This window comes from Heterocephalus glaber, unplaced genomic scaffold (genome assembly GCF_053883595.1).
Source record: "Heterocephalus glaber isolate CG9 unplaced genomic scaffold, H.glaber_assembly_v1.0 deba00001067, whole genome shotgun sequence".
NCBI classification, from domain to species: Eukaryota; Metazoa; Chordata; class Mammalia; order Rodentia; family Bathyergidae; genus Heterocephalus; species Heterocephalus glaber.
This window is the reverse complement of record NW_028258187.1, coordinates 2,741,590-2,812,737: the sequence shown is the minus strand read 5'-3', so window position 1 is coordinate 2,812,737 and position 71,148 is coordinate 2,741,590. Positions and strand designations below refer to the sequence as shown.

The window sequence follows — 71,148 nt, the reverse complement described above, 5'->3', positions numbered from 1 at the left end:
AAATAATATGCAGTGACTCAAAAGAATGAAGTGTCTATAGACAGTGATATGGAAAGATGTTGCTGTTGTATTGTTAAAAGGAAGCAGAATTTTATAACATTTTATACTACTGTTGCATTTTGAGAACATTCTGGATAAACGTGCAATGAACTATAGAATACAGTGACCATTGCTGCAAGAGAGAGGGGTACTGCTGCACCGACTACATTTATAACCATGTCCTACCTCTGTCATCGGAAACCCAAATACACCCACAGTTGTGTTAAACTATGGCAGGCACTCATTTTATTGCACAAGTAAACAAATAAGCTCCAGCTCATACATGGAAGGATGTCTTCTGCGTACAGAGAAGTCTTGGATAAATCACTAAAAAGTAGATCTGTTTTGTGCTCATCCAGCCTTCGACTGATTGGGCAAGGCCCACACACACTAGGGACTGGCAATCTGCTTTGCCGGAATTCACTTAATGAAATGTTAATGTCATCCAGAACACCCTCTAAGTGACATGGCAGTGAACTATCAAAAGTGAATGGAGTGATTTCGATGATGTTCAAACCAGTGGGTTGATTCTACAATATTATTTTAAAGTCTCTGTGTTTGCTGAGCCATGAGCTGCCTCCTCCGTATTTCTTCGGTGTTTGCTAAGTGCATCTGTGGACACCAGCCTTGCCCAGGCTGTTGGGCCTCATGGCCTCTGCACTGGCCTCCCTGGTCCTGGTCCTGTACTCTTTCAATTCACCGTCTGGTGTCACCCTGAAGCAAGGGTGACCCACTAAGCCTGAAGCAGGTGGTGTCCATGCCCCAGTTAAAATCCTCAGAGGCTTCCCACTGGACTCAGAGAAAATGTGATCTCTCTGAGATGCTTTCCCTGCCCCATTCCTGGCCTTCACACACAGGAGTTTCTGGAACTCACAGCCTCTTGTCCAGTCCCCTAAGCGGGTGCCTGGAAGACTGCTGCCCTTCTCCTGGCCGTGTCTCATTATCCTTCCAGTCTGGTCTCCCAAGCTGCTTCCTGCTAGGAGGCTTCCCAGACACCCTGTGACCATCCATTTTTCTACTTACTCAAATCATATTTATCGAGTCTTGTAGGCTAGACACTGCCTGAGGATATACCCATGGGTTAAAGAAATAAAAGATATGACTCTTCCCGAGCTGTGTGCCATGATTGTATTTCTGTCTTTTCACAGGTCATGGCTATGACTTGTTAGTGGTGTAGTCTCCCGAGACCAGGGTGACTTTTACATATTACCACATCAAATGCCTACAAACATCATACATATTTAACAAGTATTTGATGAATAAATGCAGGAACGAGCAGAGTTGTTTTGTATTTTGTGGCTCACTTGCCTCCTTATCCCGGTCCTGCTCCTCCCTCCCTGTCTGCTGACCCACAGTGTAAATATACGCGCTCGCTCCTCTTCCTTGCCTCCCAAACTACCACTCCTCAATCCTTATCACACTTGGATTCTTCAGTGGCAGGAACCCATGCTCATCTGTCTTTATAGTCCCCAAATTTTGTTCATTCCTTTAATATAGTAGAAGATGCTCAATAGATTCTGAGGTGTGAGTCAGCAACTCACAGCAAGAGCTTGAAGTCTTGGAATTTGGCTGATCAGGGAAAGATTTCAGCATATGGAGGCTCTTTACTCTGGGTAAGTTTGGTCCTGCTTACAAATGTATGTTTTGTGAAAACCATTATGGATCACCCACAAATTTTGGGAGACCCCGGTCTCTGGTGGGATTTAGTTCCTTGCTACTTGCATAATACAAACATTTCAGGTTATTTGTTACTTGTATGACACAAATATTTCAAAATTATATAATCCTCAGTAACAACTCCATATTTATTAGCTCAAGAATAAAAAGTTCTGGGGATTAATTTCCTTAGAACAATGCTGTTCCCACAGCTGCTGCCTACACATATTAAGTGTTTTTAGCGTCAACTTAGTCGTAATTTGATAAGGCTGGGTTACTTGGTGGAAGAAAAACCGGCTTTGGACTGAGGTCTTTGTGCAAACATACTGCTAAGTCCTGTGATAATTCAGCTGGGTCCTGGCTCTGGGTCATGCCACTCTTTTTAGGGCAGATGGTGCTATCAAAGCGACTTTGTCTACAGATTTTTCTCAGATCTTTTATCAGCCAAAGATTCCTGGGCAGACATCTGCACTAAGCCAGTCTCCTTGTTAATCCCCTTTGATTTTGCCTTATGCTTTCTCAAGACTCGCTGTGTTTCTGATTATCTGGTTTCTTTTCTTCACTCTGGTCCGACATCTGTATGCTGCCCCGGTTCCCTGTGATCTGGCTCCTCTGAGATAGGGTCTTCCCTGCCTTTTGCTCTCCGTAGCTCAGTATTTGCAGAAATTGGGATTCTCCTCTTTTTCCCCAGTTCCTATGACTGCGTCCTTGCTTCTTGCTGCTGGATTTCTTGGTGTTCACGACTTACCTGCGGGAGACTACAATATTGATCATGCCCCAAACAGGCTGCGAGCAGCACAGTCGGCTTGTTTATAGAAGTGAGTCCGGCTGAAGCCTATGTGCAGAGGTCAGAGTAACTTGCACCCAAATTCCATTCCCACAACTGAAACCTTCTGACTAGAAGGACAGTGTTCTAATTACAATCATATATTTTGTCTATTCTATTCCCAATTCGAGAATGCTTGGTCTTGTCCTTTATGAGCCTTCCTTACATTAATTTCCATAGAAACCATACAACTGCACATCCTCACAGTAGTACTGGCCTTGCATGCAGCTTGCCTTTACCCCAATTGATTGCCAGTAAAGATCAGTGGCTTGAACTGGCCAGTGCCTTTGTTGGTTGCAATAGCATTGGTTGTCCTGGTGCCCCACTTTCTGTCTCTCTTAGTTCTCTCTTCTAGTTTTTTCCCCCCTCAGGCCTGTGTCGTACACTGAGCAGGAGACTGGAGCCTATTGCAGAGGTTCCCGGTAATGTGTCAGGGGTCCCCAGTACTTACGCACCTTGACATCTCCTTTTCAGGTGGTGCTGATCTTCCTGCTATCCTTGGGGTCTCTAGAATTTAGCCTTCCCTATCTGAATTATTTTACTGCCCATTTAGCTGATGTAGGAACATCTTCTCTCTGCTATAATAGCCAGCTCTTTACTGGGTTTATACAGAGAATATAAAAAACAGAAAGAAAAGAAGAAATGGGAGAGGAAAGGGTAGTGGGGAAGATAGAAGTTGGTTTGTAGATAGAGTTTTTCTGACTCTCATCAGTTGGCTAACAGGAAATGAGCTAGGCAAGACAAGTATGAACATGGATGTGCTATCATGATGAACTCAGAAATCCACAGCTGAAGTTGTCACTGAGTGCCTGAATGCCTGAGCAGAATAAAATGAATCCTGAGAAACTAATACTAATCTAAACTCTCTGGAGTTTTATCTATTTCCTGAGATTTGTGGTTCCAGGAAATCTCATAATGTGTCCAAGCAGAAAAGCAATGTAGTTTGAGTCTCTGTCTACCAGGGAAACTGTCATGTTTAACATTCTCTTAAGGGGGAAACTGGAACTCTGTCCGCTTCAGTGACATCAGTCAAATTCCTGCTCCATGAGTCCACTGAGCTTCTAAGCCACTGCTCATTTGAAAGGAAGACCAGTACTGGAGCTGCTATTTTCTTTTCAAAAGTCTATGCTGATCAAACACACACTTTCTTTCACTCTTTCTTGTGGTCATAGGGATATTAATGAAATTATCACTCTAAAATTCTGGCCACACAGTCATGGAAAGCTGATTGAGTCCTCTTAGGTTGTTTTTCTCTTGGTCAGGTCTAAGCAGAGTGGCTCAGAATTTTGAGTATGTTAGTTACAGTGGATCACCCAACACATATAACAGTGTTTTAATCAGCTTCTCCATCACTGGGGCAAAGTACCCAGCATTCACAACTTAAAGGAGCTTATTTGGCTCAGTGATTGAGAGATTTCAGTCCAGGGGCTCCAAAGTGGAAATCATAACCAGAGGGCATGGTGGAGCAAAGCTGGTCCCTTCCTGGTGGCTGGGAAGCAGAGCCCAGAGCAAGACATATACCCTTGAAGGGAAAGCTCTCAGGGTCCCATCTCCTCACAGCACATTCAGCTATGGACATCAGTGGATTAACCCACTGATGAGTACAGCACCCCCATCATCCAATCACCTCTTCTTCAGTCTCCTAATCCAGTCAAACTGACACAAATCCACCCCTTGTCAAATGTACACCTAATTGCATATTCTTTAGCCATACTAAGTCTCCAAAAAACCCCACAATAACAAAGTCATAATTCCACCTAACATGATGTGCATACAACCCTAAATAAATAGTCCCTTCCCCAAAGTCTCAACAGTTTCAGCATTGCTTAAAAGTTCAAGAAGTCCAAGTCTCCTCTGAGACTCAAGGCAATCTCTCAGCTCTGAATCACTGTAAAAATAAAAAACAAGCCACATACATTATTCCCAAGACACAGTGGTATAGAGTAAACATTCCCATGCCCAAAGACAGGCATAGGAAGATTAAAAAAAAGAATAACATCAAAGAAAGACTGAGAGTCAGCAGTGCAAGCATGAAGTCCTGTAGCTCTGTACCTAATATTTGGGCCACATGGTGAGATGTGAGTTCCAGAAGGGTGGGGTGGCCACACCCATTAGTTTTATGAATTGCAGCCCACAGTCTCTCTCTGGGGCTGGTTCCACTTGCTACATTGGCAAGTCCAACTTCATGGGTCTCCATTGAACCATCAGCTTTGTTCCCACAGCTTCACACATTGCACTTTCCTGGCAGGAGCTCTGATCTTGTCATACTTTGCCTGGTCTCCCAGACCTTCACTTGAAATCTTGATGGAAGCCTCTATAACCTCACAACCCTGTATGCCAGTAAGATTAGTACCATATGGACAATGTCAATGTCTGCCATGAGCTGAAGCAGTAGCCAGGCTCCCTTGGACCACTGAGTGCCTGAATGCCTGAGTAGAGTAAAATGAATCCTGGGAAACTAATACTAATCCAAACCAGTCCAAGTAGGCCTTTCTTGAACAGGGTACCCACGGCTCTCTTCTTAAATGAAAACTTAACACTTTTGCATCCTTGAGCCTGAGATGAGTGGGATCTTGCTGATTCCTGAGATACCCTCAAGGCATCTTTCTTCTTGTCTTGGTTCAGAGTAATTGGTTTCTTTTTAGTGACACTAATCTCTTTAGCAACTACATTTTCTTTGGTTCCAACTTTATACATGATCTCTTTTGGGTCAACATTTAAGTTTAAAAATAGTTTTTCTTTGTTTTTTGCTCCCAGTTCTCACTATAAATCTGGTGAAAAGCAACCAGCAGTATTCATATCTCAGCCTGAATGTTAGGCTACTTTGAAATTTCCTCTGTTGGATCAGTTAATTAGTGGCTTTTAAGCTCACTCTCATGAAGTTTTAGGGCATGGACAAAACATAGACAAACTTTTTCAGAGTGTAACATGCATAGTCTGTAGACCAATTCCCAATGTATTCCTTGTTCCTGTCTGAAATCACCGGAACCCGGCTTGTGCTTTCCTCATTGCTATCAACATTTTGGTCTTCTGAGTCTTAGCTGGAATCACCCATCAGGCTCTGCTCACAGCATTTTAGGGCTTCCCCAGTGCGTTTCTCCAGGTTTCCAAACTCCTCCCACAAACCAGTTCCAAAGGCTTCTGAACCATATAGTTGGGTATTATCTCAGAAACAATTCCACTTTTCGGGTATCAGTTTTTTTGTTTTGGTCAGATTTTCCATGGCTGGGACAAAATACCTGACACCTATAACTGAAGGAGAAAAAGTTTATTTGGGTCACTGATTCAGAGGTTTCAGTCTATGCATGGCTGCTTCTAACACAGAAACATCATGGCAGAAGGGCCTGGTATAGCAAAGCTGCTCTAGCGGTAGCTGGGAAGCAGAGCAAAGGGGAAGAGCTTTGGGGAGAGCAGTTCCCTCCAAAGGTAGCCCCCACTCCTGCAGTTCCATCAGAGCCCACCTCCTAGCAGCACAGCTGTGAACATCCATGGGTTCACCCACTGGTGAGAATAGGAACCCCAAGATCCTGTTGTAGTACTTTACCAGGAGTCTCACAAGCCAGTTAAACTAACATCAGAGATGAACTAGCCCATGTGGTAAGTAGCTACTAATGAGCACTGGCCATGGGCTAGGTGCAAGGTGCGCTGATGAAGAGCCTCAGTGAAACCGAAAGCAAAACCCTGGCCGTGCTGCTGCCGTTTCCCTGTGCAGATGTTCTCACTGTGCGTGGCCGTTTTCAAGCTACCAGAGTTAGCAAGAGGTGGGAGTCGGAGGTGGAAAGAGATGTGCAGAAGAGCCCCACACCCGTAACCGCTGGCCCGACACACAGCAGGCATTTCACAAACGCTGTTGCTTTCAGTCCCTAGCATGTCCCTATACAGGCCCCCAAACTGAGGGCCAGAGAGATCAAGCAGCGGGATCTTCCAAAGCTTCACACCACAGCCTTGTCAGAGATTTGTGTATGTCAAATATATGCCCGTTCACGGCTGTGATAAATGTAAGAATCTACGTCTTTCTTTCCTTTATTTTGGACCGTGCAAAGAGGTGTCCTGAATCTATAACATTTCATTTCCTAAAATTCAAAATTTTCACAAAAATATATTCTACCTTTCCATAGCCAGAGAGAAGTAAAGAATACTTCTCTTGATAATGATAAAAAAGTAATGTATGTTATAAATGCTGTCAAAAGACAGACATGGTGGGTGGCATCCCATGAATTTTCTCAGGCTGATATTTTGTGACCCACTCATTTCCAAGCTTAGAATGTATCTGTAAATCCTTCATATGCTCTATGAATTCAAAATTAAATTGCTGGTACCATAAGTGCAATGTTTCCATTTTCTTATTCTACAGGGATTCTTCATTTTTTTCTGAATCAAATGTATTTGCACCTTTTGCAGAAATACTCACTTAAGGACCCAAACCTCTGCTCACCCGCCAAGGATGTTTGTATTGGTTGTTACATGCAAAAGAAAGGGCTTTGAGGATCCTATTTAAGGACACAGAAACATACTTATCCACTGGAGTTGTTTTTGGTACCGGGGATTGAACTTGGGTCCTTGCACTTGCACAGCAGGAGGTGAAACCACTGAGCTAACACTAAAGTTTTGTCAAGACTTGAGAGGTTAAGAATCAGTTAAGTCATTTTGTTGAATATCAAACCAGTCTCTGTGTGCAGAGAATGTCTCTTGTCATTAGACAAAAATGTTCAAAAATGGAGAGAGAATTACCATTTTTAATGGCCTTGGGTTTTTATAAAGCCAATTTTGTCATGCACACATACCCTGAAACAGGATACATAAGTTTGGAAAGTGAACTCCCAAAAGGACAGGGAAGACAAGTGGATTCACTCATGCTCATGTCTCCAGCTGGCACTGAGCACAGGGTACACCCCATCCTCCACTCCTCCTGGATATGCATGTCTTGCAGTTCAGAGGGGATCAGAACAAACCGAGTGTGTGGTTGAAAACTTTACTATAGCAGAGCAATTCTAAAGGCGTTCACACCCAAAGGGAAGTTGGAGCCATTTCCTTTCCATTTCCCCTGGTTTCTTGTTCACAGTTACTTTAAAAAGGAGTGATCAAAATATATAGTGAATCTTTAAATTAAAAACCTTTATTACAGTAAAAGACACATTGCCATGAATCCTCCACCAAACAATTCCCCTTGCTTTGAACACACTTATCCCATCATTCTTGCTGCTTTCTGCAGCAGTTTGGGAAGCTCTCTTTCCTGAGGGTCTTCACAAGGTATGACCGAGAATACAGGGACTGCTGTTGGTGAGCACCATCCAAAGGAAAGGCAGCTTCTAAAAACGTGATTTTGTGTCCTCACCCTTCCTATTCACTGGATCTGGCACCATGTGACTTCTGGCTCTTCCTAAAAATCAAAGTGATCCTAAAAGGGAAATGGATAGATTCAGGACACTGAGGGAGCCATGACAGTGGTGACTAAACGTTGATTTTCCCAAAAGAGGACTTCTAGATCTGCTTTAGAAGGTAGCAAGAATGATGGCATAAGTGTGTTTGAAGCGAGGGGAAGGGTTGTGAGGGGGACTCATGGCAATGTCTTTTACTATAATACTTCATTTGTTTTGTTTTGTTTTGGTACAGGGGATCGAACTCAGGACCTTGTGCTTATGAGCTAGGCGGCAGCACCACTGAGCTCTATTCCCGGCCCTGTAATACTTTTTAAAATTTAAAAATTCACTGTAGTTTTCAATCCCATCTCTTAACAAGTAAGAGATGGGAGAGGACAAAGGGGAAAAGATCAGTAAGAGTTTGAGGGAGCATCTGGGCATTCCCTGGGGTGCATCCTTTCCCAGATGCTCTTTGGGATCCTAACCAGAGCTTGGTCCCGTCAGCTCAGCTCAGCTTAGCCATTTCACTCTGTTGCCTGTCTTCAGCAACAGCTTCTGGGGAGCTATTTCCATGACAACCAGAGCAACGCCTCCAGTCTCCCACCTCCTAACTGCAGAGATAAAAGGGTAAAGGAAACGCAAGGTAAGAGAAGCTAATCATCAACGTGTGAGTTTAAAAGGAATTGCAATTTAATCACCAATAATTATTTAATACCATCGCTCAATCAAACGGTCAGCTTGTACACTGCCTTTAATGGTGAGCATTATTATTTTGGGATCTGTCTCACGGGATCTACTTTCCTCCTTTCATTAACTGAGTCTATTTTCTAGAAGGCAGTTGTCTGAAGTAATGTATCCTAAAGATTAGTATTCTTCAAGGAGCCATAGGTCCTTCTGAGGCAGAAAAAGAGCAGAGAAGGGAAAACCTGAAGATTCACCAGCAGAATGGTTTAGCAGTCTCCAGAATTTTCTCCTTCTAATTTTGTGAGTTTTCCCAGCTTCCTGGATTGTTTATTCTTCCCTGACACCTCCATGAGTTCGGATGACATTTACTGATGACTGACAGGAGGAAGATGAACAGATGGTGTAGAGGAAGGGATAATGGGCAGAAAGATGGTTTTAGATTACTATATCCCACTGCCTCTCAGAATTTTCCTAATCACCGAGAGCTTGTGGCCTGTCTCTTTGAGAAATTCTGAACTGCAGGCCACCATGACCTCTGTGTTTTCTGACATTCATTCATTCATTCAAATGTAATGTGCCAGATATCCTGAGAGGAATAAGGCAGTCAAGTTCTCATAGAGATTAATACAGGTATCTCAGCCCCCAGACTTTGATTCCTTAAGGAACCAAAATAATTTCTGTCAAACTAGGATAAAGGGCAACCAAGTAACCAGGCTTGCCAAAAGCGACTGAGATTAGGAGTCTAGCTGACAATCAGGGCACAGCAGGGTAGATTCAGGAGAGTTATCTTGTCCTGACCAAAGAGCTCAGCTGGGCACAGTAAAGCAGATGTGTCTCACAGGGTTAGGAAGGACGCCATGGGAAGACAACAGTGGTAGCTCTGATCCCAGAGCAGATGAGGTGTTTTTAGTTTTCTGCCTCTGGGTGCCTCTGACTACCATACCAGGTCCCTCTTCAGCAGGGTCTACCTTGCAGCCATGGTCCTTCCTGGGGATTGGGAAGGAGCACCATTGGAATCAACTTTTGCAGTTTTATATGTAGTATTTAATGTAGCTATCCTTTAAAACAAGAGAAGAAAAGAATAAAAATACACTCATACTGTCATTTCTATCTTCCTACCTAGTTATTTCTGTTGGTGCTCTAAATTTCTTCATGTGGATTCGAGTTACCATCTGGTACCATTTCTTTCCCACCTTCAGTATTTCTTGTAAGGAGATAGATCTGCTATCAATAAATTTTCCATTTTTACTTTCCTGGAGGATATCTTTATTTTGCTTTCTTTTTTATTCTTTTTTGTGGTACTGGGTATTGAACCTAGGGCCTTCACATTGACCTACATCCTCAGCCCCTTTTTTGTTTTTGAGATAGGGTCTCGGTGAGTCATTAAATTGCTCAGACTGGGGTCAAGCTTGCAATCTGCCTGCCTCAACCGCCCAGAGTGCTGGGATTACAGGTGTGCACCACCAGGCATACCTGGTTTATTTTGCCTTCAATTTTTAAGTATAGTTCTGCTGGATATAAAGTTTATGGTTGACAATTTGTTGTTGGCTTGTTGAATATGACATCCACTGTTCTCTGGTCTCCACTGCTTCTGATGAGAAGTCAGTGTTAATCTTTTTGAGGTTTTTGTTTGTTTGTTTTCATATGTGATGATATTTTTGTCCTGCTGCTTTCAAAATTTCATCTATTGCTTTCGATGATTTGAACATAGTGTGTCTAACTATGGATCAATTCATTTTTACTCTACTTGATGTTTGTCTACACTTTTGAGTGTGTAGATTAATGTTTTTAGTCAAAAATTTTTAAAAAAATTATTTTAGTTTATCAGTACATATGTGTAGTCCATAATATATACATTCTTGTGGGAAGTTGGTACATGTAGATAACATGTTTTAATTCCTTTTTTCATCATCTCCTTTCCCTTCCCTCCCTCCCCCGATTAATGTTTTGTGAAAATCAAATTTGCACGGAGCCTCATGATCAACAGGAGGCCTGAAGCCCTCTTTGGTCCTTCTGGAGTGTGAATGCAAACCCAAGCACATGCACGGTCCTCCAGATCCCCAGTAATGAACTGAGGGATTTGAAACCTCTGTGGCCATCTTGTGTTCCCAGGTATTTCTTTTACATTTTTGCCTGGTCTCTTACTTTTCACAGAAAATTCTAGCTACAAAAAACAAATAAATTAATGGTTGGTAGGATAACAAAATAACTGTGAAAAATTAGAAGTCTACTCACATAACTTAAAAAAGAAATTAATTCAGTTTGAAGCATATGCATCCTTACATTATTCTTTACATGTCACAATCAGAGAAGTCAATAAATTGTTTACTAATCATCTTTCAGGAGTCTGTCTTCTCCAGTGAACTAACTAAACTTCTTGAAAGAGAAAAGGTATTTCAGTAATCTTAAATGGCCTCTCTGTGAGTGGCTAGAATTCATGGTAGGTACTTAGCTCCTCTTGCTCCATATTGGTGACTGTTGTGGATTCTTTCAGAAATGTCCCAAGGCTCAGAGCAGTGTGACATGGCCAGCACTGTGGACTGATCCGAACTTCCTTTCCAAGACACGTGGCATTTGGCATACAATTTCAGAAGTAAATTTGGGTTCTACAAGTAATTATCTTTAATCTAATTTGGTATTGACTTCGGAGACGTCTTTCTTTCACCTAGCTTCCTAAGGATGGGTGCTAAAACCATCCTGGTGCTTCTGTTGTGTTTCGTGGCACCTCTGTGACTTGGGGCTAACTTCTGACGTTAGCCTGAATAAGTCCCAGATGTCAGCCCTAGTGAGAACACCCGATATGAAAAGCTCAGGACACCGGGAAGTGACTAAGTACAAAGGACTTAGTATCATATTCTACTTAGTACCAAATTATCAGTGTTACACTGGCTGGGTCCTTCACCAAGGGCACACCCTGCTTATCATCCTTCTGCTGAGTTACTACCCATGTTAGTCAGCTTCCTGTCACTGTAACAAACACATGAGATAAAACAACTTGTGAAGAGAATAGGTTTCTTTTGGCTTACAGTTTTGAAAGTTCTAGTGCATGATCCATTGTCCCCACTGACTTCAGGCCTGTGTTGAGGCAAGACATCATGGCAGGGACCCAGGATGAAGCAAAACCACTTGCCTCATGGCTGGGAAGCACGAAGTGGGAAGAGGGGGGGCTGGCCATGCACAGCCATCTGCAGGTATCTGGGGCAGGTCCCTCCCTTAAAGCTTACTCCCCAAAGTGCGAGGCTGTGGACCAAGCTTTGCCACACAGACTGGGTGACACTCCAGCTCTACACGATGGCCCTCCCATGGCGACAATCCTTCTCGCCGTAAGGACAAGGACTGCTCCCCCCTTGTTTCCTTCCTCTCAGATGTGCAATGGCTTTCTTCCTCATTTCACGTAGTAAAGTTGATTGCTACAGATAGTGCAAATGTACCAAAGGTTTGGGATAATGGAAAGGAAATAACCACACTGCACAAGGCCAGAGTGCCCCGGGCTCCGGGCTCATTCCGGCTTCTCTCCCAGCTGCAGTGACATCTGTGTGGCCCAGGAGACCTTGCCTCCCACCTCTGCAACTCCTGTGTCTGAGCTTACTCTCCCCTGCTTCCCTCATGGCAGATGAAGGCCCAGGGCCTCACTGTCTGACCCCGATTGCTCTCTTCCCACTGCTAGGCCCCTTGGATGTCAGTCTCCTGTGAAGGATCCTTCACCTCCACCTGGCAGAGTGTGGTCTGCCTTTCTATACAGAGGGAGAGAAGAAAGTGATGAGGTAACTCCTTAAACTACCGACAGCTGACTCAAGATTGTGTGACCCTGTGATCCTTCTTTGCTTTGTCTCTTACTAGTGCTTTTCTTGTGAATTGTAAGATTTGTGATGGGATACACGGGGAAGGCCGCGGCACCTGGCAGATGGACTCGGGGTGAGTGACAGAGCACCTGGCACGCCCCAGAAAGTGGCAGTGTAATGCAGTGAAGGGCGCTTGGCAGTGGGCTTAAGGGACAGGGACCGGGAGGGGCGAATTTACACAGAGCTCCTCTGGGAGTTTTCCCGACAGTCCAGCTCAAGTGCTTTGGAGTGCGGTGAGTGGCAGGAGGGAAGTTATTCCAGATTTTGCAGGAATTATATTTTGTATCGAATGTGCCAATCCAGACAATGCTGATACTCTGAAACTGTTATTCCTGAGTCTTAACATTTGCTGTTCTTTACCCCACCCTTTCACTCCTGCCAGCGACCAGAGTATGGCAATTACGAAGGTCTTTGCTCAGCAAGCTGAGGAACTCTTGGGGACTAAGGTAAAAGGGAGCATTTCAAGGCAGGAAATGCACCTGTGTGTTCTTCCCTTCTCACTGTCTAAGGCAGGTCCTCCAAGCAGAGGTACAGCAGGCTCTACAAACATGGGCTTAGTCCACGCTGCTGCTGTAACAAAACACTACAGCCTGGGTGATTTGTAAATGACTGAGTCATTTTTCAGTTCTGGAAGCTGGAAAGGTGAGATCAAGGTGCTAACCCGTGGTGTGGGTGAGGGCCTGCCGGAGGCACAGATGCCTGTTCTCACATAGGGGAGGGCAGGAGGCAGGAGGATGAACGCTTGTGCTCACACCATGGAAGAACCGAAGGGAACAAACCCACCACCCCAGCCCTTCGATAAGGGTCCTAATGCCCTCCCTGGGGCACTCTGTGTCACTTAACCAGCTCCCACCGTTCCCACCTCTGACACTGTCACTGCTGATTCAGTTTCAATGTATGGATTTGGGGCGACATGTTCAGACCTTAGCAACTACAGTTGGTTGCTTGTGATCGGCTGTGAACTATTTGTTTATGTACGGCTTCAAATACAGATGGAGCCTTCATCTCTGCGGTGGCCATTTGGAGGCGAGGCCTTTGAAGGTAATTAGGTGTGGACAAGATTGTGAGCGTGAGGTCTCCCCTGTGGGACTAACGCACTCCTGAAAGAGGAAGAGACAGGCCCCTCTCGCTGTCTCTCTGCACACAGCCACCACAGAAAGATCAGGTGAGGACATGACCGGGACAAGGGGCCAAGAAGCCCACCTTGCTGCCGCCCGGGTCTCAACTTCCAGCCTCCAGAATCGGGAGAAATAACTTTCTGCTGTATGCCAAGCAGCCTCCGGTAATTCGCTAATGCAGCCCAAACTGGCTAAGGCGAAAGTCCCTTTGAGCTGCAGGTCAGGTGTGAGGACACGGTTTGGCCGCTAGAGACTGTCCAGCAATCCTGACTGTTTTCAGGGCCATGGAAAGAGTGCTGGAAATCGGGACTGGCCTGGCAAGTGTGAAGAGGGCCAAGGATTAGCAAGAGTGGGTTGGGAAGAGGACCAGGAAGAGCAGGAAGTGCTGGGAAATGCAGATGCAAGGTAGGAATATTGGTCTGGAATTCCGGAGAAGGCTGGTCTGGAGCTGTCCTTTCCCTAACTTCCCCTCCTCACAACTCTGCCTTCTGCATCCCTTCACTCACAGCTCCGAGTCTTCTAGGGAATAATAAAGCTCTGTTTGCCCTGGAAGTTCTCCTTCTCCTTTCTTTCCATATCGGCCCCTCCTGTTGATGCTGGAACCTGAATCTCCCGTCTCCTCCCTCTCAGTGGCACAGGATTTCACAGCCTGGACGTGTTTCCCTTGGCACATGCCATCTCGCACTTGCTGGGTCCTGTCAGCAGCGTTCTTCTTCGGCAGAGCTCTCCAGTTATCCTTAGGAAAGTCCTACCTCGAGGGAAGAGCAGGCAGCCAGGATGCCACAGACCCTGAGCCAATTCCTTGAAGGGGCCAAACTCATGTATGGGGAAGGCAGGGCTGCAGACGGAGCTTGGAAGTCAATGGTCGTCCTGGGCCAACTCCACGGACAAATCATGAGCTGATTTCTGCTCAGTCATAGTGCTGTGTATGTTCTGGTGGAATCTGCCAACAAGGTGGAGCTCATGTGCTGAGAGCTGTGTCTCTCCTCCTGTGGATCTGGCTCCATTTAATGTTTAAATGGCCCATTTCGCTGAGCCCGAGGCTGAACAGTGTGGGGCCTTTTACTCACAGCTGAGGTGGTAATGAAGCTAATGAAGGAATTCAGAGGCAGGGAAGAGTCAGCTGAATGGAAGGATGAGACATTGTGTGCGTGTGTGTGCATCCGTGTGTGCGTTTGCTCATAGTGTATCTGTGTTCAAATGTTGACTGTTCATGTACTTCCTCTTTGCGCATTACTTGAGGCAGTTTTTATCTTCAGGTGGCTTTCCACTCGGAAAATTTCTTGCCCACTTCTCTGTGTGTGTCACTTTTTATGAATCTAAGAGAGGTAAATTTGTATTGTCACCTATGTAAAGAGTAGGTAAAAAGAGAATCTCAAAACCACGGTCACTGTTTCAAGAGCTGAACAGGAGTGTTTTTGAACTGTTCAACATGTCGAAATGACCTCTGTTTCTGCCCATTTCCACATCCGAGAAGGCAGGCATCGGAAGTAGAAACCAGCCTAACGTCAGAGCGAGAGAGGCCGGGTTACGTTCCTCAACTGCACGCTGCTGCTGCTGTTCTAAAACAGCTTTACTGATACATAATTCATATCCAGTTCACTCACTTCAAGTGTACAATTCAATGACTTTTAGTAAATTTACACGTACAATCATCAGCAAGTCCATTTTAAAACATTTTCTTTACTTTGAAAAGAAACTCTACTGTTCAGCTAGCTCTGATCTGGCTGGTCCCAGCCCTGGGTAAGCAGTGAAAAGCTCTGGTCCCGCCCTTAATGACCCTCCATTCCCGCCCTTAAATAAGCACAGCTGTACTTTCTGTCCCTACAGATTTCTCTCTTACGGTCACTTCACTGATATTTGGTCTCTTGTGTCTGGTTTCTTCCCCTTGGCATATTTTCAAGGGTCAGCTGTGTGAATATAGGCTGTATCAGCATGTCATTTCTACAGCCAAACAACGTTTCATTCAGTAGATATACGGTAAATTATCTATTTGTAGTTGATGTATATTTAGGTTTTTTCATTTTTTGGGTTACTTTGAACAGTGAAGTTGAGGAGACTTCTGTACAGGCTTTGTGTAGACATATGCTTGCTGCTACAACATCTGTCACAACCATCGTAATTCCTTCACCATCCGACCACTCCTGCAGATGCGTTCTGTGCCAGATGTGTGAGATGCTGTTGGTCCATACTAATAAGAGTGAGTGAGTAGACAAATCCACACAGGTGGATTCCAAACAAGGTGGATAGGTGCTTCATCCGTAAGGAGGTTGAACACAACTTTCTCCCGCTTTAAATGTGGGCTGCACATGGTGATTTCCTTCCAGAGAATATGGTAAAAGGGGATGAAAGAGTAACTTTGCAGTGTAGGAATCTGGTATGCACCACCCCGTCAGGTGACCCAGCCTGCCACCCCAGAAACAAGTCACATGATTGTGTGTCCCTCAACACGCTGTGACAGATGACACTCATGTGCGCTTCCTCCTGAGAACATGGACCAAGTCTAAATGTGAGAAAAACATCAGAGAAATGCCAGTTGAGGGACATGCTACACAATGTCTGATAATCCTCAAAGCTGTCGAGGTCATCAAAAATAAGGAAAGCGAAAAATGTCATAAGTGAGAGGAGTCTGAGGAGACACGGTGACTAGGAGTAGTGCAGTGTCCTGGGGGGGACTTGGGAGGAGGAGAACACGGAGTGAAACTTAGTGGGATATAAACTTCAGTTAACAACCTACCAGCAACGGGTCATGCATTGTAACTAATGTTCCGTACTTCTGTGAAACGCTTACGGTAGAGGAAACCCAGTGTTGGCTGTATGGGCCTCTGAGCGCATCCAAAACAAAAAATTAATAGACGAAGACATCCCGCTAAAAGCGCAAATTCCGTGGTCCCCTAACCCTCTGTTTCCCCTCGGCTGGCCCATGGTGAGCACAGCCTGAGGCACTGATGCAAAGTGAAGACGTGGAAGGGAAGGGCGTGGCCGGGAGCCCCAGCCTCGGGCCCTCAAGAACCGGGCAGCTCCTTCGCACCTCTGGGTCTGTGTCCTCACCAGTGAGTTAGCGTCTGGGACGGACGCATGGTCGGAGCCCACTCTGACTCCGGTCCCAGGCCTCCCTCACCTGGGCGGGGATCTCAGACCTCTGTCTTCGCGGCTGGCCACACAGGTGCCCCTCAGCAGGTCCTGTGAGCTGCCCGGGTCTGGACGCGTCAGCTACGACTTGGTCCTGGCAGCCACTACCCCTCCTGGGGTTCTTCTAACAGTCTGAACTCTTCCCCTAGCTTCTCTTCTTACCTACTCTCAGTTCCCAATATGGGCCCCAGAATGTCCTTTGAAAACAAAAATCAAACCATGTCTCTTTTCTATACAAACATTCTAATGACTTCCCATCTCCCTTGCTGAAAACAGCAACCGCGTTTCTGTGGTGTCTGGACTCCTACAGAGGTTGGACTTCCGTTTCTTTCTGACCTCATTTCCGATTCCCTGTCCTTCAGTGACTCGATCCACACCAGCCTCATGGAGGAAGCACATTCCTGCCTCAGGGCCTTTGAACAGCTGTTCCCTGTGTGAAATGCTGTTTCCTGTGTGCTCTCTTACCTCTTCCTGTCACCTGACTAGACCTGAACGTATTCTGTGTTTGGGTCATCCTACATCAAGTGGCAAACTCGTCCCACTCCACTGTTAGCACTGCCTCCCCACCCCTCACCCTGCTTGATCTTTATCCATACATGCACCACCACCTGATACCTTGTGTCTGTTAGTCTGCTTACTTTTAGTTCTTGTACATGAGAATATAAGCACAGGAGATGAATTGTGTTCACTGCTGTACCTCCAATGTCTAAAATAGCACCGGGCACATAGTGATTACTCAATAAACATGAGTTGAATAAAACAGTAAGTGAATAAATGCTTCTGTGAGTCAGGACTGGCTCCAATGATACTTCCTGGGATTTGGTTCAGGTCTCATCCTCTCTCTCTCTCTCTCTCTCTCCCTCCCTCCCTCCTCATCCTGGTTTGACTCTATTACTTCAGGGCTTAGACTTCTATAAAATGATGAAGCGGCGATGTGGTCACCCTTCCCCCGTGAGACAAAGATCTTACACCTAGGGTGAGAGACTCAGAAGACCCGGCATCAGCGATACAGAGTGCCACTTGCAAGCTGCCCGTGGGTTGTGTGTGAGGCGGCTTGCATGAGCAAGCACTGGCCCACGGGAGGTCCCTGCCAGCCCGGCTGCCACCAGCCCACACAAGGCCACCTCGGGCCTTGGCTTCCACCTTGTCTGGTGGGGGTGTGTCTACCTGCAGGGCTCCCCCAGCACGCAGCCCTCTATACCTGTCCTGAGCTGCACTGGGGGACAGAGACGGTGTCAGGACCTGGACAGAGAAGCAAGAGAGGAAAGCCACCGAGGTGGAGTTGCTGGGCCCAGAACTCGGCCACGGGTGGCTGCTCATTAGCTTCCTGGAGCGGAGCATCGGGTCTTGGAGCTGGACAATAGGACAGCAGGACAGGGGGACAGCGGGACGGGCCATGGGGGTTCCTGGTGCTGCCCTTGTCCTCTCACCCCTGCAGCCCGGCAGGCATCCACTCCCAGTCCCCTCCTTCTCATAGCACAGACAGGGAAACAGAGTCGAGTAGCAGGAAAACGGTGGGCTTCACAATCACCCTGGGAACCCATTTCGGCTCCCTCTGAAGCTGGGGTATTGGGCAAGTTGCCCTGCTTTAATTTCCTCATTAGGAAAATAATGATACTAATAGCTACATTTTAGGAGTTTTCTCGAGAATAAATGACAGAAATGGCTGTTTCCTGGTGCAGTGTTCAGTAGCCGGTGTTTGGTAATATTCGTTATCTCCTGTTTTCAGGTTGGTTTTCCTTCCTCGTCTGTGCTATCAATGCCCCTGTGAGAGCCAGCAGCAGCCAGCACTGAACATGCCTCGGACCCTGCCTCGGAGCTGGATGTCCACATCCAGGCTGGAGCTGGAGAAGTTGCTCCTGAGATGGCTCATAAGTAACATGAAGTACAAGGTACATAAAACAATCCATGTTGTCAGGATGCATCTCAGGGAGGCTGGGTCTGAGGCAGCATCCGTGCTGCAGCTGGCATGAGGTCCTGGCCGGCACTGGGGTGTGGGGAGCCAGCAGGAGCTGGACAGCCAGGAGGACGAGCTGGGCAGAGGCTCCAGGGCTATGATCAGCAGGGGCCCGGGCTGGGGGCCTCAGGGAGAGCGCCCAGCCACGTCTGTGAATGCCCGTGTGCACTGGCCAGGCCGGGTGGGCGATCGGGTGTGTGAGCTGGAATCAAGGAGCCGCTGCAGCAGACACAGAGAGGCCGCCCTAGCCGCTGTGACTCGCGAGGTGTTGGTGTGAAGTCAGATTTACAATCGAGGCTCCGCTGTCGGGGAAAGCGTCTCCCTGCACCCTCAGAGCTCTGTGCAGGGCAGCAAGGCCTCCTGCGACTCCTGGACTCGGAAGCAGGCTCCAAGGGACTCCTGGGCTCCGCTGCCCCGTGATGGGCAGCAGGGGGTAGGAGCCAGTCCCAGGACACCCAGCTTCCGGCTGAGACGTGCTCTCTGCACCAGGCTTTCTCTGTCGCTGCCTCTGGCAGTGCCCTCCTGCCCTCCCTTCCCCAGTCCCAGGGGATGGAAAAGCCAGCTCTGACCCTGAGCCAAGCCAGACAGCTCAGCCTTCAGCCCGACCCAGACTCGGGTGTGGTCCCAATTTCTCCACCCACCTGCCGTTCTGGTCAGGGCCCTGAGGATCAGACTGCTTCGTGGGTGACAGCTTTACTTTTCCTCCCACAACTCTGTCTCCAGAAAGATGCAAACTGTGCTTCTTTCTAAAATGGTGCTCGGGGACACGTGCCACGGCTCTCGTCTATTGGCAGTAAACATGTAAGTGCATGTGTACACACAGCTATGGAAGTGTGCGTGCACACCCACAGGCATGTGCGGACACCGGGCTGTTCCACGCACATCCCATGGGAGGGCTCAGAGTGCTGTCAGCTCAGAATCGCTGGCATCAGGGAGAACTGGCCCGCCGTTCACCACCAAGATAAAATTGTAAGAAGCGCTGGTGATTTGGAACCAGGAGAGGACAGACGGTGACAGGTGACAAGTGATTGGATGTTGGGAGGGAGCCGGAATCCACATTTAGCTGATTCCGACTCTATCTGATGAGATTTCTTCTGAGCACAAACTGTTGGCATCTCCTTAAATTCGAGGCAAATGAAACCAGATGAAAGCATGGCTTTGGCAGCCCCATTGTAGGAATTAAAATAAATAAGTGAATGTATGTATCATGTGGGTGCATACAGAATGGGATCCAGATATGTATATATTTTATTTTTGCTTTTAGGATTGAAGAGAGGAATAGGAGAGACGGAGCGAGCACACCTCTGGCTGTTTCTCCCCCCGTCTGGTGAAAAGCCTGGGGCACTGAGGGGCAGCTCCAGGCCAGAGCACACAGTGGGGGACGCCCGCCGTGGGCTGCTCTGCTCCTCACGTCTCAGACGTCACCCCAGGCCTGTCAGTGGGTGCACACTCACACATACTCACACTCACCACTCACACAGCCCTACCAACGGCCTGTTCTTTCTGCCCAAAGGGCCAGGCAAAGGGCAGCCAAGCAAGACAGGACCTTCACACAGAAGATGCCCGACCACGTTCCGTCGTGCTGGGAGGTGTGAGGCACCCTTTCACCTCCCCTGGGTGAAGTCAGAAGAGGCCTGGTGGGGAGTCTGGGTTTTCATCATTGCCCTGTTGTAAAGACCCCGCTCCCCCCCCCCCCCCCCAGTTTGGCACCAGGCTGCATGCCTATAACTGCAGCACTCTGGGAGGCTGAGGCAGGGGAGCCGCACGTTTGAGATCAGGTCGTGCAACCTGGCATCTTAGTGAGACCCTGACTCAGAAGAAAAAACTAGGAGCCCCTATCAGTGGAGGCCCCTTGGGAGCCATAAGGGAAGCACTGGGTGGTCTCAGCCAGGGGTAGGAGAGGGGCTGGAGGGAGCCGGATCCCACCTGGCCGGGCGGGAGCTAGTGTGCCCAGGAGGCCAAAGGGAAAGCGGCTCCCCGCCCCAGGTGCAGGGTGGTGTCCCCACCTCCATGCCCGGGAGCGGCAGAGAAGGCTGCTGGGCTCGCGCCTGGAGGAGGATCTGGGTCCCAGGCGCAGCACCATGGTCTGGCTGCCAGCCGAGTGTCACCTGTCACCAGGAGGACCGAGTCGCTGCCCAAGTGAAACTGAAGCAATCAATAGCTGCCGATGGTGGGCCACAGAGACGGCAGCGTGAAAATGAACACACTGGAAAAAAGAAAGCCAAAGGCTTGAGGGGAAAATCTTTATTAAGCACTTGGAAAAAAACTGTTGTCAGTTCCTGCAGAGATGAAAATAAACCAGAGGCTTTATTCTAAGTCCCTGTCACACAGGCCGGCCAAGAGTAAAGACCAGGGGTTGGGGTGGCTCTATCTTGGCTCTGCCAGGCGGTGGCTGGCAGGCAGGACTTGCCTGGGCCCAGCCTCGGGCCGGATGAGCCCTCCGGGTGCAGGGCAGGTGAGTGGGCACCAACGTTGCAGGGGAGGAGAGGCCGGAGCTGGGGTTCAGGGTATGGGAGGGAGTGGGCTGCAACGACCCCACAGAAGGCCCGCTGGTGGTCAGGCAGGTGACGGGGCAGGAGGGTTCCAGCGGAAGCAGCACGGTGTATCTGTGCCTCTGGGCCCACGGCCGACAGGGGCTTTGCGGAGCCGGGACGTGGGAGCCCGCAGCCTGAGTGGAAGCTGGGAGGTTCTGAAGGCAGCCCTGGAGGGTGGAGCAGAGGGCCGAAGCTGAGCCACAGCTCTCAGCTGATGACATGGGAGCCGCCGAGCGGTGACCACCAGCGACCCCAGGTCCTCAGCGCCATACCTGGCTGTGCCACCTGAGGCGGCACCCTGGGGAGTCTGGCACCAGAGTCGCAAGTGCCCGGTCCAGGCCGGTCAGCACAGTCGCTGATTTCTGCTGCACCATGTGCGCTCGACCACACACGTAGGCTTGGTTTCGCCTCTCAGGAGGTGGCCGCTGGGGGCGAAGGAAAAGCAGGGCTGAAGATGCAGGGCACAGCCCACTCCTGTCTCCTGGCATCCAGGGCGGTCACTGCCCAGCACTGTTGGCGCCATCCCAGCCCTGCCAGCCTGCAGGGCTCACTCAGTCCTGCCGCTCACTCCGCCACCTTCTTCAGGAAATCAGAGGCCTCCTCTGGGCGCTGTTCAGGTAAACTGCACTGGGCCAGGAGACTAAGTTACACTGTTTCCTTATACCTGGATCCCATGGGATTCCAGATGAATGGAAGATGTATGTGTCAGTGGAAAAGGGATTGACCAGATGAAGACGTAAAGTAAGAAAGACATTTCTAAGAATAACCAAAAAGATAAAAAAATAAAAGAAAATACATATGGAAATGGTTTGATTGTACTGACAAAATGTTTGCATGACTTGGTTATCTCTAGATATGGCATTTAGGTGATACTACTTCATTTGTCTTATTGCTTCTCTGTATTTTTAGTAAACACAGAAAAACGAAAACATATTTACATATCCCATGCAGTAAAAACTGTTGGAAGTCAAACAGCAAGGTAGGGAAAGAATTTAATATGTAATTTCCCCCTAGAATGTAACATATAAAGAGTTCTGAAACTTTCAATATGAAATACACTCAGTTCCCAGTACTTAGTCTGACAGCTCTGAGTAAAAACATTCACAAAATAGAGTCCCAAAGAGAAGCTCAAGGGATGAGCAGCACGAGGAGGAGCTCAGTGTGCAAGCACAGTATTTCAATCGACACAAGCTAACACGCCAGGACACGGTTTTGGTGTGTGCCCACTGAAATGGCAGAAGTCTAAACAGTTTTAAACATAGCTGATGGCCGTGTACATCGGTGCACTGTTTTGGGGAAGGAATCGAAGGATGAGTCAAAAGACGAAGCATTTTGTTTACATGTCAAAGGGCAACTCTGTTTCTAGTAATGGACCTTCAGGAAGTCATCGTGCTTTCAAATGCTGATTTTACTCTAAGAGGGAAAATGTCTTCATTAGGTAAGTAAGTCATGGCGCATTTGTAAGAATAAACAAATAACAAACCATTTGTAAACTAGTTTTGAGAAAAATATCTAATATGAGAAAAATACCAAACGTTTTTAGTAAGAAAGAAATACATAAAGCAGAACTTTTTCCTAAAAAGGAAATTTACGTGTGGAGAGAGGGATACACCATGGGGACTGCCTTTCAGCAATGGAATTCGGGGTGATCTTGCAACTTGACTCGGCTTGTCTGTGTTATGTACGTTTTCTTTCATTAGCATTTATTCTGTGGGAAAATATTTAAGTTTCTTTTTGAAGTTGGCAGGCAGCACGAGCAGATGACATGCCCCGCGGTCTTTGTGTGGCTTGTCACTTGGTCACAAAGGAGGGGTATTATTTGGCTGCCAGCTCTGAAGACCACTCAGTCTCATGTTGCAGATCTGTCCATGCTCAGAGGCGAGCGGAGCTGAGGGAGAGAGTCTCAAAGCATAACGGGAGAACAAACCTTCGGGATCAGGAGGACAAATACAAGACTGATAGGAAAGAAAAGTCCAGAGATGCGAATACTGCAGTCATAGTAGCAGTAGGTTTTGTGTGTTTGTTTGTTTTTTCTACAGATGCAAACAAAAATGCAGCTGCACTTTACATTGAGAATTTCATAGTTTCATGGAGGGAGAGGTCCTGGGGTTCCATTTGGTGGGTTCTCACTTCAATAGCAGGGGCCCAAAGAAAGTCCATGACGAATTGACCCTGTTGGGGGGATGTTATTGAGGCTTCTCGCTCCCTTTGTCCTGAGTGGGGGCAGAGGCGGCCTTCTCCTGTCCTAGGAGGAACTCAGATTGCACGGAAGGGTGGATGTCACAATTGCATCTCAAAGTGTTGGCCACAAGCAGATGGCAGCATGTGTGCAGAGAGGGACAGGTGACTCTCGAGGGCTGTCTGCAGACTCTGCCTCTGGAAGAGACTTCTGGACGTGGCCCTAACATCTCCCAAAAGAAGCAGCCCCTGCCTCAGGTGAAATAACCCGTTCACTGAGGAGGGAATCATAATCAGTGCCTCCGTTTCTCTGGTTTCCTTTGTCTTTCTTCCTCTCCTTTCTGGGTTTGTTAAACTTCGCCCGCTGGGCAGCGGAGCTGGTCTCAGATTCCTTTCTCTCATCATTTGAAAATGTGTGAGGAGGATGTCCTTAAAGCCTTACACATTTCAGCTCTTGGACCGTGAGAATCTTATTTTTTCCCTGCTCCAGGATGTCGATGCAGTGGCTGGTGAGTGTGTGAAATTTTGGAATCATTCTTCGGCACAACTCTTTCTTTTGTGGGGGAAGCAGCAGAGTGAAGGAATGGAATTCCCTTTGCTTCTCTGAGAAGGAGAAAAGGTTGGCGCTGTCATTGTTCCCAGGCTTCTTGAGGGACTCGGAGGAACACTGCCTTGCATCATCGCACAGAAATGTGAGCGCCAACCTCCGCCTCCACAGGTTCTGATAATGTACAGCCAAGGGATCTGCAGAACCAAGAAACACATGCATTGTTTCCCAACCTGAGCACAACTAGAGACCTCCACTGCATGTGGCCCCAAGGCCAAAGAACTGGTCTCTAATGCAGACTGCATCCAAAGGCAAAGTCACTGGGCGAGGAGGGCCTCCTGCACGTGGCTTACGTTGATTCGAACTACTGAGGGTAGGGCTGTACCCAAAGACCAAGATTGCTTTTAAGATGATGTTATTTGATAGGTTTCCTTTGCAGAAGCTTGAGGCTAATTTCTTGGTATTCATCTTTTTTTGCTTTTCTTTGTGCTTAAAATGTGTTGGTCAGTGTGATCAGCAAGGTCGGACTAAGAACAGAACTGCTGGGCTTCCCTGCCATTGCTCAGGCCCGGTGACACTGTCCCGGGAGAAGCTGAGGCTCGACAGAGGTGATGGTGAAAGGGTGGCTGAGGTGACTGCTCTGGGAGGCAGGTTGCAGAGGAAGAGCTTTGTATTAATTAAGCAGGGGCTTATTGTGAACTTACCTGTGCCAATACAGTGTTGAAGCTGTGAAGTGGGCAGGCGGAGATAGACAGAGCATGGCCCCTGCCCTCAAGAATGTTGCATTCCAATGGGAGAACAGACATAAGCATTAACTAACACTGATGCTGACCTAGTCATTCCAACACCAGTTTGTCTGTGTATCCTTTACAAGACAGAGAAAGACCCTAAAGAGTCTTGCAGAAAAAAATCATGCTCCAAGCCAGGGATGGTGGTAGCACAACTGTGCACTTGGGAAGCTCAGGCAGGAGGATCATGAGTTCTAGGCCAGCCTGGGCCACACAGCAAGATCCTGCCTCAAAAAAACAAACACACAAATCCATGGTCCCCAAACAATTTATCTGGCATTCTTATGGGGGCCTCCTTCTTCTGACCTCTAACTCAGAGGGCTCCAAAGTAGGTCTGGGTACCCTCAGAGGCACACAAAGAAATCATGCAGATACAGAAATAAAATGCTATAACACATGGTTGTAGTGTTTGCACGTTATTTTTGCATATGTTTCATAATTCGTGGGGATGGTTAGGTAGGAAATGCTTGCCATTTATAAAGATAATGTACTTCATTGAGGGTGCATGGTCCAAACATTTTGAAAGTAGAGTATGAGAGAAAGTTGGAAAATGATTGGGATCGTGGTTCTCCCACCTCCCAGGCCCCTGGGCAGCTTGCTGTGTTCCAGCATCTCTGGGGTCACCAGGCTCATCCATCACTACGTTCAGCAAGGAGAGGACCCTGCAGTCACCCGCTTCCTGCCTCCTGGGCAGGCAGATACAGTTCTGTGACTTCTGCCTGCTTTTATGTCACAGAAAGCTGAGGAGACAGTCACCCAGGTAGATGAAGTAACTCTCCAATGGCACAGACTTACATCACAGACTTGCTTTCTGACAGAAATCAAGAAACAAAAGCAGCTATGATGGGAAAGGCCTGGGATTTAAACCGCTGTAGCTTACAGAGTATGGGAGAGGTTGGTCCTTGCATCAGTCAGCTTTCTGTCACTATTACACATATCTGCAATCAATCGGTTTATAGAGAGAAAAGGTTTATTTTGGCCCACAGACTTGGAGCTTTCATTCTATGGTTGGTCGGTCCAGTTGCTCTGGGTCCTGTGGTGGAGCCCAAGATAGCAGGCGTGTGTGGTCAAACAGAACCTCCCCGTCATGCCTGGACAGTGAAAGAAAGAGAAAAGAGACGAGGAGACCAGGGACCCGCAGTTCCTGTTAAGGACACATCCCCAGTGACTGCAGACCTCCCCTTAGACCCCACCTCTTCACGTTTTCTCCCACATCACCATGACACCAAGCTGTGGGCAGAAAGGGACATTTCAGGTCCAAACAATAGCAGTCCCCAAAGGAAGGAAAGCAGAGCAGATAAAAGTAAGTCACGTCTACTACAGCATCTTACTTACTTCGTCAGGAAATGGAAATAAAAATACAGATTTCATAGGGTTGTATTGAAGATTAATTGCACAAGATAATGTTTACAAAAGTGTTTAATACAACGTCCAGCATATATTAAGTGCTTGATAATGGTGGCCATTGCTATTCTGAATTATAGGAGATGCTATGGTATTATTTAAAAAGCAGACTCACGCTCTTAGGCAGAAGTGGCTTCAAGCATGGCCTCTCATGCGGGGATCCATTTGAATGATTAGCAATGATGGAATGAATATCTGGAAGGGAATGTGATCATGCAATTATTTCAGTGGAAATCCAGGTTGCTTTTATCCCTGGTTTGTGCATGGAGTCCCGCTCCTCCTTATATTCTTAAACTCTATGATTCTAAATAAATTCACAGAAAAATTGCAAAAATAAAGATAAAGCATTCTTGCAAATCATCCTTTACCTGATTGGTATTTCCATAATCTCAAAGTTCTTTGCTTGGTTTCTTTAAACACTCCAAAGCCATGTTGGTTTGGAAAGAAGGAGTTGTATTAGTCACTTTCCCAAAGGTGGGCCAAAATACTTGACCTGTGAGAAGGGGATTATTTGGCTCCTGGTTTTCAGAGAGTGCAGTCCATGGTGGCTGGCTCCAAGGCAGAAAGGCGGGGTAGAGGAAAACCTGCTCAACCTATGCAGCCAGGAAGCAGAGGGAGGAGGAGGAGATGTGGACAAGAATGTGCCCTTCTGGGTCACACCCTTGTGACCCACTTCCCACCAGGACCCCTCCTAACAGTACACTCAGCCATGAACTCATTCATGAGTCAGTGCACTGATAAGTGTGGTGCCTCCACCACCCAGTCATCTTCCCAAAGCCCCACCTCCAAACACAGGTCCTCTGGGGGGCATTCTAGAGCTAAATCATAACAATCCTGTCTCTGAGGATAAACTACTCAGAGGAAAGGATGGCATGGTGTACACGGGCAGTCATCTTGTCAGAAACTAGCCCGAGCCACAGGCAGAATCTTCCATCGACCGTGGAACTTCCATCACCGGAAGGAGTTATAAACATCACACCAGTGCAACCTCGGGATTTGGCATTAGTTAGTTCCAGGGTTGATAACCAGTCTCCATTTGCACAACTGTCACCAGCTAAACACGCCCTGTCCATGGCTTGTGCCAGCACTGGAGCTGGGAGCAGGTTGGGGGGTGCCCCGTGCTGCCTCTGCCTGGTAGCTTTCACCGCCTGCTCTGTGCTAATCAGTGCCCTCGGGTAAGAGATTCCAGGATGAGAAGTCCTGGGGGAGAGAAGCTTGAGACGCAAGCAGCCGAAGGGCTAGTTCATGTTCAGGATGACCAGAGAACCATTCGGAGGAGGCCCAGCCAGACTGCTAGATACAGAATGCAGCAGATGGCTTTTGCGTGCAAATGGGGGTGGCGCTTCTGTGGATGTGGGTGAAGCTCCCGCTGCTGCAGCGAAATGGGAGTGGAGCCTGTGCTGGGTAATTACAGAAACAGGTGCATTTTCATATGGTTTAGATGAGACATCCAGAAAGGCCCGGGAGCACAGCTTCAGCAAAAGTGTCCTTTGACTGGTGAAGTTTCTCCCAGCTGGATTCAGCAACATCCTCCTCCTCCCACCACCCTCAAACAGCTTCTCCAGCTCCCTGAGTCCAGACCAGACAGACAGACAGACAGACAACGTCCTACACAGAAACCGCGGCTCCTGGACAGTTCTTGTTCTTTGTTCTCTTAGAGCCTTAAAAGTAAAACTCTTCCCCAGAACAGCTCAGGGCTGCAGTGCTGTCGGCAGAAGCTCACTGAGGACAGGAAGGAGATGACAAAGCACTGGTGTCTTCCCGGGTGGAGATCAGGCACACATTTAGGGCAGTGTTTTTTCGTCATTAAATCCTTGGGACAGGCACAAACTAAGAGTTTAGTAAATGCTCGGGTTTGGTAAATGTATGGGTGAGGAAAGCAAAATTGTATCCAATTTTAAGTCCACATACATTTACCCCCCCCCCCACACTCATACAGTTCACTTCTGCTTGTGCACTCAGTAGATAAAATGTTAAATGTTTAATGAGGGGCTCCTTAAATAGGAAGGTCCCTGAGTATGTTTAAAATATGATTTGATTTATGGCATGTGACCGGAACACAACCTTCAGGGAATACATTCTTTGCATAAATTGTGGCAAATGTACAAAGGCAATGTTGAAATGATATCAAAATCTTTGGCTGAAGCATATTCAGCTGCATACATTTTTGGTTTGCAAGAGGGGAAACATCCCAGTGGTTTTCCAAAATGGGTTTTAAAGAGAAAATGTTTCCTGAAACCTTCCCTCGTGGTGGGTGTCCCTCATCAGGCCCAGGGCTGATCTTTCAAATCTTCTTTCTCATTGCTTCTTTGCCAACTCTTTTTCTGTTTCTTACAAGACAACTAACTGAGCCCCAGGCATTCATGAAGACTGAGGGGCCAAGGGGGACCTCGGGTACCTCGGAGAATGGCAGACGGGGAGCGCCAGTGAGAGGCCACTCTTTCCTCTTGGCCTTACACACACAGACACACACACACGCACGCACACACGCATACTCACACTGGTCCAATACACTCATACGTCTGGCCCAAGGTCCAGGAACCAGAAGGGACATCACAGCAGCCCCTGCCCCTCTGGAGGAGGACACAGGTTACACAGCAGCCTCTGTGCTGGCTTGAGCCTGGTGGGCCTGGAGCTGCACTCACAGGGCCTCAGTCTCCCTCAGTGGCGAAGGAGCAGATGGCCTTGATTTGCGGGCCCGAGTAGCACCCTCCGCCCCTCCAGCTGTCTTGACTGTCACAGCCTGAATTCTGCCTCTGACCATGACATGCCTGCCTGTCCAGCCACACCTGTCCCTAAGCGGAAGGATCCCGGGCTGAAGCTGCACTCAGAAAGCACCTCCACCTCCACCACCTGCACCTGGCACCCTGCTCGTCCCCAAAAGGAGCCAGGGAACATTCGGGACGTAAAGGGTGGCCAATAACCATTGGAATTAAAAAAAGAAGAAATAATGCAGAAAACTATTGGTATCATGGGCTTTTCTGTTTGACCTTGAATGGGTTAAGTCACAAACACCAGGGGTCCCAGCTCCGTTTGGGGCCTGCGCCCTCCTCCCACAAGCGTCTCTAAGTGGGGCAGCAACTGTGGGACTCGGTGGACCCCTCCCTTTATCCCCCCATACAGCAGAGGGGTGCCAGAGCCGGGTCTGGAGTCCTGGGGCCAGCCAGACTCTGGCAGCTTTGTGACCTACGGGATAGTGAACCCCACGAACCCGTTTCTTGCTTTGTCACGGCCCCAAAGTGTTTTGGGTTTTTCCCTGTACAGGGGATTGAGCCCAGGGGTGGTTTACCCCGAGCCACATCTGCTGCCCTTTTCAGTTTGTATTTTGAGACAGGATCTTGCTAAGTTGCCCAGGTATGATCCTCCTGCCCCAGCTTCTGAGTACTGGGATTATAGGTGTGAGCCACTCTGTCCGTCCATCCTTATCAAAGCGCTGAAGATGAACAGATTATTAGGCAAGGTTACCCTGGACATGGTTATGACGGATGCTGAACTTTTTCCCTGGTGATACAGAAACACACAGGGCCTCAGCCCCGAGGATCTGAGGGGTCACCCGTGCAGCTTTTAGGCGAGGCGGAACTGAAATGTGAGCCGTGCCAGCTGGCGGCTAGGTACTTGAAAGCTTTCCTGAAATGGGAAGTTTGTAAACGCCTCCGGACGTGTGTTCAGAGGTGTGCCTCTGTGACTCCTGGACGGGCTTGGACGCCACGTTTGCGCTGCCTGCGGGTCTCCGGCACCCTTCACGCAGCAGCCGAGGCGCTCCGGCGGAAGGGAGCCTCCCTCCCCGTCCACGCAGCCGCCTCCGCCCCTGTCCTCGGAGGGGGAGGTGGCCCCGGGAGCGTGGAGCAGCAGGGGGGGACACCCTTCTCCGCCTGTCGCACCCACGGGCAGCCGCAGGACGCACGGCTCCCCACGTCCGCGTCGGTGAGGCGTGAAACGTGTGCCCGGAGGACTTCGGGAGCCATGCGGGGCGTCCAGAGTGGGGCGAGGCCGGAGGAGGACTTCGCCGTCCCTCCGGGCTGTGCCTGGGTCCCTGCGGTCACACGGGCTCAGGGCCTCGGAGGCTGCCTTCACGCCTCCCAGGCACGTCCAGGGCGCCCTGGGCCCTTCTCCGGTTCCCGAGGCCTCGCCCTCCCACCTGTGCCCTCCTCCAGGGGCCTGGCGGCCCCTAGGATGCCCTCCCAACAGCAAGCAGCGAGTTCAAGTCCTCTCCGCAGGCTTGTACACGTCAGGCTCTTCATTCCCAGGGTCAGTGGCAGAGGATAGAGAGCCTCCCAGCCCAGGATCTGGGGCCCGGTTGAGGGAAGGGGGGCTTCCCCAGACGGCAGCTGGGGGCCTTAAGATGATGGAAACCAGACACCACCGTGAAGGCCAATTCTTCCCAGGCTCCTCCTTTTGAGCTACAGGAATTGATGTTCCTCCTACGGACCCAACCTTGACTCTCCTGGGACACGTTCTCCTCAGCCTTGTTCTGCTCAGGGAGAACTGTCTGTCCTGCTCTGCTGTGAGTCGCTTCTAAGCCACCTTCTATGAACTCAGCAGTGAGGAGCACCTGTCCGCTTGCTGTTCCCTAAATTCTCAGAGACGGCGTGGAGATGCCAGGTGGTGAGAATGAACCCCGCTGACCCACCTCCATCCTGTCGTGACATATTGATAGGGGCTGTGCGCCCATAGAGTAAGAATAATAGCAGCTGATACTTTTGATTGGCATGCGGCAGGCAACAGGCTTCACCTGTATCGCACTACTGCCTTCACCCGGACCCTGTGCTGGAGGTACTGCTCTGCCTCCACTCTGCGCGGCAGACTGGTGAGCTCAGGGATGCGTGAGTTGTGTCCATGGCCACAGCTGCGAAGAGCGAGAACCTGTGCTGAAACCTGTGTCCAGCCAACCTTGGTGGCTTATGGATTATTCCGACTCCAGCTGATGAGTATAATTGATTGACTTTTTCAAAACTACCTTTAGCTCTCTGAGGTTGAAGATACAAGGTGTGTTTATGTGCTATTGTTACTATTTGAGCAGTCACAGCTGTTTACAATAAGGAGCTATGGGCACCGTTAATTGAAGTTTACCCTAACTACAGTGATGTTTTTATTAAAAAAAACAACAACTCCCATTCCGATCTATTAAGTGAATTTAATGTTCCAAATGGGTGCCAGATTGGCAGCCTGCAGGATAAATTCCACTATTTATGCAAGAAATGGACACGGGGACCAAGTGCTCCAACCATAACCTTGAAGGACCCTCATGTCTTGTTCTGTCTCTGGGCCCCACAGCCTCCTGATTTAGATGCTGGGCTGAAGTTGTGACAGCACCAGGAACCTCTGCAGCTGCCAGCCCCAACCTGCTTTTACATCCACATCACCTGGGAATTTAAAAATACGCAGATTCTGGGAAAATCTACCAAACTTTTGGGATCAGAACCCTGAGCGGGAATCCATGTCTTCTAAATGCTGCCCTTGCTGTGGGGCTGTGGCACTGGGGACAGTTCTGCTGCTGTGGGCTGTCACCCGACTTCCTCCCTCACAGTGCGACATCTGTTTGCTTCTGTGCTCTTCCACCTTCACACACATCCAGAGTGAGTGTCTCACGGGTCAGAAGAGCCAGGGAGTGTTGGGCTATGTCCGCCAAAGTCAGTATTTACTTAAGCAATATTTTGGCACATCTGCAGGACGAGTGAATGTCTGTCCACATTGCTCGAACAGCCAGAACTCAATCAGTAGTCTCTGCTTACAAACAGCCTCGACCTTTAAGATGCAGTCCCCTTTTTGTTAACATATTTTCCTCATTACTTCTTCTCCGTGTGTTCTGTTGGTTGCTTCTTTATTTCTCAAGAATTGTTTCCAGAGATGAGAAGGCAAACTAAACAAAGCATGGTTAGGAACAGATAGGAAAAAAAAAATTGCAGTGCCTTTGATAGAGACTCAAATAATATGTTCACTGGCAGTTTAAAATAAATACTATCACAATCTAATAGCCTTGCAGTGACTAGTGTGGAGCTGGCAATGAAGATTGCAGGCAAGAAGCTGAATAAGTGGTTCAGAGTCCTTTGCAGGTGTCTTTGCGGGGAGAAGGCATGAGGGTGGGTAGAGAGAAGTGTGCACATGGCCTTGATTTGGGATGCTCAGCATTGTCTCCCTTCTTAGCACGGCTCACCATCGTCAGTTGTGAAGAATCACATGTTAAGAGTCCCCGAGTTACATTACGTAGGTTTTCTGGCTAGCTGGAGTCAGGAGTTGGGAAAAATGCACTCCGCAGAACAACTGAAGGCCTCTCCATAGTGAGCACTCTTCCCATAGTGTTACAGAAGAGACAATGAATAGAAAGTCACATCAATAGCCCAAGCTCTGCAGTCTGGCTGTGTTTCACACTCTCCAACGACGGCCTTGACATCACCATGTTTGGACTTTTCTTCTAAAGAATGCAACTTTTTCCCATAATCTAATTTTATCCAGTTTCCCAATACCTGGGACAGATGAAAGCTGTTCTTTTCAGGTAGCAATTGGGGGGCAGAGCACATGCTATGCTTAGGCACCTATTGGAACTTGGGGGCCTTGCCCACTGTGGTGACCCGGTAGAAGGCTGAGTTACGCTTTACCCCGCCAGGCCTGGGGCTCTCCTGCTGGCTGCGGGCCCCACTCTCTTGCTGTATTTTGTTCTGCCTCAGTCAGCTCATGATTGTCCTGTAGGAAGGACCTTTGGGCGGTGCTGTGTGCTGAGGGTGTCATCTCATATAGCTGTCATCCAGGTGGGGACCGGGACTCCTGGGCATGGTGCCCTTCCCGTGTTAAACTGGAATTTTCTTAGGGTAACCCCCACCCCATCTGGCCCTCTTATCACATGTTCCAGTCCAATTCTGGTGGTGCAGGGCAAGCGACCCCCTCCCAGGGACTCCCTCTTTGTCTTTAGTGTGCAGCATAATACTCAAGGATGGATACAGACTGGGCAGGGGTAAAGCTAATGGCATCGGTGCAGGAGGGTTGTTCTCTGAGAAAAATGACTCAAATGCATGCAGACAATGTGAGGGCCCCTCCGTCCCTCCCTGAAACTTGGAAGCTTATGTTTGATGACTTCACTGTAAGTCTGCCTCTGACAGTACCGCCCAGAGTGCAGAAAAAGAAAACAAAATGTACCAAGGGTTACCTAGACACACATCTGAGTCAATCCACTGAAAACAAAGGAAAAACTGGATGCTGAGGAAATCGCAGAAAGGACTCCACCCACAGATGGAAAACCAGGGAAACTTGGTCTTCAGGGTTTAAGGAGAGCAGAAAAAGCTTAGCTGAATGAAAGCTACAGAAGACCAAGCCAGGTCTCCTTGGAGGAGCTGGGGCTCCTGGTAGCCTGAGGCTCCTCAGAGCCTTCCTAAGGTGTCACCAGGCAGCGGGAACTGTGAAGGCTGAGCTTCCAGAGTAACAGCAGCAGGAGCAATCTCCTGGGGAAGAGTAGACTCGAGAATCCCAGCTCATTGTCACCGAGAATGTAGAAGGTCATCTGCGAGCATGCGATGACCTTCTTAACCAGAAATGTTAGCATTCCTGGTTTTAACTGACCCCAGATGGAGAGGAAATTCTCAATTCATTTCAGCTTTTTCAGATATTATGACAGCGTCTGCTAGAGATCTGAACACATGAGTCAGTCTCTTTTTCACCTGTTAATGATTGCTTTTACTTTTGCTATTAGTGCTTAATGAAGTCTCTTGCTGAAAAGGAAGTGCTTTGGAGATGCATTAGAAATGCTAACTTTGATAAATTAATCAAGAATGTCTTTAAAAGGAAAAAAAGTTCCGGAATCCCAGGCCACAGTCTTGACTCTGAAGGGAGTGGTCCCAAAAGACCAGGTCGCCCCTCACTCTGAAAGACCAGTTTGAAAAAATGGTGAAGGAGGAAAGGAATCCATTTCCAGTGATCATACTGGGCAGGAACAGGGGCACCAGAGCCCTCTGCCCTGTCTTCCAGGAACTGGCAAGAGTCTTGGGATTGCCAGAGAAGGAAGCAAGGCAAGGGCTGGGGTTGGCACATCTGAGATCCTGGTATCTCAGCACTGGTCGGGGGACGCTTGTCTGCTGTAGGAAGTGGCCGCTGCCCGGGTAGTTGTGGCCCCTGTCACGTGGTGTTTATCGATCAGACTTGTTCCTGGAATCCAAAGACAAACTGACACAGAGGGCCAAGATGGAATGAAGTGCATCAGCAGTCGGGCCCTCCTGCAAGTCCCCACTGTGAAGCCACCACGTCATTCCTATGGGGAAAGGGGAGGTCGCTTCTTCTGTAACTGTGTCCACCTCGTGGGGGGCAAGTAGGAGTTTTGGGATGAAAGTCTTTATTGGGGCAAAAGAACTTAGTTTCTAGTGTCTTTTTCAGGAATGTGGTCAACCATTTCCATGCCAGCACGGACAGGGTGAGGACCAGTCTTTAGTGCAGTAAGTCAATAGCCCCCAAAGAGGAAAAGGAGAATTAGGAAAATTTAGGACTCATCAACCTTGTATTAGCAGCTTTTAAGCAAACACTCCTTGAATGATTAACACATCCCTGGACAGTGCTGGGCAGGACTCTGACCCGAAGTTTAAGGTAGCAAAAGGAAGCCAACAGACACGCAGGTAGAGGCGTCCAGCATCTGTCCTGTTTTATTTAAGCCCTGGACTTCTGCAGGCTCAGGTGACTAATCTTTGCTTTTAAGTCCTTGTCACAAAAACCACTTGAGGTTCAAAGTCTAAAATGAGGATTTTGGAGGAGGACGTCTCCAAATAAAATGACAGCAACTTCTCGTAGGGTGTTGGAGGATACCAAGGTGTATTCAGGATTGGAAAGGGGACGTTATGATAACAGAAAACTTAGAAAAGACACTGCAGGGAGAGAGAGAGAGAGAGAGAGAGAGAGACAGAGAGAGAGAGGATTGCTGTACAGTAGTTGGATGCTGGCTTCCTGGTTCTTTTTCATCTCTGTTTTGAAGAACGAGAGGAAATGAGCTTCAGCTCGGGTGAGAAGGGCTCGTGCTAGACAAAGGATTTCCTGATGGTGACATTTTGCAGGGTTAATGAGTGGGTTGGGTCAGTCAGGCTCACAGGGAGCAGTGGGGTCCTGAGTGCTACAGGGAAAGGCGGGGGAGTGAATCAGAGCTGGGACTGGGAGGTCTGGCCCCCCTGGGGGCTCCAGACCACCAGGAGGAGGGGTCCTGAGTCACAGGGCTCTGGTGTTCGCTGCCGGGCAGTAGCGCACAGTGGTTAGAGCATGGCTTAGAGAGAGACACAGCAGGCTTGAACCCGGCCTTATTTCCTGGCTATGTGTTTTAGGGTTAAGTCTTGTGTCCTTCAGCTCTGAAATGAAGTGGAAGAAAACTAACTGGCTTGATTGCAAGGGATGAGCTAAGATAATATATGTGAAGCATGTAATACAGGGACGAACTTAGTAACTGCTCGACAAATATTCTTTTCTTACTTCAGTATTATTTCCTCCACCTATGTCTTTTATTATTCAATAGATTTTTAAAAAAATGAATAAATGGCATACCATTAAAACAAAATTTTTATTTTAGCTGGGCCTGAGGGTAGGCACTTGGGAGGCAGAGACAGTAGCATCAAGAGGCTGCCCTGGGCTACATATGAGGCCTTGTTTCAAAGAAAAAAAACAAAAAATTTATTTTGGTAAGTCTTGAGATCTACTATCTTAACAAATTTTAAAGTTTATAATACAATAATGTTGACTATAGTTGCACTGCTGTGTAGAAAATCTCCACAATTTATTCATCTTCTAGACTAAAACTTCATGCCCATTGATTGGTAATTTACCACTTCCCCAGTCTTTGACAACCATGTTGCACTCTTTGACTCTATTAATTTCACTATTTAAATCCTTCATTTAAGTGGAGTTATGCAGATTTGTCTTTCTATAACTGTCTGATTTCTCTTAGCCGAATGTCCGAAAGGTTAGTCCATACGATGTCATATATAGTGCGATTTTCCTCTTTTTCAAGGCTGAGTAATATTCCATTGTCTGTACACACCACATTTTCTTTGTCATTTACCTGCTGAGGGTCATTTATGTCATTTTCATGTCTTGCTGTTGTGAATAGTTCTGCAGTGATGTGGAGAGGAGACATCTTTTCAAGATAGTTTCTTTGGATAAATGCCCACCATCGGGAGTGTTGGATCATATGGAAGTTCTGTTTTTAATTTTCTGAGGCCCCTCGAATGTTTGCTCCCTTGGGCCCTCTCATCCCTTGGCCTCCACCTGGTTGTGTGAGCAGCGTGCCCCGGGAACCCGGTGTGGGGCAGGTCGAACAGATCTCCCTCAGCTCTGGGCTTCCAGGGTGCTCAGACCCTGATGCCAAGCCAAGGGAAACGGACCTGCAGGCTCGGTCAGAAGGGAGCCAGGCCACAGGCCGGTCTGGAGGAAGCAGCCGGGCTCTCGAGGGAAGGTGGCCGGTGTTGGGCTTGGGTCATCATGTCTGCCCCGGGCCATTCCACACCCACAGAAGCGAGGCTTCCTGACTGGCTAGGTCAGCTGAGGCCACCTGAGTGAAGTGGCTCGGGCGACAGTGAAGCTCAGCCGCGGGCTTCCCGATGGGGGCCTCGGAGGGGCCAGGCTGCTCCCTCAGCAGCTCATGGTGACAAGCGCTCCTCCCGCCTCCTACCCTCCGCAGCACACCCGGTCCCCAGACGCGAGGCCTTGGGCCCGTGTTCCAGGCGCAGCCAAGGTCTGAGCAATGCGTCTTGCAGCCGCGCCTCGCGAGAGGACACGGGCTCAGCCTCGGACCCTATGTGCGACAGCGGCCCTCCGAACACAGCGGAGCCAGGCCGACGTCACGGTGCAACACGGTGGGCGTCCGTGGAGAGGCTGCCTGGCCTCCCGGCTGCTGTGCTATTGACTGAGGTGCTGCTTCTACGCAAACCATAGAAGTTCACTGTCAAACAGTCTGACCCGTTACCTGGCAGCCTCATACATGCCGTGATTACCGCGTCTCTCAATACGTCATTTTGTCTTGTGCTCAGTCTTGTGTTACTTATTCCATTTCACCATGGTCCTACAAGCCATAGGTTATAGTATATATACATAAATATGCCTTATATATATGCATGCTTATTACATATATATATATATATATAACACAAGTACACACACAGCCCACGTAGCCCAGTAGGTGCGGGCGCTACCATTCAGGTTTGTACATGCACGCCCATGACTTCCACATGTTGACAGAAGTCACCTCATAATGCTTTCCTCAGCAGGTGTCCCAATGATCAAGTGACACAGCTGTGCCCTTTACTTCTCTACATGCCATATCTGACTATCTATGGATTATATCTGATGAATCCTTGATAGGAACACAGGACATTTGTCTTATCACATTACACTGTTTCTCTGGTCTCCTTTCTTCAAAAGTCTGTTGTAGTTTTAGTTCTGGTATTAAGTTACCTTGAAACTTTAATCTTTAATATTCTAAGATCTCTATTTCTTGTTATGTCAGCTTTGTCTGAAAATCATCTGATTTTCTGTTTCAAAAACTGAAGGTACTTTCTTTATCTTTTCTATTTTTTTTTTCTCTACCCCTTTCATCCCACATTCTGGGAAAATGTTTCCATTTTTACACTTTTACACTGTGTTGAAATTAACATTTGCATTCACTTCTAAATGACAGATTCCTCTGTGCTGAGCTCAGAGTTGACTCTAAAAGTTAAAAATCAGTTCATGCTTTGTGTTATTTTGATTGTTCTGTGCTATGCTGAGGGCCAGGGTTACTTTCTTTGTTGGGTGTTCAGTGGAAAGATCCACGGGCTAATTAAAATGAAACATTCCTGGCTTCATGGTCAAAGGGATATTCCTTTTTAGGGTGCATTGGTTACCGAACATCTCAAGATGTTGTTTGTGTAATATTTGATCTCTGTCGTTCTTGGATAGCTTTCTGTTTTTCTGGAGTTGCTAATTTTCTATTCTGTATTCTCATAATGGATCATTTCTTCCAGTTTTCCCAATCTTTACTCGTTTTATCCACTCTGTAGTGACTTTTGCCGAGTCCAGCCTCCTCCTTGAGTCCTTGGTCTGGTTTAGGCGAACTACCCAGCTTGGGTCTGAGAATTCTTCTCTTCTCTTCTGAGGTGGGGGCTTTGGATTCCGTGTCAGGTCTTTTTTGGTTTTCCCTGATATTTGCTGTGTATCATCAAGTAGTTTCTGTTCAATAAAAGCGTAAGAGGCCACTGATTTGAACTTGGTTCCCGCTCTGGGCCCAAATAACCAATGCGGAGCTCAGGAACAGTGCCGGAGCTTGGGCTGGTTGCAGGAAGCCCTGTCTCATAACTGAGCAGCAGCAACTGGCCTGCTCCATGGGTGAGGCTGCAGCCAGTCATACGGCTCTGTCCACCTCCCTTCCGCTCCTCTGTGAGTGTGGCCGGAGTTCTCAGAACGTGCTTTCATGTTGGGAACGTGAATTGTGTTTTGTTTTTCTTTGCTCAGATGAACTCTCATAAACTTAATTGGTCTAAGGAATTTTCCTTTTTCTTCCTAAGAAGAGACGAGGTTTCTGCCCAAAGACTTGCTTACTTGGTACAGTGCCGTGTACAGAACTCTCAGTTGGAAACTATTTGAAGACAAATATTTGAACATCCAGTGCTGCTGGAGAAACTCGATGGCTGATTAATTCTTATTCTTTTCTAGGTGGCTTTATTTCTGAAAGTTTTAATACTTTTATTTTTGGTGTCCTGAAGTTTCACATAAAGGAGTCAATCTTGTCATGAGCCATTTCCTGCAAAGAAACACGCTTTGCTCCACTTTTGAAAATTTAATTTTACTTGTCCTTCAGGATTTCCTTCTCATTTTTCTTTGTTTTTGTCCTAAGACTCATTTGTTTGATCAGCTTTTTTATGGTTTTTTTTTTGGTACTGGGAATCGAACTCGGTTCCTTGTGCTTTGGCGGAACCACTGAGCTAAATCCCTGGCCCTGATCAGCTTTTTAAAAACATTGTTCTTCTTCTTGTTCTGAGAGATTTTCTTGATTTTTGTTTTGTTCTTACCTTGAAAAACAATATATTCCTTTTTGTATCGTTTTGTTATTTTGTGTATCTCAGTAGGTCTTTGCTGCCGATGGTCCTTTTCTGCCTCATGACTCGCCTTGTGCTTGTCTTTCTGTGTGTATTCACGCTGCTGCTGAGCTTAAAACTGCATTAAACTGGTTGCCCTCATTGCTTCCCTCATGTTAAAGTTTCCCAGCAAAAGGCTCATGGGAGGTAGATTTTTTAAAACCTTTCCATGTTCATCCTTGAATGTAATTTGATTTGAATGATAAAATACTTGAATGATAAAACATTATTTGACCATTATTGGCTTTTAGAAATTTGAAGGCATTTTTTCCTTTTTTTGTATTTTTTTGTTCATACACAACATGAAACTGACCGTTTTAATTGTACGGTTTGGTCTATTCTCATTGCTGTGTGACTGTCACCATTATCTGTCTCCAGAGCACTTCCATCCCCCCAAATAAAACCTCTGTTCCTGTTATGCAATAATCCTCTACTTCCCTCCCTTCAGAAGCCAGTAACCACAGTCCTTTCTGTGTCTCTGAATCTGCCATTCTAGATGCCTCGCATTAGGGGAGCCATGCATTATTTGTCCTTTTATGTCTGACCTAGTTCACTCAGCATGTTTCAAGGTTCACCCACATCGTAGCGTAGATCAGTTTCACTGCTAAGGCTGAGAAATACTCCATGGTGTACAGATATCACATTTCGTCTACCATTCATCTGCTTATAGACACTTGGGTGACTTCCCTATTTCGGCTATTGTGAGTAATGCTGCCATGAACATGGGTGTAGAAGTGTCTGAGTTCTGGCTTTTAAGTCTTTTGGGAATATACCTAAAAGTAGAATAGCTGAATCACATGGCGATTCTATGTTTAACTGTTGGAGCCACTGCCAAACTGGTTTCCACATTGGGTGCCCACGTTTACATTCCCACTAGCAAGGCGCTAAGGTTCCGTCTTCGCTATAATTTCAGTGATTTTCTTTCTCTCTCTCTCTTTCTTTTCTTTCTTTGTTTCTTTCTTTCTTTCTTTCTTACCTTTCTATCTTTCTATCTTTCTTTCTTTTTTGGTGTCAGGGATTGAACTTGGGTCCTTGCACTTGCAAGGCAAGCGGTGGAACCACTGAGCTAGATCCCCAGCCCCTTTCTTTTTCAATAGTAGCCAATCTAATGGGTCTAGAGTGGCATCTCATTGTGACGTGACAAGGGACACGGACTCTGAAGAGCTGACTGGCTGCATGTGACTCTTGTGGAGAGACGTCTACCTGAGCCCACTGCCTGTTCTAAGCCAGGTTAGCCTTGTCGAGTTGTGGGCATTCCTTACATAACCGGAGGATTCATCTCACATCTCACATCCATCTCACGTCCGACATGCACTTTGCAAACATTGCCTGCTATTCTACGTGCTGTCTTACTCTCTACATGGTATCATCGGTTTTTAATTTGAAGTCTAATTGATTTATTTTTTCATTTGTTGCCTGTGCTTTTGGTATCATTCCTATAACAACACTGCAAACTCCAACACCATGAAAATCGTCCTCTAAATTTTCTTTTCAGAGCTTTAGTTTTAGCTCTTACGTGTAGGTCTTTGATCCACTTTGGGTTAATTTTGCTACATGGTATAAAGAAAGGGTCTAGATTCGTTCTGCGGCATGTGCATGTCTGGCTTTTCCAGTGCCGTTTATTGAAAAGTGTCCCGTGCCCCACCGGCTTAACTGCCAGTGTTGGCTTGAGAAGCTTGCTCTCTTCTGATCCCTGCTTTGGAAGTAGCACGTCTGTTTAACTTTTTGAAGGATTTTAACCTAGTATCGGGAAACTTCACAATAATGTACCTTTCTGTGTCTTTTTTTTTTTTTCCTTTTTGCTTTGATGAGTACTTGGTAAGGTCTGGTTTAGGAATTTTCTTGAATTATTTCTTTGATTTCTTCTTTTGATTTCTCTTTCATTTCCTTGATTTTCTCTTAGTGACTTCTGGTATTAGTTTTCTTTCCCTCCTATTTTTATTTTTTCCCTTTTATCTTTTCTAATCTGTTTTACAGTTTCTTTATTTATGTCATACAATCATTCCATGCGTTGGATTTTTGGGGAAAATGAAACTCGTGACTTACTTTTCAAGAATCCTTGATGGTATTCTTTTCTTTTCATAACGTTGTGCTCTTGTTTTAGGAATGTGATCTTTTTTCTTTCTTTTTAAATAGTTTTTGACATTTCTCTCTGTTCTCTTCAGAGTTTCTATATGGTTACTTCATCTCCTTGTTACTTTACCTCTTTGTTTCTATCTTTTGCATTCAGAATTTTCCTCAAATGAATAATGATCATTTGTGCTTACAAGGAAGGTGCTAAGATATTGATTGAAGGCTCTGAGGTAGAAGCAGGGATTGTCTTTTGATTTGACTTTTTCATTGCAGGAACACAAGTGTCAGTATGACATCAATTTAATTTAATTTTCTCATCTAGACCACAATTTCCTGTAGTCCTGAGCTTTTCTTTTGTAAATATTTTTATTCTCTTCAAAGCCTATCATTATGCTTCAGTAAGCAGTCAATTAATGTTTATTGCTTTGCTGATGATGCAATAACAGAAAAAGAACTGGAAACTTAATCAACTGTTTGATCTTAAGAAAACAGGAAGTTCAGAAATCTCCCTTCCTCTGGCTCACTGGCCATTCTTCAGGGACAGGGAGACCCACATCTGCACTGCATTTCCGAGTTCCACTTTCAGGAGGGCAGGCAAATGCAGACAGGAACAGTGGCCTCAGAGTGAGACTCCTGGACTCAGGACCAGATTCACATGGGGATGTGAGAAGCTACTTGAGGTTCTGTACGTCCTGCGATGGAGGGGGTGGGGGGAGGCACAGGTGAGGAGAGCAGGGCGAGGCAGAGGGGCAGCACTGAGCCTGAGGCAGCGCTGGCGGGCAGCCTGCTGTCAGGAGCATAAGTCCAAGGCAAGACTGGACTCGGGAAGAGCAGGGGTGAAACGGGGGCCCTGGGTAAAGAGAGTTGCGGCCGTGTGCTCGTGCTCGCTAGGACACCTCTCTGTCTGCAGCAGAACATGAGCTACAGGAAAAATGCCTCCAGGTCACCTATTGCCCTCTCAGAAAAAATGTAAAGTTTAGTGGTGCTCTGAGGGTGCCTGAGGCTGCTGGTGCAGCAAGCGCTCTTTCTTTAATTCAGCCTTTCTGCAAATGTGTTCACCTCCCTGTATTTCTGGTCTACAGAGGAGCTTCGGGAACGTCAGGCCCGCCCAGCCAGAGCTCCCCTCCTCTATCCTGGCCTCCTCTCCCGCCCTCGGCAGTGAGGGACCCAGGGAGAACCTTCGAGGCAGTGGCCGAGCCCCTTGTTACCTCTTCTCACTTCCTGTGGCCCCTCTGCCGAGGACCAGCTTCTGCCCTCGGAGGTGAGCAGGACGGAGAATGGGCTCGGAGCATGGGATGGGTGTCAGCAGAATGATGTCCACAACCTCTGGCTTGGTCCTCCAGACCAAGGGGTAGGCCCTCCGGTGCTCCCTCTCATCCGCCTGCCTGGGGAAGGTGAGTTTGGTTCAGGGAGCCAGGGTAGCAGCCCCGAGACGAGGCTGTGTCGAGGAGGAAGAGCAGCCCAGACGGCATGGCCCGGTCCCTGCCTCAGGGGCCCTCCGTGGCCACCCTGGGCTCTTCACTCAAAGTGCTCCAGAGAGACACAAACCGCTCTTATTTTCACCACTGTTTTGTCCTTCGTTCCAGCTGCTGGCCTGGATCTTAACTTATACAGTGGTATCCAGAACTTGGTTCCTCGAATCATTAAAGCAGAATCAGGAGCCCAGACTGAGTTCCAACAGGCAGACAGCAGAGCAGTAATTAGCAGTTCACTACCGGATGCATCCTGTGGGCTCTGCAAGGGGAAGGAAGCCTGCGGATGACGCCAGGTGCACTGGGACGGGCGGTCCAGTCCCGTGGAGCTCCCTGGTGTGGCCACAGCCCTCCCTGGCCATGCATCAAATACCCAGAAGAGAGGACGTTCAGCTGGGTGTGATATAAATTTCTGACCTGTTCCCTTCAACCAGGTCTGCTCATTTCACTGCTTGTTACCTTCATCGTGCTGTCAACCCCTGCTGTTCCTTTTTCTCTTCCTTCTCATATTTGAGGCTCACACTGAGCTTCATCTCTAGATCTGTGACCTTTGTTCCTCTCTAAAGTGACTTGGCTCTTTCATCTTAGTTCCTTCTCCCCTCCCAGTTCTGCCTCTTGAAAGGGAGCTGCTGGTTAGCAGAAGATGAATCTATTCTGTGAGAGGCAGAGGTTGGCACAAGGGTGCGATTGTGCACTTTGACTTCTGTTCAGGAAAGAAATAAAATAATGGAAGAGCATCAAATCCTTAGCAAAGGAAGGAAATCTGCTTAAAACACTAATAAAACAGATTTGAAAAGAATTACTTTTAGTTAAAAAGAGATGCTTTATTTTTTAGGTATAGTATGAAACACACACTAGGAAATAGCATAATCTATGTTTATTTCTGTTGAAAAGACCTGATAGTTACTTTTCCTTAAATATTTATCATCTGGGAAGCCAAGAGGTGTCCAGGCTGAGCTTGTTGCTGATGAAGGAGCAGCTACAAAGGGGCTAAGACGTGGTTCCCGTTCTCTAGAAGCTTGCAACCGAATCAGGGAGAGAGACGTGAAAGCAAACATGTTTGTCAGCTTTCTGTCACTGTGACTAAATACCCGAACAACAATCCAAAGGCGGAAAGACTTCTTTCACCTCGAGTTACGTTTCACAGTCGGGCAACTCCATCGCTGAGGCAGAACCGTCATAGCTGCTCACCTCACGGCACTAGGAAGCAGAGAGCAGGAGCCTCAGTGAATGGAGTTCCTGCTGCTACTTTTGTTCCATCCGGGCTCCCATCCTACATGATGGTGCCACCCAGCATCATGGCTATCCCATGGTGCCAATCATCTCTAGAAACACTGTCACAGACACACCCAGAAGTATGATTTACTAATTTCCTAGGCATTCTCAATCCGATCAAGTTGACGATCAAGATTACCTGTCACATCAAGATAGCATATGTCATGATACACGCTTTATGGTAGCTCATGGAGCTGCTTTTCCTAAGCAATCTCCCCCGTACTTGACAACACATATGCACCAATTTCTAGCTTGGCAAAGGTGGTCACTTTGGGTATACGATTATATATGAAGGACTTTGTAAACTTAGGAAGGAAAATCTCTTTATTCCAGAGAAAGTCAGGCAAAGAAAACTTCAAAAATGTTACATTGAAGTATGGAATGGAAAGGTGGAAGGAACACTCTATAAGCAGGTGAGGAAAGATGTGTGTGGCAGGGAGGGGACCATCTCGAAAAGAATCGCTTTCTGCAATAGGTTTTCCCTGTACCCTAGATGACGTCACAGACATGAATCCACTGGCAATTCCCACCATCCCTCTGAGCTGATTGATAAGCTCATTGTCCTTGGGACAGTGTTCCGGAACCTTGGAATTTCTCCAGGACCCACCTGACATGTGTGACATCACATAAGCCTGTCTGCCTGCATAACTCTGGCTCTGTATTTGGGCCCTGTCTCTGTGCAGCCCTGTGGCTGGACGTGTTGGCCGGATTAATTCTGATCTGCTTCCAGCACTGTCTGTGGCCCTGTGCACTGTGGCTCCCAGGTTAGCCTCCTCTCAGCTGGAATAGCTCAGCCCAGAACTTGGAGGCCAGGTAAACTGCAAGGTTCCGACGCCTTCATCTCTTCAATGGTTCCCTACCCTACAGGTGAGATGAAAAGACGCGGAAGCGGACAGGGGGTGGTGTAGACCTGTGCACATGGCCTCATCGGCTTGCTATGGAGTTTGGGTTTTGTTTCACAGAAATGAAGAATCACTGTAAAAGTGATTGGTGAGCATGGGGTTAGGTTGAGGGGCAATGGTTTTCTGATCAGAAGAAACCAGTAGCCTGGGGCTTTGTCTCCACAAGAGAGGCCTTATGGGATGGATCCTCCCCCAGCTTGAAGAGCCAGCACTTCTCTTGCAGGACTTGGCTGGGAGCTATGAAGTTCTGGCTCCAGGTGGCTAATCACGTTTCTCCCACCCCTGCTTGGTAAACATGGTACCAAGCAACTGATGAGGCACCAACCTCCGTGCTCCCGGCTGAGCTCACTCTGCTTGAGCCCACTGGTAGGTCAGCTGCAGCCTGAGCCTGTTTTTCCTGCCTTTCCTGACGCTTCTCTCACCGAGTCCCGTAAATATACTGCATTCCGGCTGGATTGAGCCAGTTGCTCTGCTGGACACACCCTGCTTCCTGCCAGTTCTCTTCCTTTTCTGCAGTCAGAATATCCTTCTCTCCGTCTCTCTTCTGGAAACCACATCCACCTGGGAAGACATGGGTCAGTGGTCACCTCCTGTCCCGGTACTGGTCCCTGCAATGTTGGTGGTGGTCTCCTCTCCTGGGCCCTCTCCCTCTCCCTCTGTGCCTTGGGCTCTTCTGGGTCGTACACCAGGTGGCTGTGCACTGAGCAACCCCAGAAGTGCTCCCCAACCTCCCAATGCCTGCCCTGCAGGCCTTCCTCTCTGGGTACACTGGGTCTGTTTACTGCTGCCATTAGAAGGATGGGAAGTTGCATTTGAAAAGAATAGAAAAAGCATCAATAGAAACAGTCATCCATGAATAGAATTAGCACTCTGTTAGAATAAAACATCGCCAACCCAAATATAAAGAACCAAGATGAATTGGCGAAACCTCTTCAGATGTGAACTGAGGGTATAGATCTAAGACATCTATGTCTATAGTCATAGATCTAAAATATACAGACATATATATAAGGTCATGGATCATACACACACATATATAAATCATATATATCATATAGAAACATATAGATATAAAGAAAATATTTTTAATGAGAGAAACATTGCTTCACGAGACGCAGTGGAGAACCCCTTTGATTTGAAAAAGGCAAGTGCTAGTTTTTGTTCTTCTGGAAAAGTGAAGTAAAGTAGCACTGGGGCTCCCTGCTAGATTCTTTTTTTTTTGGTACCAGGGATCAAACTTGGGACCTTGTGCTTGTAAGGCAGGTGGTGGCGCCACTGAGCTAAGTCCCCTGTCTACCCTGCTAGGTTCTTTTTTTTTTTTTGGTACCGGGGATCGAACTCAGTTCCTTGTGCTTGTGGGGCAGGCGGTGAAATCGCTGAGCTAAATCCCCAGCCCAACCCTGCTGAGTTCTTGAGCAAGTCAGGAGTTGCTGCTGCAGTGTGAGCCAGAGAAGGAATCAAGATGTTATAGAAAAGATGTAAAAATCTTAGTAGGATTAAATGAACAAGGCAAAGTTTAGTACACTTATGTCACTCTCTTGTACATTTTTCTCAGTAACTTACATTGCTACTTTAAGCTGAATTCTGAATGTTCCTGTTTGTTCTGTAATGGCTCTCACACATCTGGTCTTGCCTAGAACCTGCTATGAGCAAAAGCTAAGGTCTGTAGGGAAATCGTGGAGCTGTACAGGCCACTGAGTTCTCTCATATCTTCACAACACTGAGATACTATGGTAGTGACTCCAGTTTGACTCAACTCCAAATCTTTCTTCAGTTTGCTCTTACTTTATCTCTTTCCCAGGCCGACAGGAAGCGCCAACTGACTGTTGGGGGAAACAATAATCATCTGAGGTCAGTAGGTTCAAATTGCTCTTGAAGTCAGAACAGATTTTTGCTTTAGAAGCAGCAGGAGGGAAAAAGACATAGAAGGGTCATTTAGGTGATTCTTGTGCCAGTGTAGGTGAGAGTGGCAGATTTCGCGGAGCTGGTGCTGCCCAGCAGGCAGGGCCCTCATAGTGCCAGGGCGGGGTTGTGCCACCTTTGCTGCCAGCTCTTCTGCCAGCTTCCTGGCGTTTGACATCAAGTGGGTTTTTCTAATGTTCATCCACAGCGTTTAGATCGTCTGCCTTTATGCTCCGTTTTTCCCAGCGGTCTCCTTAAATATGAAATTCCCCCCCTTGGGCATAAACCTAAGAGCATCAGTGACATGCTGTGGATCTTTACAGTGTAGTTGCCCCCCTGTCGGGTTTGCCCATCATCCTGCATGAATTCAGAGTGGAGAATGACCCCCAGAACAGGCAGTGTGGGGAGCACTGCTGTGAGCTGTCGCTATTGTCATCTGTCTCTTGTGGATGAGAGGGGCACTTCCTTACCTGTGGACGAAAGCACATGGCAGTGATCCTGGGTGGATGAATTCTCATCGCCTTTCACTTCCCTGGGCTGATTTTTGCCTCCTTCCTTGCTCTCTGTTGTTTTTCCTCTCTTCACACGGCTTGCAAAGCTCTTGCTGTGCCTGTGTCCTCTGGGACCTGAGAAGCAGCCACAGAACGTTTCCTCTGAGATGCAGAAGGTGGGTTACATCTTCTCCCCCCCGCCGCCCCCCAACTGGGGAGCTCCCGGGGCCTCCTATGAGATGTACAGTTACACACTCAAGCGTTCTTCTTATTTTGCTGAAATTTTTTAATTTCGTGAAATCCACATAAAAGTTACCATTTTAACCATTTTAAGAGTACACGTCAATGGCCTGAAGAGGACACTCACGCTGTGTAACTGTCACCACCTCTTCTCTCTCTCCTTTTATCTTGCAAAACTGAAATTCTGTACCTTTAAACAATGACCCCCCACCCCAGTTACTGGCAACCTCCATTCTACTTCCTGTCTTTGGGACTCTGAGTCCTCATATATCAATTAGAGGGTATTTGTCCATCTGATACTGGCTTATTGCATTAGTGTGACATCCTCAAGGTTTATCCACCTGGTAGTGTGTGTTAAGACTTATTTCCTTTTTAGAGCTAAGTAATATTCCACAGTGTATATAATGTATTCCCCACTGGGTTTATCCATTCATCTGTTGATTGACACTCAGGTTACTCCCACCTTCTCCCTATTGTGAATAACTCTGCTATGAACATGGGTTTGAGTTTTCTTTTGAAAAGATGTCAAAAAGGACAGGAGAATGGAAAAACGGCAGGAGGGTAGTAGGACTGTTTTGAGGAAGAATTCAAAATAGAATAATTTTATTGTTCTTGAAACTATATCTTAAAAATTCAATTCTGAAAAACGTGTCACTCTAAATTCTACCAATAGGAGAAAATCACTGGTAACATGTTGATTTTTCTTTCTAGCTATTTTTCTGTCTATGCCAAATATATTTCATATAAATGCACTGTAGCTTTTGCATTGTTTAATAATTTGGTTTCTAAAATTCAGCTTTATTTTGTAAACCTCTTTCGATATTAATAAGTGTACTTTTCATGGCAGCCTGATTTTATCAGTGTATTATTGTAGGATTTATCCAGTCTTGTATTGATGGACTAATCTCTGTAAGTTTTTAAAAAGTATGTCATTAACACGAAACAATGTGGCAGCAAATGTTATAATGCATATTACCTTAGTTCTTTTGTCTCATAAGCCCCTAAAACTGGAATTGGGCCAAAGGGTTTGACCTGTCTTATTTACCAAGCACCTTCTGTAAATGAGGAAACCTTGATATCTTAGGTTCCTTATTCATATATTTTGTGTATGTCAGAGTGCATTCGTTGCTTCCCCAGTGACAGAATGAGAGCTCTTCAGATGTCTGGGGTGGGGAGATGTTCTCTGAGAAGATCAGAGTCCCTGGGTTACACACCTGTACACACCCATGCACAGCAGGGGAAAGGCTGGCTTTACGGCCCTGGAGGCTTGGTGAAGAAATAGTCACTAGGGGAGGAGGAAGAAAATCTTGGAATGAGCTAAGCAAATACTACAAATTCAGTAATAATTCATGTTAATCCAGAATGCTGATCAAACCCCAAACAGGCACCCCATAAATCAAATCCCTATCTGAAGGGCTCGACTGTCCAGTTCCATTGCAAAGTGGGGTGCAGGGCGGCATTTCCCGGAAGGGCGTCATTTTTACAGGCGGTGTGCTGGCGCATCTGCTAGAGGGTGGGGAGTTGGAGCGGACAGGGACGCAAGGTCTTCCGGAGGGCTCTGGTCCCCAGCCACACTGGCCAGGTAGGAGCTGGAGCTGGCCCTCGCCCTGGGGAGGGCCTGGAGGGCAGGCAGCAGCTTTCACAGGACAAGCTCCAGGAAAGCAGGCAGCCGGAGCGGGGTGCGCTGGCGGTGTGCGGGCCAGGGCCTGCCAGGCACCGCCCGTGAGGACGGCAGCAGAGCACTGGCCTCGCAGTGCCGTCCAGCAGAGGTAAAGCCAGGGTGCTTACACAGCACAAGCCCTCCTCCGTCCCACAGGGAGCTCCGGGCTCGAGAGGGCCCTAAGACGCCCAGCCAAGGCCAGAGGGGCCAGCTTTGTGCCCGCACGGCCAGCTCTCACAGCAGCTGCCCAGGAGGAGGGCTGTGACCTCGGGCATAGCGGCTGAGCCCGGAGGAGGCTCTGGGTGGCCCCACTGCATCCGGGCGAGTCCAAGCAGGAATCCCGCCAGACGAACCAGGCGGAAGGCTCCGAGGTGGACAGACAGATGCCCTCCACGCACCGCCGAGGTGATGACAGGGACCAGCTGAGCTCCAGCCGCCCCCCCCATCCTCGACTGCACTGGAGCACCGCGCTTGCTGTTGCAAACGGGGTGCTGCGCCCGCCTGCTGGGACCGTCTGTCTGCTGCCGTTAATGTTGAGGATGGAGGTCTTGCGAGGCTCAGTGTTGAGAATGGAAGTGTTTCCTGTTCACAAGTGAGCGGGCATGGACTCCATAGGGGGAAGAAATCACCTTTAAAACCAGAGATTTAAAGAACTGAGACGCAAAGGCTGCATATATTATGCATCTATTTCTATTGAACAAGAATTCCAACTCCCTATGGCCCCTCGGTTCTATCACCCCTCGCGCTGAATGTAGTTCTGGCAGCACTGCAGAACATTCACTTCTTTCCCTTCCTCCTCCTCTGCCTCTTCCTTCCCCTCCTCCGCCTCTTCCTTCTCCTCTTCCTCCTCTTCCTTCTGCTCTTCCTCCTCTTGCTGCTCCTTCTCCTTTTCCTCTTCCTCCTCCTCCTCCTACTTCGAGGCACTGGGAATTGTACCCAAGACCTTCACAGAGGGCTGCATCCATTCCGATTTCTTTCAAATTTCTCGTTTTAAGTTTTGAGACAGAGTCTCGCTAAGTTGCTAACTTGCCCAGCGTGCACTTCAGCCTGTGACCCTGCTGCCTCAGCCTTCCAGGGTGCTTGGTTTGCACCACCCGGCCTGGCTAATTTATTCATTCTTTACAAATTTTAAAATCGATTCGGGCCGGGGATGTAGCTCAGTGGTTCTGCCGCCTGCCTGGCAAGAGCAAGGTCCTGAGTTCCATCCCCAGTAAAAAAAAAAAAAAGAAAAAAACCCTGATTATTATACGGTGGGAGCTGAGCTAGATTCCAAGAACTCAACACATGAAATGCAGGTCCTGCTGTCAAGGGGCTCACGGCTCAGATAGTTGAGGGTCATGGAGCGAGTGACAGTCATCAGGGGCTCTGGGGACACGGAGCCCACTTTAGTAGGTGGCCTAGAAGGTGCCGGAGAAGGGGCTTTTCTCTCTGCATTTCTGTCAACATTACATCCAACAAGAGCTGACACAGACCTTCCTCAAGTTTGGCAGAGTTTTCCAGAATTTAAACTTAGGATCTGTTTAAAGCTGCTTGGTTTTCATTTGAAGAGAAAAAGAAATTCTGTTTTGGTTGTAGTCAATGACTAAGCAATGTCCCTCTCAGATTGTCCAAAGGCTGGGCTTAGTGAACGGTTAAACTATTCCGAATGCTAAAATCACTGAAACAGAACGAGTCTTTCCAAGTCTCTGTCTGTCCTCATAAGTGCGTTCACTTTCATGTGCATTTGCCTGGTGGCTTAGAAGTGAGTGACTTCTACACAGCCAGCTGTGTGGTTCCAGCTGAAAGCTGTTTCCTGGCTCTCCGACATTCTCATTCTGGAATCTGCATTGGTTTACATCTCACTGTTGGCAGCCTTTTATCAGGTTTCCCACAGCACATACCATTTTCGATCAGAGCATGTCAATTACTTATTTATTGTGTCACTTACTGCCCATCTGATCCTGCGAGAGGGTGAACTTTGTAAGAGCAAAGATCTTTGTTTTGTTCAGTATTGTGTTCCTACTCTCTGGGACACTACCAGGCACATGGCATATGTTTCATGAATACTGTTGAATAAAGGAAATAGTTTATTCCTAAGGGAAAGGCTTTGCCCTGACCATGAGTGACAATGTGTTATAAACTGGAGTCACCCACCCCTCTCCTGGGTGGATTACAGTACAGTGTCAAGAACTTCCCCCATTTGTTTGTCCATACAATGACCCACCTATAACTCCTGTTATTCTTGAAGGCGCACAGTATGTTGTACTGGGTTTCTGGTCAGACTTCCCTGGTCAGGCCCTATTCACCCTCCTCTCTTAGGGTGGAATGATACAGTCCACTTCATGTCACATGGATCCATCATACTCTTTTTGAGACTATTTACCTACGTGGAAAACCAAACCAATGTACAGCAGTGAGAGGCATGTCACGCCCTCGTGTCCGCTGGCACAGGGGAACAGTGAGCCTCTTCCATCAGATGCATCATCTGTAGATGGAACACTGCTGCTCACTTTACTTGCTGGAGTTGAGTTGATTACCCTGTCTCCAGGGAGCGTGCCTGAGGCAGGGTTTTCTCTGCCAGAGCCGCCTTGGATCTTTGACTCCTAAGACACATTGTGGAGTTTTCTCCTGTAACGCAATGCTCTTTTAATAATAAGTGTGGTTGAATGCCAAAGGGTAGATTGTCTTTTACTCCCAGAAGTTCAAGCAATATATGGCTGCCCAGGAAGGCCAGGCCCCTTTGCAGAGGAAGAGCCCCTGGAGCCTGGACCAGCCCATTGTGGTTGGGAAGGAGGGGATGTCCTGATGCAGGCATGTGGCCTGCTTTTGAGACAAAATCCACCAGACTGAGCCAATTAAGAAAAAAAAAGTAGACCATTATGTGAAGAAAAATGTTAGTTGGCTTTTCATCACTGTAACAAAATACCTGAGGCAGTTAACTTAGCAAAAGAAAAGGTTTATTTTGGCTCCATGGTCTGCTGGCCTCACTGCTTTGGGACCTGTGGTGAGGGAGCACATCGAGGTGGGAGCGTTGTTTTGGATTGAACCTCTCACCCAGGGCTAGGAAGCAAAGAGAGGAGGAGTGAGGGGCCAGGGTCCCCAGTTCCTTTAAGGGGAGCCCCCAGGGGCCTGAGGATTTCCCACAAGACCCTGCCTGCCAAAGATGGCGCCACCTTCCAACAGCCACCTGGGGAGCAGGCCTTTAACGTTCGGCCCTGGAGGGATGCCCAGACCCAGGCCACAGCAGGAACGAACTCGAAAGCCCTAGAAATGTCTGTGAAGTTACAAGTACAAGAAAACAGCAAGTTTGAGCATTCACCTCATTGCATTTGTCGTATAAAGTGTGTTTTAGTTGACATTAATGATTTGGCCTGGAGCCGAGCCAAGACCCTGTCCTCTAGAAAGATGGTCTGTCATCAGGAGAGACAGTGGGCTGGAGGGGTGCCGGTAGGGCCGCTGCAGGTGCCGCAGGGTCCCCAGGCCCCGTCCAGCCGTGGTCAGTGAGCCGCAGCTGGGAGATGACCCTGGCGCCCCGTGCCTGACAGTTGTCTGCTGAGCCCGAGACTCATCTTGCTGGTGTGGCCCATGCTCTCCACCCTCCCAAAACCTGGAGAAGAAAGGGGCCCCAGGGAGGCTGAGGGGCCGCAGAGCACAGATTCTGGAGCCAGCTGTCACTGCTCCTTGGAGATAACTCAGCCAGCCTTTCTCACAAGGACAAGCCGGCGATCTTGAGCGCCTCTGTGGCAGATTTGCCCCTCCCTTTAGCTCCGGCCACGTCAGTTTCCACTTGAATCCTCATGGCCTGCTCTCCAGTGTCCTCGTGGTTGCTCTCCAGCCTGATCTCAGTGCCTACCCCACCCTGCCTTGGGTGCCCAGCGTTGTCGAAACATCGTGTGTGAAGTTCCCTCTTTTGACTTCAGGCTGGCGGGGTAGATCCACCGTCTTGGCCCAGAGGACAAGCGATTTCTCTGGCTGCCACCTCGCTCCCTCCCAGTCAGAGCCCATCTGACAGGCAATCCACTGGGTTTCTGCAGAGTCTGCTTGGCTGGCCAGCGATGGTGAAGCAAAATATTGTTGAAGCCTTTGCTAATTCCTGTATTGTACTTAGTTTAGGCATTGGTGTTGTTTTTACTTAGCATCCCCTGTGGGAAGGAGGCTGGAGCACTTCCTCATCTTTTTCCACATATGACCTGCAGGCGTTTGTTCAGCTCTGACCACAGTCCCTCAGGGTGTTTTGTTGTCTTTTCTTCAGGTGACACCTCCAGATTTCCTCTTTCCTTGAACCACAAAGCAAGGGATCAGCTCTGCAGCTGCTGATTTCTCTTGATCCATGCTGTCCTTGTCTCTGATTTTACTGTCACCACCGCTGCCTTTCCTACAGAAGCTACAGACTTTCTGTGCATCTCTGGGTCCCATGTTCTACTTCTTTCTTGTGACAATCTGTTATCTCCCAAGCATACGAATTGCTCATCCTGCATCTAGGCTGCAGCTGGAGTGGACTAGCCGTGCCGCACATACCCGAGAAGACAGCTCCTGAAGGCTCCCTCGGCGATCACTGCGTCTTCCAGCTCTTCTTGGAAGCTGGAGATGGAGGGGGAGGGTGGGAAGAACAGCTAGTCTGAGCTGGCCCAAAGTCACCCATCGCCTGCCATGCTGCCCTCAGAGCCAGCGCGCTGACCCAGAAAGGTTGAGAAAATGCTTATTTTTACCTACGGGGGGTGATGAGAAAGTGTTGCCACTTGACACTTCCAACAGTGTTATAATCAGGTGCACAGCCAGCAGAGGCTGGGAATAAACCAGTCTGTGCCTGTGTGTGTGTGTGAGACCCTGAGAGCCAGGGAGGACTAACTATATGTCAGTTTCTTATGAAGAACTTTTCCTATATTGAGATATTTCCCCGAAATGTGGAAGTGTCTCCTGATTGAGTGAAAAGGGGCCACATGTAATCAGTTCTCCCATACCTGCCATACACACACATGCACATGTGCGCGCACGCACACGCACACACACACACACAAATTTTCATCTCTCCTGTGAGCAGTGTGGAAGAGAAGCTGAGGCTGGAGGGTCAACAACCCTATTGGCACATCTACACCATCTGTTGTATTTTTTGTTTACTTGTACTGACTTGCAGAACGATGCTAGTAATATTTAAATATATTATTATAAGTGTCTTAGTCACTTTCCTTTTGCTGAGACACAATACTCAACACCCACAGTTTATTTTTTTATTTTATTTTTTTTAAGTCCTCACAATAGTAATTTTATTAAATTAGTTACTTTGTAAACATTGCAGATGTCATAATTGTGAACATAACAATTTACCAAACTGTAGTTAACTGGTGCAGTTTGCTGAGCATGTTTTATAAAGGAAGGGAAATGCCACAACCCTGTTAAAGTTGTTCCACTGCAGCCTAGAAGAACAAGAGATTTGTTTCTCAAACACTTGAATCAGGTAGTTTCCCTCCCCCATCCTGAAGCACACCATCAGTAGAAATAGTCTAATAAATTAAAAACTAGATGGTCTATGGACTCAGCAGATTCCACAATAATTATTGTACTGCAATAATGGAGAGGTTTACCTTCTTCAGCTTCAAAGTTGGAGGGTTTTGGTCATTTAATTTTTAAGTATCTTCACTATGAGATAAGCAGTCTTCTTCACAATGGATTTTTAATATCCTCTTGCTCAATTTTAAGACAAAGCAATTTTAATACTAAGTGCACACCACATGCCCTTGCTGCAAACTGCTTTTCTTGACAAGTTATGAAGTAGTTCAAGGAGGTATGGTTAAGGCTGTATTACTGAATGGGGCTGGTAAATACTAGACAATTTTTTGTCATGTTGTAACCTTTGTTTCCAGTTTAGTGAATGCTGCTATGGAATCATATAGCAACAATAACAACATTATTAGATCTGTTTTTAAACTCTGATTTAGTAGCAATTGAGGTTCCTGATTTTAACCCCTTGGCAGCAAGATCCAAGTTCCCTCACTTGCACATTAGCACCTAAGTGTCAAGGGGTTGAGTAACCAGCACAAAAGATACTGCACTTCTGATTGTAGCATTTGGCAGAACTGAAAGGAAAGGAAGTTGTGCTACATGTTGAAGGGATTGTGCGCAACAGAAAGAAGACACCAGAAGGTAAAATGGCACATGAAGTCTTCATAGTCTTGTACATATCCTCCATCATCACCACCATAATCTGCCAGATAATCTTTCATGGTGGCCTTTAAACCCCACCAGGAACCACACCTTTCTTCTTCTTTTTGGCTTTGCTTTGTTTTTCTTGCTTCTGTTTTTCACTGCAAAGCACCGTCAATGAATTGGTGATCTTTTTCAAGTCATCAATTCCCAATGAAATACACACATCTCGAACAAGGATTACAAAAAACTGGCATAATAAAGTGACTTTTCCTATTGTGTAATTTTATCTTTCAGTAATTTTCCAAACTCTGTGAAATCATCTCTTGAAGATGGATTCATAGCATCAATTCCATAAACTGTATTATTAACACCAAAAGTTTCTTTTGCTAATTCAGGGTCTGACTCTTCCTGTAATTTCTTTAGCTGCAGTTTACCTGCTAACTGTTCTTCTGGAGTCAGCACTTTAGGTTCTTCGGGTTCTTCTAACCTCTTTTTAATTTCTTGCCTTTTCTTCTGTTGCCATTCTTTCTCTTTTATCTTCTCTGCTATTTTTTTCTTTTCTGAAATTTTTATTTCTGGTTTTACTTCTGCTTCCTCTTTTTTCTCGTGTCTGCGTCCAGTAGTCGGAGTCGCCCGCCGCCGCCGCTGCCATCTCGGGCCCGGCCGGGCCGGGCGTGAGTCCAGAGGCCAGAGTCAGCGCGGCGGAGGACTCACCGAGTGGCCCTCGGCGGCCCGCGCAGGCAACACCCACAGTTCAAAGGACGAGGGGTTTGTTTGGGCTCAATTCTTTCGCTTTTTGTGCCAGGGATCAAAGAGGTAGCGGAACCACTGAGCTACAAGCCCAGCCCCTTGGCTCATGTTTCTGAAGTTTGGGTTCTTGCATGCTTGACAGCGTGGTAGAAAGGCCTGGGTGGGTGGGGGACAGGAAGCAGAGAGTGAAGGGAGGAGCCAGGGAGGGAGAGAAACCTTTCCAGGCTACGACCCCAGCGACCACCTTTTCTGACCAGACCTGCCTGGTAACAGCAGGTCAGCTATGAACATCCATAATCCAGTCACTTAGGCGGCTTTGGAGACCATTTTAGATCTAAACCATAACAATAAATGACTCAAAGATATCAAATAAAGAACTATATGGAGAGAAATGTGAGTGTCTTCCTCCTTCCAGCTGTGACTCATGTTCGTAGAGGGGAGAATGTCAATATTTCTAGAAACATCTGTGGTGGTTTGGATGTCTGTGTCACCCCAAATTCATGTGTGGAAAACTAATCACAAGAGGGAGGGGGCCTTGGGAGATAATTGGGTCATAAGGGCATTGCCCCCTTTTTATGGGTTAGATCTTAAATGTCCCCCAAAGTGCATGTGTTGAATGCTTGGAGCCTAATCTCAGGAACTGTGCCCTAGAAGAAGGGATTTTGTTCCCAGCCCTTTCCTCTCTCTTTCCTTCTTTCTGCTTCTTGACTGCCATGATGTTAGCAGCTTTGCTCCATGACCCACTTCCATCATGACATTTGGCCTTCCCAGGTCAAAAGTGATGGGACCAAACTACCATGGACTGAACCCTCTGGAACCATGAGCCAGAACAAATCTCCTTTGAAGATGTTTTCCACAGGTATTTTGTCATAGTGATGGAAAGCTGACTAACACACCTCATGAATGGGATGAGTGTTCTTATCAGAAAGGTGTGAGATAGCCTTTTGTCCCTTCTGACTCATGAGACTGAGGCAAAAATGGCAACTATGTGGAGCAGTCCTTCATCACATAATGAGTCTGCTGGCACCTTGATTGTGGACTTCCTAACCTCCAGAATTGCAAGCAATAAATTTTTGTTTATAAGTTGCCCAGGCTATGTTGGAAGACATTATACATAATTTTGGGGGAACAATCATTTCATAATTAAAGTATGACTACAGCTGTCTAAGGCCCAATGTCACCTCGCCTGCGAGCCAACTATGGCATGCAGAAATGCTCAAGGGCAAGAGTACACCAGCTGAAGACATCCTGGTTCTTGGAGAGCCAAGTAGTAGTAAAAACACATAAAGGTTTCACCTGGGGGAAGGACAACTTCTTTATTAGACTGCTATCTCCTCCCACCTCCTAGGGTAAGAATGCTCTCATTACGGTGGTCATCAACATAAGATTGTCAGTGACCTACCATTAACATAGGATCATCATCACCCCCTGAGTCACGCGATCCTCCCTCCAATTATTGTGTGTACCCAGTAAATAGTGGCTAGCTTGGAGTGTCTTGTCTTTGCCTTCTCTGAGGCACTGACCTCCTGGCCCGCCCATGTACTTTGACTTTTTTTTTTGGAACTGGGCATGGAGCTCGGGACCTTGGGCTTGAGAGGCAGGCACCAGAACCACTGAGCTAAATCCCCGCCCCTCCGTGTACTTTGGAATTATGCATGTCTCTATTGTCCTTCTTTCTTTAGCCCTCACCATCCCCTTTTCTAGGCAGTCGGAGGGCTGATCACCCTCCAATGAGTCTGGGATGATTTGTTATAGTAACTTGCTTGGAAAAGACAAAATTCTTAGCTTTTTTTTTTTTTTTTAAATTCATTTATAGATATACCACCCCCCCCACACACAGAGTTTTGTTTTAGCATCAGTTTTATTTGCTATTTCTTTGTTTTATACAAATGTGATCATAAAATAGGAGACCATTCTTCAACTTGCTTCCCCATCCAGTAGATCTTGCAGAGCGTTGACACCAATAGGGGACACTAACACTACCTCCTCCTGTGAGGGCTGCCAGAATGCCACCAGGTTTCATAGAATGCACACAATGTATATTGTCTGGCCACCTCCCTGTGGAGCCAATAACCGACATCCTTGTATATTCATTTTTGTAAAGACATAGCAGTATTTCCTTAAGACAGGAAGTTGTTGAGTCGAAAGATATATTTACATATATATGATATTATAGGGATTGTAATGATCTTCCAGCTTTATTGCCTTCCATATTTTGCACTGCCATCAGTTCCTGCTCAAACATCTCATATTTCCAATGACTTTAATTGTTACCATTCTTATGGTACATTTATTTTAATTTGTAGTTTTCAGATGATAATAAATTTGTATATCATTTTGTCTTTCATTTATAATTTTCTATTAATTTTCCTTCCTATTTTTGCCTATTGAAATAAGGCTTTTTGACATTTCCTTATTAATTTGTAAGGATTCAACACATACTAGATATTAAGTATTAGTCCTGTGAGAATGTTGCATGTAACTTCACTTGATGCATGGTGTCTTTTGCTATGTTAGAATGTTTAATTGGTCCAATTTAACACTATTTTCCTATGGGTTTTTAAAAGATCTTGTTTAGAAATTATTGCTTTATCCCTGAGAAAAAGCAATAGTCTACTGTACTTTCTTTTGACATACATTTTAGGGCTAACTTTTAAATTTATCTGGAGTTTACTTCAGAAAATGGTGTTAGCTATGGAATTTTTTTTCCAAACACATTAATCATTCCAAACAATTTGGCAAATTTTCCGTTTCCCAAACTGATTTAAGGTGTTACTTTTTGGTCAGTTTTAAGATATTCTTGGGTCTGTACTTGGAAATTGGTTGAAAATTCCATGTTCTAAGAAAATCTGGCACATATTATTCAATATTGAGATATAGCCAAGGAAGTTTTTTGTTCTTTAGGGTGGAGAAAACACTGATACACAATTGATAAACAAATCATAAGGTAGAAATCACCACATTAAAAGAACATTAAGAGCTGGGTGTGGTGGAATACTCCTACAATCCCAGCACTCTGGGGGGCTAAGGCAGGATTGCAAGTTCAAGCCCAGACTGGGCAATTTAGCAATTTAGTATGACCTTGTCACAAAACAAAAAATAAAGAAAGGGCTAGGGATGTACCTTAGTGCAAAGGCCTGGGTTCAATCCCCAGTACCACACACACCCCCCTAAATCATGAAGTGACTCCAGAAAGTTAGAAAAATCTAAATAGTCTGATTTTTGTAGAAAAGACAGAGAAAATGTTCAAGGGACCAGAAACAAAACAAAACAAAAACAAAAACAGAAAACCAAGCAAACAAACAAAAAAGGCAACAGGACTAGGCAGCATTCACTGCAGGTGAATTTGACAAAACCACTGAGAAGCAGATAATTCCCATGGATGTGCCTCTGCTTCCATGCCTGAAAGAGAGCACGCTGGGCCGGGGTCACCAGGCTGTAGAAAGGCACAGTGAGGTCATTTCTGTAAGTGGCTGAGGCTCATTCCTGGCCAATAGGACTCAGTGCGTGCTATCATTACTCACTGAGGTCCAAGAATGTTGGACATATAACCTTTCTCACCTGTGTGCTGAACTCATGAAGAGCTGTTGAAGGTCTGAGATAGATGACGAGCCAATGCTCACCTTTGTTTCGGACCCTGTGTTACTGGAGCACAGGGTTTACATCTTGGGCAGGTGACTTCCTTACACCTTGTCACAGGTGACGATGAAAGCAACAATGCCCGTCCCTGTGAAATTCGTAGTAAAGGGAACTGGGCAGATGCTTCGACGCATTCTCTCTCTGGCCCGTCACAGCCATTGCTGTGCAGTTGATTTGGCGATTCTCTCCCAACCCTTGGGGCAGTGGTCAGAGGCTGTCAGTGCAGCCTCGCAGCCCTTTAGCACAGCTGACCGTGTCCAGGCACCTGACCACAGCAAGGTGCACACTCGTGTGTCACACACCCAGAGCAGCCCCCTTGTCTCTGTGGGAAGGCTGCTCTCAGGTGGTTGGCTACAACCTGCAATACCTTCACAGGTAACAGGAAGTGCCTAGAAGTTCATTGCAGGAAGGAACCCTGCTAGGTGACCCTGCCTGGTGACCTGGGACCCTGGGTAGCAGGTGGGCGGACTCCAGCTCCCTGCCCTGGCTGGACGCTGTCTCCAGAGCAGCCCAGGCCCTGAGCCAGTCACCCTCTGGAGGGTCGGTTCCCTTCCTGCCCATTTCTGCACCCCAAATCACCTTCCCCAGATGCTGGTCTGAGGGGCTCAGCTAAGGCAAGAAACTCCTCCACCATTGTCTCATGCTGCTTGTGTTGCTTTTTCTTATTTCCAGTAGTTTTCCTATGCTCAGTTGTTGCGGTGAAGGTTTCCATGGAGACAAGAGCTGCACCTCTTCGCACCCCTCACACTATCGTTTTACACATGGCAGGAACTGGGCTTTTGTATAAATTGCTCTCAATTGATTTTTTAAAAGCTGACATCAGATAGACTGAAACTATAGCATAAACAAAGTGTTTGGATAATAGGCATGTTTATCACGCTAAGGACGTATGCACAGCGACAGAATTTTAAGGTTGTTTTCTGAATACAAAAATATGTTACGCACATTTATAAAGATCTCAGAGAAAAATTTAGGTTGATATGAATATTGTATGAAATTAATACATGGGGTTGAAGAGCTCTGTACATGCTCTTAGAGACATTTTAATGGCGAAGTTGCTTTTGAGAGTTATTAACCACTGAATAATTAAAATGTTGTCAGGATGGACTTATGGCCAGTGAGATTGGTTGCATATTTAAAAAAAAAAATCTTACGAATCCCCCGACTGCCACCAAGGTCAATTAATACGGTTTTATTTACATGCTAAAACAATTCAGTGTGTGTCCCCAAATGTGCATTTTCTAGACAATAATAATTTAGCTTCATGCCCAAACTGGAAATACGATTCTCACAATAAATGAATCCAATAATGGAGGTCAGGAAAAAACAGCACAGTCCTACCACTGACATTTGCATGTGCTTTATTACTTTTGAAACAAATTTCACAGCTCTTTTACCCTGATTGTAGGGCCTACAGTCCATTTATAACCATTCATATGGCTATAGTTCCCTCCACCTCGAATGAATTCATTTATGAACTTCAAACAAGAAAGTCTACATTTTTCTACCAAATTATCCAGTCAGTGGGTCAAAGCAAGTCACGCAGTCTGCCATCCTGGTGACAGGGAGACACTCCGTGAAACTGCCTGGCTCAGGGTCTAGGCCTGACCCTGGCCACAACCGAGCCAGGGGGCCAACCGATCCCAGGCTGGAAGCTTCAAAGCAGTGAACCAAAGGTGATATCTTCTCCATCCAAGTTGTTTATCTCAGGTATTTGCCATAGTGAGGGGAAGCTGACTGCCCAGCAGTGTGCTCTGTTCAGGCCTTACAAGAGGATCACACCGTTCAGGTTCACACTCGATATGATTTTACAGTGAAAATTTCACTCCCCGAAAATATGTTTAGCTAAATAAATACATTTGTTTTTTTGGGGTACCAGGGACTGAACTTGGATCCTTGCACTTGAGCAGCAGGCAATGAAGCCACTGAGCTAAATCCCCGGCCCTTAAATACATCTTTTTTTATTGGTAATATTATTGTTACTAGTAGTAACACTAATCATTCTAACTTACTACTATTAGATTCCTTATATTTAAGAAAACTAAATAGACATTAAATAACCAAATAGACATTAAATAAAACCTGTAGGTGCTTTTAATTATTAAATTAATCCTAAGCTCCCCAGCCCCGGAGGAATATTTAAGTTTCTTTAACATCCAAGCAAGTCGTAGGGAAATATTTAACCAAATAAATAGATAAAATAAATTTAAATAGTTTCTTACAGATTTTTGAACTAACTTCTCTTAGGAAATTGGAGATATTAGTTGAGATGTATTGTGGATAACACAGATCCCAAAACATTTTGAACTAAAATATTCTGAGGCTTAAAGAAACATATTCTTTTTGCTAAAATTAAGAAGTTTTAAAAATTTTTAATTTATTCAATAATACATAACTGTTTACATACTATTTAGTCCAAACTGGCACTGACTAAAAAATCCTCTTAGAGAGACTTAGAGACACTTATTCATTAGTGACCTAAATGATCAAAAATTTGGTTTCCCTTCCTCCAGGGGGTGGAGGAGCATCCAACTCTTCTTCCTGGCACATTGAAATCTCTGTTAAGAGGCCACAAGAAAGCATGTTGGTCCACGAGCTGTCCACATGGACTTCCGGCCAGAGAGGGATGTTTGTCAGAGCCGCATGAAGGTTTTGTTCCAGAACAGAAGGTCAAGGTGAGGGAGCTTGGGATGCTTTTCTTCCTTGTGGCAGTGAACATCAAGGTCATTGGAACCCAGGCTGTGACATAGAAAGTGGATCTTCCATCCATAGCATCAATCTATTGTCTTGTTCTCCCCAAGGACACCTGGGCTGCTACCCAAGTACACATGGAAAGAACCAGCCAGCCTCGCAATTTATAACCTGGCCCATTTGGAACAGTGATGAAGTCTCACTGGACTCATTGCTGGGCTTGTATTCCATTTTGACAAATCACTCAGAAGGCTGCCCGAGACAGTGACCCACCTGGAGACAAGAAACACATTTTATAGTACTGCTTTCTTTCCAACTCAACCTCTGAAAGTTACCCAATACATTGACAGAGATGGATTTTTACCAGTTCCTTTCAAGTGGGTGGAGAGTTCACCTCATTCAAACTTAGTTCTTTGCCTCTTCAGAGGGACTGTGACTTCCTAGTCTCCCTCTCTTAGGTCGGGTGCAGACAAGGCACCGCCCCACCCCACCCCCCAGCTCAGGCAAGCTCAGTGTTCGGTTATCTCAGCCGACGACTCAGCGCCTGGCTATCTGATTGCCTTCCTTGTGGCAGTGAACATCATCTGATTCAGATTTGGTTGTTGAGATAGACAAAAAAGCTTTGCCACCTAGCTCATGACCTTTCAGACACAGAAGCAAGTTTTTTCTGTGTGGTTTCAACAAATGCTATTGCGGCAAAATGGACTATGTGGAATGTTACCCCATGACTCCGTGTAGACACATGACCCTAAATAATAATCTCCCTTGTGGTGGAGCATTTACTCTGGAGCCAGGCACGGATCAACTCAGTGCTTTCACACAGACAAACTCAGTCACCTCTTACAGTGGTCCCACAAAGCGGGCAACTATGAGTATCCCCACTTTACAGATGGGGAAGCTGAAACACACCCGAGCTAATTCATTTCTCTAAGATGACATAGGCTGTAAGTGGCAGAGTTGGGATTTGAACCACTGTCATTGATGCTTATCTTTTATTTTTATTTAAGTAGGAAGAATTTATTGAGAGAAAGATAGCTTTTGTCCAAGAGAGACAGAAGGGGGATCGGAAAGTGGGTTGCCCACCCACCTGCTTCTCAAAGGTGTTTTACGGGACAAAGGCACGAGGCAGGTTCAAGGTGGGACAAAACTGTAGTCAAATAGTAAGACTGCAAGTACAGTTGCTTAGGTAATACTGATCCAGTGAGAAGTCACAAGGTGGACAAAACTGTGATCCACCGGTAAGATTACAACAAGTACAGTCTCTTAGGTAATGTTGATTAAATGGGGATCCAACAGGGAAGCAAGTCACTTAGCAGGCGTATAAGGAACTGAGCAAGGATTTTCGCTAAGGGGTGGGTCAGGGATCTTTCCTGGAAGATCGTGGTCCCCCTCTGGATACCTATTTAGAATATCAATCACTGCTCTTTATCCTACGTGGGTGTGGTAGTTTCTCTGCTTTTACAATGCTAGCCTTCAGTGAATGTGTCTTGATTGTCCTGCATGCTGGCTCCTCTACTGTTTGGGGAAAAATCATCTCACAGTTGCATCTTTAACACTCAACTCCACAGCCCAGACTGAAGTGGCCCTCACAGGAGGCACCCAAGCCTTTTGACCACCTCCATGGGCTTCGATGACGTACAACTGTGTGGCCCAGGTAATGGGCGCTCCGCTTCCCCATGTGTGGAGCTGTACCTTCCTATTCGCCTCTGACTTATTTGTCTTTTTCAGTTGAACAGTACAGAAATACTAGGCGGGACCACCTCCTGGGGTCCTACTGTCAGATCTGTCCCTTCTGGCAGGAATGCCAGCGCTCCAAGCGGGAGGCTCTGAGCCCCACAGGACCTTCCCAAGTGTGACCTGGACTGACTCCTATTGCTCGAGGAAGGGAGAGTTAAGGGCAGGTCCTGTAGCATTCACTAAAAGTCTCTCCCAGATCTACTGGTAAGTCATTTTGCCTTTGTAGGAATGACCTTTGAATGACTTTGCATGTTAGTGTCCTGGCGTGTTAGTGGCCTTACCTATTCCGTGGGCACAGAGATGCAGACCTCTGGATGTTGTGACCCTAAATCACCACCTGACAGATGTCTAACCCTTTTGATAAATGTTTAGGTACACGCAGCATTCCACAGTGGACTGATGATACCGGTTTCCATGTACGATAGGAATAGATATCCATTTCCTTGCTAATATGATTTCCTAATAGTTTTGTGTCCTGGATTTGATCATGGTAATCAACTCAGCTTCATTTAGGAATATTGTGTCCTGTGTGCAGAGTTTTCAAAGTGCTTTCAATAGCATGCTTTCAATAGCAATAAAAGTGGAAAGATCTTCTGTCTCCTTCGCCAGACTGTAACCTCTCAGGGTCCAAGAGCTTTTGTTTAGTGGGTTTTTTTTTTTTAAAGTATTGCAAACATTGGGCACATCGTAGGTGCTTGAGAAATATTAGTTGAATAAATGAATTTAAGAGAATACATATCCAGATTTTAGGGGAAATTCAATGAAACTATTTCAGTCATTAGCCTTTACAGACACAAGACTAGGGGTTCGAAGCCAGCCACTTCCCTCCTCCCTCTGTGCTGGGCAAGCATTCCTTCAATGAGCGGCGTCCCCAGCCCCAGCCCCAGTCCAGGTTACTAACCCTGACCCCGGGCAAGTTCTTGGCCTCTTTGAAGTGTCATTCCCCATTTGAAAATCCGAGCAGATAGCTAAGTAACTGAAAGCAGAAGGCCGGGTCTGGTGGTGGTGGTGGGGGGGGTCCATAAGACCCAGCTGGGTGGAGTATTCTCCTGGCCCTGCATGGGGGAGGAAGAGGGTGGTGATGCCTCTGGGTGGTCTGGGTGGTGGCTGCTGGCCGTCCCCCTGCTCCCAGATGCTCGGGAAGACTGGGATGGATTGGAGCTGGAGGAAGGTGATTCCAAGAGCTTCTCTGACAGTTGGCAGTGAGAAAGGAAAGGTGGGTTCTCTGCCTGGGCCTTGAGACTCTACCCATCTGCAGGAGTGGGAACGTGGGGATGGAAAGAAATGCCGTGCGACAGGTGACGACATGCGGCCTGACTTTCAAATGTTATTTATAGCACATGGCTTCAGTCACAGCAGTTTCCATTGCAGCTTTTCTCTGGCATTCCTTGGGCTGGGGCACAGTGGCTTCCGAGTCCCCTGACGTGTGCTGACAGTGTGTTCTGTGGGTGCGGTGGAGGCTGAGCCACCCTGCTCTGGATAAACACCCGTGCTGTGGTGTGGGCTCCTGCTGCCTTGCACTCCAGCTGCAGGAGGTTCTGGACTGAGAGGAGGCTGGGAGGACCGGCCCACGTGCCCGCCACAGTGGAGCCCAGCGCCAGCAGGGACCACAGACAGGCTTCATGTGAGACGCCTCCTGCCTGTGTGTGCGTAGGAGGTGCAGAGGGACAGACAGAACCTCAGGGGTGATGGCCCCACAGAGAGGCACTGCCGGCCACCCTGACTGCAGAGAAGGAGCAAGCAACAGTCTGGGCAGGACTTGGCTCTTACTTGGATTCCGCAAACCCGGCTCCAGGATGCCTGTGTTTGGTGGGAGCCCATCTCCCTGTCACTTCCCTGACACCCAGCCATTGGCCTGGCCTGTGAAGGTCTGTGGTTTCCAGTTGTGATGTATCTCAGGCAAGATGCTCCAGGGCATACTGAGTAAAACTGTTCCTGATTATGAATGACCGGCGGGGGTGACTTGATTCCTCCATTCTGTCATCACAAAGTAGGAATTGGCTACAACTGGCATTTCAAAAACAGATAGCGGAGGAAGCCAGGAGCAGGGTGACCTGGGGTAGGGAGAGGTCGGTCAGCCACATGGAGGTGGGGTGATGGCTGCAGAAGGTTGGAGGAGAAGGGAGAGGGGTGGGGGAGGTTCCTTCACAGCAGAACCCCAGCCAACAAAAATGGGCTCAGGCCAGGGCTCCAAGGCCAGGGCCCAGCAGAGCTGGAGCCCTGCTCTGGGAGGCAGACCTGCTCCTGTGTCCACACCCGTACCTGCCCGACAAGGACAGTGCCTGACAGGAATGTGCACCTGATACGTGTGGAAGGAACAGTAAAACAAAAGTGCAGCCAAGCCATCCAGATTGAGCTGGTCCTGCGCGGGGCAGGCGGGGCAGCGTCAGGTGGCTGTGCAGACACCTGGAACAATGCTGGCCCCTGTCTGGGGCAGCAGGAATGAGGTCCAGAGCCCAGCAGTGGGGACCATGCTGTGGGGACCATGCTGTGCACACCATGGGACTCACAGGCTGCGGCGCAAGGCCTTTGCTTACAGCCAAGCACCCAGAGCCTCGCCGCTGGGGCTGGCAGAGGACAAGAGCTCCAGGTGAGCTTTGGAGGTGTCCCCTTGAAGAGGTCTCATGTGGGTCCCCATTGGCACTCAGGCTCCATGGTGGAGGACACAGAAGCTCAGGGGCCACACGGCAGGGAGATGGATGTGGAGTTTGACAGCCGAAAGGAGGTTGGAAGACCATCAATCCAGCCTTCTTGTCAGACAGACAAGGAAACTGGGACCCGAGGAGATAAATGACCTGTTGGACCAGGCCCAAAGTATTTCTCCAGTCTTGTGTTTCGTGCCCCAAGAGACTGCAAGCTCTCCCTCTCCAGGAGGCGCTGCTTGTGACATCACCGTCTCTGATACTTGTGGTACAGTTTATGGACAAACAGTGTCAAACGTGGAATGAGCAAGCAAATAAAGAGAAGAATCTCTTTTGTAAAATGAGTTGTTTGGAAATTCTGACTCCCTCTGTAATTGTAAAGTTCCTGGGAGTCTTCGTAGCAGCTCCCTCGCTCTTGCCCATGGGGGGCTGATCTTCTCAGACCCAGGCACTGGCAGCAGAAGCTGTGTTTCCGGTAGCGCTCATCTGCTCTGGGGCCTCAGCAGAGTTGATCCTGGGGTTATTGTCTCTCCAGACTGGGACTGAGCCTGGACAGGAAGGGCCTTTTCGTCTTAATTTACAGGCACCACCCCTGAAAGGTCAGGTGAGCTCGTTAACATGGGAATCCACGTTTGGAAGGAAAATGCAGTATGGTGGCCCTGTCGGCTGGTGGCTTCGGATGCACTGGCTGGACACCAGGAGTCCCTGTGACCATCACCCGGGAGGCTCTTCCAAAGCACACCCCTGGATCCCCCTCCAGACAGATTTCAGAATGTGGCCCAACAATGTTTATTTTGCAAAAGCTCCATGGGGGATTCTGAGCTATCCTCTGATACACTAACCAACTGCATCAGAAGAGCAACCGCAGCCCCTGCCCAGCCCCGGGGCGCCTCTGCGGTCTCAGTTTGGAATTGTCACACCCACTCTCGGCCCTTTCCCCGCTTCCAGGTGTGAGCAGAAGCTGGCTGGACACAGCTCCGGGAAGCTGGAGGACAGGCGAGGCGAATTCTAGCAGCCCAGTACCAAAGGGATGCGTTCTCTCACAAGGCCCCAGGACACTGGGCGTAAGTTGGCCCTGGCCCTGCCCATAGGCCTTTCTGTGGAAGCAACCACAGTTGAGAAACAGTGCCTCTGTGAGCAGAAACAATGCAAAATAACCGTACAGGCCCAGGGCCTGGGCCAGAGGCCTCCAGCCCTTCTGGCCTGAAGGGGTGAGAGGGGCAGTACTGATGCCCTGTGCATGTCACCACCCTGCCAGGTGCTGAGTCCTGGGACAGCGTCTCACGGAGTCAAGGTGTCCTATTCAGGCTGGGCTGTCACCTGACGGGACGCAGGTGAGTCATGCCCCGGGCTTGGCACTGTTCTGACCCTCCTGGGTCCCTAGGGCCCGGTTAGAATTACACCAGGAGCCAGGGTTTCTCACCTGTCCTGAATGGCGCTGTCGCTTCCTGTGGCTGCCTGTTGTCTAGCTCCTGGGTGGCTGCGCTCAAGTGACTGTGGCTGTACTTTGTGCACTGCAGTCACTATGGTTTCTGTTGGATGCGCAGTGACGTCATTGGCTGGGGAGGAAGGAATAGAGCTTCCTTTTGCTGTAATTACAGCCCATTCCCTTCTCTTATCACGCTGTGTATGGTGCAGCCAGCGGCGAGGCAGACAGTTCTCTTTGCGGCTCCGCCTTTCCTGGATGTGACTTCCAGGCGATCCCAGAGCGGTGCTGGGGCGGGAGAGGGCACAGAAGCGAGCGGAGGGCGTGGGTGTGGCTGTCAACAGCAGCTCTGGGCACAGCATAGCCCATGACCAGTGAGCCCACGGCGGGCTGCACTGAGGACGGCTGGGAGGAGATCGCGATTCCGCATCTTTCCAGGGTCTCATCAGCGCACACAGAACACTGCACAAGGGCGGGACCATCTGTCGCCTGCTGCGTGGCCGAAGGCAGCGTTTTCTGCAGCTCCTTGGCCGGGCTCCATTCTGACATGGCCCGCACTCTCGGGCACACGTGTGTTCGCGTTCATGCCCACAGGCAAGGGACATGGGCATTCTGCACACGGGCAGCAGGAAGGATGACAGTGGCCAGGCAGGAGATGTAGAGGGCAGACGGGGTGAGGCTCGGGTGTGCGCCGCAGGCACCCCAGGGTCGGAACCGTGCTGGGGAGGGGTCAGCGAGAACGAGGTGCGGGGGGCGCCGGCTCTCGGGGGCCTGAAACCGGGGCAGCGGACGGCACGGGAGGCAGAGGAGTCCCCTTCCCCACGGACCTGGCGGCCCGGGCCTTCCGCGGCGTGCCACACGCGTGGCGTGCAGCCAGACCTCCGCTGCCTCTCTGCTCACAGCTCTTCCTCTCGCCGTGCCCCACTGCGGCTGTCACACGGCAGCCTCAGGAAGCCCCCATAGCACCTGGCTGCCCGGAATCCCCCCGCAGGGCCCCTGTCCCCGCGCAGGACGGCTTCAGTGGCCGCCTGGGCTGTCCCACAGCTTCCCGGAGGGAGCCTCTCGGACCCCACCCTGCGAGGCGGCGGCTCTGCTAACTCGCCCGTCCCTCCGCCCCGCCGCCCCTCCGCTGCTCTTGCGAAGTCCGGGCCCCATCACGACCGCATCTGCGCGGGGCTCTCTCCCTAGTCAGACTTTCACCTCCGCGGCCCACCCGTGACGCCCGCACTGGTCAGAGCAGCCCAGAGCTCACCACGTTTTCTTTCTCCCGTCCTTATCTGTACCTTCCTGGCTCAGCCTCCTGAACTCACTCTTCTTTCAGCTCTCATCTCAAGGCTCCTCTTCTCAGCCTTCTCTGGCTCCCCTGGGGAGGGTGAAGCCCCCCTTTCCCGTGTTCTTACTGTAGCGGTCACAAGTTCGTTACCATTCCTTGACGTTGCGCCGTCACGGGGGGCGGGGTAGGGGCCCCTGGGAAGAGGCCTGGCCTTTCACCTGCCGGTCTCAGCATTCCGCACTGTGCCCGGTAAATGCTTGACGGGAATGAGTGGAGGAATGAACGAGCAAGTGACAAACCGGTCTCCAGACTGAAAAAAACCTGAAATCTTTCCTCTGCTTTTAAACTTTCCTTTTAGAGTGCACATTGCTCATCAACATAAGGAAAATTCTTAGCGCCTGTCAATGCAACAGGAGGCAGAACCTTTCAGAATCAAAGGCCCAGGTTTGGGATGAGAACTCCCTGGTTCAAATCTGGATTCTAGTATTTATCATCCACGCAACCATGAATCTGTATGCGCTTCAGTTTTCTACAAACTACAGTTCCCCTTTATGCGCTTACTCCTCTTTGTCTGTGCAGTCTAACTCCCTTTCACGGACATTTCTAAAACACACCGAACTTTCCCCATTTAATTAAATGGGGCTCTCATTGCATGCTTCCTACAGTCGTTGTGAAGATGAAATGATATATTCTACATAAAGCACTCAGTCAATAGCTGGCACACACAAATTGCTCAGTGAATGACCACTTATTTCCTTTGTTTTTGGGCTTTATTTCACTCCTTGGAATGATTGTCCTTAACGTTTTTAATGTCAAATGCCCTTTTAAGGATCCCAATAAATAGACACAGACTTTAAAAAGCAATTTCAAGGGAAACTGAAAATAAAAATAAAGAACAAAATAAGAGATAATAGGAAGTAGGGAGGGAGATCTTTCTTACCGGGAAGATGAAGAGATGCAGGGAGAGGATGGAGAGGAGGAAAGGGGATGATTAAAAGAATGAGAATATGGCATGTGCATGTCCCGAGGCTTCACGAGAAATGTGAGCATCAAGTACTGCAAATGTGTACTTGTAAAAAAATTGAAAAAAAGAAGAATGCAAAAAACCCACAAAAACAGATTGTCAAGGAACTTCCAAAGCAGTTCATGGAATCCGTGGTGTAACTTATTGTACAGAAGATAGAAGAAGCAAGACAGATCCACCGTTCAAACTGTGTTTTGCTTAAAAAGAAAAGAGGGGGTGGAGGGAGATCTGAACTGTAGCTACAAACTGTCAGTAACTAGGTGAAAGACTGCAGGTGCACCTGAGTCCCTGACATTTCTTGCAAAATGCCATCAGACTCGGGCAACTACAAGAAGAAAACTGTGGATAGATTTGGAAAATTCAGCCCAAGGAGTTATCCTATATATGCTCATCAATATATGGCCAGTTGTTCTACTGACCGATGGTTAAAGTCAATGGGAATTCACTAGCTGTGTAGTTACCTAAATTGGCAAACCAAATAATACAGTATGGGAAGGTTTTAATTTCAGTAAAAGGGCTGGGATATTTCTTACTTAAAACAGAGACAAAATAGCACGCGGTTAAGTAAGTGTGTGACTGAAAGACAGCATTCGTGGTAAGGTTACAAACACTGGGCTCTACTGAAGCTGTTGGGAGTGCATCTCACATGGAGAGCACAGGCAGCAAACCCTCATCGGCACTTACATTCTGAGCAGA

General features: G+C 47.7%; 2 long non-coding RNA genes and 1 pseudogene across 4 annotated transcripts; 1 reads left to right on the top strand and 2 right to left on the bottom strand.

The window, feature by feature from the left end:
* Positions 1 to 34,234: 34,234 nt before the first annotated feature.
* Positions 34,235 to 44,570, top strand: LOC101710919 (uncharacterized). Of its 3 annotated transcripts, none has more exons than XR_002390100.2 (4): positions 34,235 to 34,717; positions 42,288 to 42,466; positions 42,792 to 44,365; positions 44,446 to 44,570. It is a non-coding gene; the product is annotated as an uncharacterized LOC101710919 (long non-coding RNA). The 3 variants fall into 3 exon arrangements; XR_015450743.1 differs by lacking the exon at positions 44,446 to 44,570 and adding an exon at positions 35,595 to 35,703 and having other exon boundaries at positions 34,242 to 34,717; positions 42,792 to 43,585; XR_015450742.1 differs by lacking the exons at positions 34,235 to 34,717; positions 44,446 to 44,570 and adding exons at positions 34,724 to 35,039; positions 35,595 to 35,703 and having other exon boundaries at positions 42,792 to 43,585.
* A 694-nt stretch (positions 44,571 to 45,264) lies between these two features.
* On the bottom strand, positions 45,265 to 69,743 carry LOC110346199 (uncharacterized). The gene is made up of 4 exons (XR_002390099.2): positions 69,439 to 69,743; positions 47,227 to 47,382; positions 46,418 to 46,677; positions 45,265 to 45,415 (listed from the first exon to the last, which is right to left on the bottom strand). It is a non-coding gene; the product is annotated as an uncharacterized LOC110346199 (long non-coding RNA).
* LOC101701478 (eukaryotic translation initiation factor 3 subunit J-like) lies at positions 54,379 to 55,963 on the bottom strand (annotated as a pseudogene).
* Positions 69,744 to 71,148: the final 1,405 nt, after the last annotated feature.